The sequence below is a fragment of the Corvus kubaryi genome, unplaced genomic scaffold (assembly GCF_017639235.1).
Source record: "Corvus kubaryi isolate FWS band 111438036 unplaced genomic scaffold, C.kubaryi_AGA036_p1.0 37308, whole genome shotgun sequence".
Taxonomy (NCBI): domain Eukaryota; kingdom Metazoa; phylum Chordata; class Aves; order Passeriformes; family Corvidae; genus Corvus; species Corvus kubaryi.
This window is the reverse complement of record NW_024581096.1, coordinates 17,274,363-17,342,523: the sequence shown is the minus strand read 5'-3', so window position 1 is coordinate 17,342,523 and position 68,161 is coordinate 17,274,363. Positions and strand designations below refer to the sequence as shown.

Sequence of the window (68,161 nt, the reverse complement as noted above, 5' to 3'; positions counted from 1 at the left end):
TTCCTTTCCTTTCTTCCTTCCTTTCTTTCTTTCTTCCTTTCTTCCTTTCTTTCCTTCCTTCCTTTCTTCCTTTCTTCCTTTCTTCCTTTCTTTTTTCTTCCTTTCTTTTTTCTTTCTTTCTTTTTTCTTTCTTTCTTCCTTTCTTTTTTTCTTCTTTCTTTCTTTCTTTCTTTCTTTCTTTCTTTCTTTCTTTCTTTCTTTTCTTTCTTTTCTTTCTCTCTCTCTTTCCTTTCTCTTTCCTTTTTTCTCTTTCCTCTTCTCTCTCTTTCTCTCTCTTTCTTTCTCTCTTTCTTTCTCTCTCTTTTCTCCCTCTCTTTTTTTTTTTTTTCTGTTTATCAGTCATTGATTTCCTCATGATCCATAGCAAACTTTTGCTCTTGTGGAACCTTCACATACACATGTGCAAATAGAGACAGACAATCACAATTCAGTGTGTCTAGCAGTTGTCTCCAGACCTCCTTCCCAACACTTTTTTCACATTAGAGGGGTCTGGAAGCAGGAATTTTTTTCTTTCTATGAGGCTTAATCTTCCCTAGAGGAAGGTCAAAGTCCAGGTGAGAGGATTTTGGCAGAACTCAAGGATGGTAAAAGCAAAACCCCTTGTCTGAGCTTCTCTCAATTTCTTCTATGTCCTTGGAGGAAAACAACACACCTTGCAATCCGTTTTGTGAAAAGGACTAGAACTCTATATGGGAGTTTATCAGTGGTGAAATATACTTTTCAGAGATGCACCATGACAATCAGCATTTGCAAAGGCTTGTACTGCATATTGAGGAAAATCAGTTTTTAACCCTGAGTGCAAATCACCTCATCACTATTCCTACTTTAAATAAAAGAAGTTAGGTGAGGGGCAACTCACACTGAAAGGCGTCAGACTCCTTTCCAACTCCTCCAAATTATTTTATTTCTTTCAACAAAGTCCAGTTCAGCCTGAATAATTTTTTTAGGATTGAGCCTGAAGATCAGAAATAATTTTTGCCAGTTTCAGTATGTGTCACCTCTAGAATTCTTCCCTAATCATTAGAAAATATAGGCAGCTCTGAAAGTACAATTTAGTCCATATAAAATCTGAATTAATTATGGAAGTTACCTCTTTCCACCCAATGACTAGAAAGAAAGCCACCTCTGCTTAGTTCCCAACTTAGGCACCTCAGTTAATTGCCTAAATTTAGCTAGGAAAAATCTAGGCCAGAGCAGATCCTGCAAGGTCACACAGCATGATTATGACAGAGCTGGGATTCAGATCACAGGGGTCCTAGTCCCAGGCAATGCTATTACAAGACAGTCTTTCCTCCAAGTAATTAATTCTCATTTTGAAGGTTTCAGCTGAGGTAGTGGTACAGAGCCACTATTTGTCTTGTGTAATTATTCATGCTACTATCCATAAAAACACTAAAAATAAGTTAGGAATATGTTTATGAGCCTTTTTGTTCTTAAATGTTTTGAACTTCAGCTCCTTTACATTGTTATTCATATATATATATACATATATATATACACTTATATGTGAATGTACATCTGAGTAGTTCCACATGAACGTGTCAGAGATAATTCTATTGAACTAAGAGTTCTACACTTTTAGTTTATTTTGATTTTATAAGACTTAGTTTGTTACAGTGATGATGAAATCTTTTCAAATTTTTTTTTTTTTTGTCTTTTTTTTCCCAGTATCACTCTCTTCTTTTCTTTTTCTTCTTCTTTTTTTTTTTTACAGCAGGCACATCTGCCCTATGGATGAATTTATTTCCTCAATCTCATGGTACAATATTGCATTTCAGTTGTCACTTTTGATTTATCGTTACTTTAAACATTAAATCTTCCTTTGCATTTTTATTGGTTTCATTAAAAACATTCTGCTCGGCTTTTCATTTATAACCTATATCAAGGGAAAAAAAAAAAGAAGAAGAACAAAAAACATCCCAGCTTCTGCCTCTCTCTGCTTTCCCCTCCTCTGTCTCATTCAGGATGCTGCCTTTCAATTTCACCCATTTTTCCAGGTGATAAAGTCAAAGCAATCCACTAGCCACATGCGAATAAAAAAAATACATTTTAAACTTAGATTTTTTTGTTACAAACAGAGTTTGTAAAAACATTTATTAAACCTAATAACTTTTGTGTTTAATGAAGCACAGAGCATATGTCAGAAGTATGGTGTCCAAAAGGCAGAAGCACGGAACAGTTTATCTGGCAAATGTGTTACACAAGGTTTGACCCTTAAATTGAGCACTGGGAGAGATAAATAGGGTAATCAAAAGCACTCCCTTACAGTCACATGAACTTGGAGCCATCTGGTCAAAGCAAAAAATAAATCAGTAATGCAACTGGAAATTATCTGTAAAGACCTTTGGGGATTGGTTGAAGCATTACTACAGTCTCTTTCATATCATAGAATTAGGAAGAAAAGAAAAAGAAAAAGAAAAAAATTCAACAAAAAACCCAAACCACGAAAGCTGCATGTAAAGATGATGAAAGTGACCCTAATTAATGCAAAGGCCAAGAAACCAACAAGGTATTTTTTTTTCTTTTTCCTCTCTCATTTTTTCTTGGATTTTTTTTAGCCTGGAATGAAAGATTTTGATCTGACAAGTTCCAATCAAAAATAAAATTATTTTTATTCTTATGTTTTAATGTTTGTTTTTACTTAGCAAAGTTCAACAGAGAAAATATTTCTTAGCTTAAGAGACACCAACAAATATAAAGTTAGCTATCTTTTTTTTCCTTTTTTTTTTTTTTACTGAAACTGTTGAGTTTGTAAGGAAATAATTCTTTGGTTCTTACCAGTAAATAAATAAATGTCTTAAGTATAAGCCTTCAGCTTTTCTATGCTCAAATCTATGATGAATTAAAGTATGTAAATCAATAAAAGATAAAATGTTGCATTTTTAATTTCTTTCTTGTCCATATTTGTTTTCCCTTTCCACATCTGTACTTAGAAATGCATCCTGTGCCATGAAGGAACAACAACCTCAGAGTTCCTTTCAGGTTAGAGTGGGCATGTAGGGAGCAGGAAACGTCCCTGTTCTTCCTTTGAACGGGAAACTGAAGAAAAGGCAACAGGAGCCTTGAGTCTGTGGGAATATTTGCAGGAATTAAGGGAAGGTGTTGTGACCGTCCTTGAAGTCATTACCTGCATTAACTTGCAGATAGCAGGATTTAATCAGGTGACTGATTATTTTCTTTCCATCACTGTCAATGTTTAGAAACATCAGTGGTTACAAACTTGATGCCAGATTTTAAATTTGCAAATTTTGTACAGTTTAGTTTTTCATCAGAGTTGTGCTTCTGGAGAGGAAATGTCCTGTAAGGTTGATAGACTAAAGCAGTCCTTCAGTCTGAAGGGAAGTTAATTCTAAAGAGGTGTAACTGGGTTATCTTCAAGCCAGCTGGCTCAGGTAGGGATAGCAGCACAGTCACAGCAGCCTACAGCTCACTGTAATCTCTCTAGGATATGGACTCCATGCCAGAAGGGTTTTGTGATTTACACTGGCTACACACCTGCATCACCTCCACAAATATGCCTGAAGGTGATGTGTCTATGCTGTCTGTGGAGACCAAAGGACAGACATCTTCTGAAAGACAGAGCATGTGCCTGTTTCCATAGTGGATGTCCCATCTTTCTCCACAGTGGCCTAGTGCTAGTAACCCTACCACCCCTCTTAACAATGCACCATTTGTCCATGTAAACTGCAGTTCCTTGGATGGGGAGTGTCTCAGACTATGCTCCTGTACAGATTCTAGAGTTGCCACACCTTTGACTCCTTAGGATATTTCTCAGATATGGAAAAGAAAGTGGAGCATACGACCATAAAAAGAATCCTATATCCTGCCTTCGTGTACAGTGAAGAACGGCTTCTGTTTGGGATTTTCTTTCCATTACTCTGCAATACTTTATTCTTCTGAATAAGCTTATTGTGTGAAGATTGAAACATTAGGATTAATTACACCAAATGCTGGTGTAAACCCTAATGAAAAACATACATCTCTTGCACAGCCTGAATTCCCTGGAGAAATCTTGAAAATATTGACTTTGACAGTTTTTTCTGTGTGACTGATTGCATCAGTTGTATAAAGCACTTTAATAAGCATCATTTTGTATATGTGTCTAAGTGTGCATATGCGTGTGTGTATTCATGGATATATGCCTTCCCAGATAAGACAAAAGGATTTGTTGAGGCTAAATGAGAGCTCATGTTTCCAAAGAGCTTGCCTCTTTCATCATGATGCTTTTGTCTCGATTATCTCTGGATTCTCTCCCTCCCTTCTCCCACCCCCTTTCTCTTTTTGCAATAATGCCTGTGTTTGATCTCTATGTAAATAAACCAAGCATCAGGAAGAAACTAATGGATCCATCATGGGAGCTTGAAAATAAAGTTGAAAAAATTGCTTACACAGTTCATTCACCCAGAGGGTCTGTGAATTTCATTGCTGAAGGTTATGGAAATTAAGCTGGTGATAGAGAAAACTTCATAGATTACAGCAGGAAATTTTCAAAGACACAAAGGGGGGAGAGAGGTGCCCTGTTCTCCTTGACTATCAATGGGGGTTGAGTGCCTCATTTACATTTGTGACTTTGAAACTTGCCCTGTGGATTCAAGGCCTGAAGGAACCATTTTGTTCAGCTTGCCTGATCTGATGCATGAAACAGGCCAGAGGATTTCACCTAAAAATGCCTGCAAGGAGTAGAAAAATTGTGGTGAAACAAGACAACCTGGAGTCCTGCTCACATTTCACACACAACCTTGTTAGCTAGTAAACAGGTGTGGTAAATGTACCTTCATTCCCCATCCCACTCCCTGGCTGAAATAGTCCTTGTAATAATAGGTGCAGCCTCTTTCTTCGACCAGGTCACAATATCCAATGGCAAATTTTCTCAATGCTTTCATCTCACATTACTTTGCATCATCTATTTAGAGGTAAAAGCATCTATGTAATATTAAAAGTTGGATGAATTATTCAATGTGTATCATAAGTATCATAAGTATTTGTTTCCTTATTTCCATTAATATCATATTCTGAATTGGTGAAGCACTGAGAGGCACTGAAAAACTTAACTCTGAATGTATACAATGAAGAACTGTAAAATAAAATATTTTCTAGCTTGGTATTCAGAGGCCCAGAGAGAATAGAGAGGATAAAATAAATGTTTTGGAAAGTTCAGTTCATTTTGGGTGAACAGTATGCAAAACGACTCTCTGTCTACAATTTCCTGTCTCTCCTATCATTACAGCATAGAAGTGCCCATATACTTAGAATGTTTTCTTTCCTGAATGATCAGCTGATTTATGTATCCACCTATCTATCTATCTAGTATGACACTGATTGGTGTCTCTACGTATACACACTATTGTTTATTTTTTTCATTTTAAAATAGATTTCTGTGCTCCAGTATGTCTCTCTTTTATCTGGGTTTATTCAAAGACATTTTTCTCCTGCCTCATTAGAGAATAATTTCTGGAAAGGTACCATTTTTAAGACAAAGAGTAATACCCTGGAGTCTAAAAATGCGGAAGAGGAAAAGATGCTGATTTATGTTAAGGTATACAAGACTTGAAAATATACCCCTGGGTGAAATAAATATTACAATACACAATAATATCCTTGCTTTGCCTTGATGTACATTACAGTAATATTATTAATCTCTCTGTATAGTTCTGTATCCCTTGGAGAATTCTGCCAGGGACGGGTTCCCAGAGGCCTTGACACACTCAAAATGGGACAATCTCTGCCCTGGGGATGGGTGGGAAAGAAAATAGAATATCACTATACAGTTTAAGGTCACTCTAGAAAAACAGTATTGCGCATCTAAGTGGGTAGTGCAGATCTTCTAAACCCCAATCATATTGTTAAGGTATTTTACTCATGAGGCTGTTATTCAGACCACCAGGCTTATTCAAAAGACTAATGAAATAAGTATTCAAAGACAAAAATATGACCAAACATCAGGCTAGCTGTGACACAGTTATCTTGTCTAATAACAGCTAATGAATGCTGCAAGCGAACTTGTGGGGCTGGGGGGATGGTGAAGGAAGGGAAAAGAGGGAGTTACGTTATGAGAAGGAAGGACTTTCATGGGAGCAATATGTCTTACAATCTAATTGCTCTGTGTTTTATAGAACTTGATCATTAGGGTATCCTGCTTATGATACCGCAGAGATGTAATGGTGAAATAAAGCAAGAGGCTATTAAACAGAAAGTTTAAATATAGCTACAGGGACAGATACTTCATGACAACTTGACAGATGTCTTGGAGTGATCACTGGTTCCTTCATCACTAATTACAAAATCATTTGTCTTAAGGAAAGGACAAAAGAGAAGTAATTATGAAAAACACGATTCTTAAGGGATAAAAAAGATAACATCAGTTTAAAACATTGAAGCGATCATAACCATTTAGAATCATTATTAGTTTGCTTGAGCCAATGACAGCTTGGTTTTCGAAGCCAGTGGGAACAGAGCTTCCTATGCTGAAGAGAAGAAAACATTCAATTTCTTGTTATGCTAAACTTATCCTCAGACTCCAGAGATTTCTTTGATGAACAGTTCATTAAAATTTCCGACCGCAGATGAATTTGAGCTAAAATACACAAATGTTTTAATTATACATTCCTTTTTAATTACACTAATGACTCATAATGTGTTTATGTTGGTTTAGAGTTTAATTTCTTCTCTTAGATTAGGTGGTTGACTTAAGGATTGTGCTTTTCAGTAAAATACCATGATTCATCAATGTTTGATCATGAGTTAATCCAAAAATATTAAAGCGTTGCAATCCTTGGAGGAATAGTAATGCACACACATACACAAGCACAATTGTATTTTACTTTCATGTGCTTAGGGGCAGTTAAAACTTTCCAACAGTACACAGCAAGGCACAAGAGTCAGGAGACAGAAGCAACATTGAGAGACCTGCTGCTAAGACTGAAGCTGGGAAAGACATGGGGAAGTAAAAAACTGGTTCCTGTATCAGCCAGGCTAGGTTGGATGATTGGTACTCTGGAAGGAACATCAAGAAGGACAAGATTTGCTTTTCACACTGTTCTGTGCAATGTTTTTCTTAATCACAGCCAGTCTCTGCAGTGTGTATAGAGTGCAAGAATGCCCCATAGGTGATTTTAAAGAGATTTATGATCTTGAGATTTAGGAATCTAATCTATAGTATTTCTGTGGACTTATTCTAGTCCCTGGAAGTTCCCAGCACCTCCAGAGTGGGGTTCCCATCTATTTCAGGAAGCCATATGAATCATGGTTAATCTGCCATGGACATGCCTTTTATCTCATACGTATAGAAGATGACAAGTTACTAGTTTAGAGACCATGCCCCACATGTGGATGACTAAGTTTGGGTAATGCAGTCTTAACTTCTGCTGGACTTCATGAATGTCTGACCTGAAATGGGGCCAAAATCTGAAAATATTTTAAAGCACTAACAAAAAAGTATGTGGTCATTAAGAGATCACTTAGTTCACAGCTCTAATATGCACTATATATAATTGAAGTACATAATGGCAACTGACCTAATAGGTCAGTTTTCCCTTTCCCTTTTGGTGTGTCTAAGGACAGGTCAAGTGCTGGGGTTTGTGGTTTGAACTTTTTTTAAAGACAGTCACCTTCCAATACCCACAGCCTGTTTCTCATTCCTGTATTCTCCATTACTTTTTCATTGAACAATTTTCTCATGTCCTATCCACCTCTAGTCCTTGTCTGTCTATACCTTATCTGTTTGTGAAACTTCTTGAGATCTGGCAATTCTGAGAAACGCATCATGAGTTTCAGGAAGAAAATGAAAAAGTTCTAGTTTCTAAGAAAGTAGTAGGGCAGGAAAGGTAGGGAAATTACTACCTGTTCTTATGGCCAAGTAGTTGAATCAGAAAGGATGCTTAGTTAGGATGAGGAGAAAACATAATGATCATAAGCAGGATCATAAGGAAGCCCATTGGAATATATGGATGATCCCTTGAAAAATGGAAAATGCATAAATCTCTGCACTAGTGTCCCAGTGAGACTGTAGGAAAACCAGGCCATTATTAACTTCATCAATGTATTGCTTAGATTCACCAGTCCATGCTTTCTCTTCACTGACACACTGCATTCACTCCTGATATTTCAGAGAAGGACTATGGCCAGAGATATCTTAGTTTTGGGGTGTTTATGCAGGCTCAGTGTCCATGTCAAAAAAGTAGGTTGCCAGATTTAGGTATGTGTTGGGCCCACTGGCTCAGCCAGCATTCACCATCTCAGATATTGCAGCCTCATCAAACCACTCTCACAACTACTGGGGCTTTCTTTGAAACAAGTCTGTCTCCTTATCCTCTTTTGAATCCTCCTTTATTCTTCTTCCTTGGCTTCAAGGCCAATAAATAAATAAGGAAGCATGACAATAGTCTCACTGCCCAAGGGCTGCAAGTGTATTGCCAATTATGGAAATTGCTATTCTCTCATCATTTTCTTACAGTTTGCTTGCCTGTCTGCTGTCCATAATATCATACAAACTCTTGGAGACAGGGTGACTTTTTTTTTTTTAATATACAGTCCCTAAGGGTGATGGGAATCTTGCCCATGGCTATTGATCATAATTACTTTATTTAAATAATAAAGGCATGGTCTAGTCAAATCTGAGATGGGTGGATTTCTGACTCATTTTATGGAGATCCTTCAAAATCAGACAGCAGTTCTGAGCAACAGCAAAAGCTGCCTTTGCCCAGGTTTCCTATCTGTCACACATTTTAAGCAGAAGGAAATGTAAAAGTGGCTGAGAAGTCACTGTGGCAGAGGGAGGAAGACGGAGAAGTTCTGCTGTACCAGAGACTGGCTTCATAGAAGGAATATGTTAGTGTTCTGCTTTAGAATATGTTTTCCATACTTTCTGTAATTCAACCATACTGGGCTCTCTTCTGCCCAAAAAACTATGCCATTCACTAGAAACTAAGAGTTGTTACCCAGTTGATGTGTTTAGGTGCTTGCATGAAATCTGCCTGGCATCTGCATCTGCAGAAGCACAGATCCCACTGGAGAGTACCACAGTCCCCTTTCAACATAAAATGAGACCTGTTAGAGAAAATCTCACAGCTGATCAGAAGCTCACACTGAGACAGTTGAGGAAGATGAAATTGTCTACACAACTTGTGGATGGGATTCAGCTCTATAAGCATGGACATTGCAAAAGTACCTATAAAAACTCCATCTGTGCTGTTTGTCACTAGAAGAATTAGTGCTAGGATGCAATTAATTTATATCAGAATAGATCTTTAATATGGGTCAAATAAATTATTCCTGAGAAAGATCTTTTATCTCTGGAATCCAACTACATCTATAATGAAACTCACTGAAATTAGATGAGATGAAAACCATCCAAAATGTTGTACTGTTGTCAGAAAATAAAAGCAAAACATATCTCTGTCTATTTGTCTTATAATTGCCATTGAGAAATGTAGTGATTTCAGAGATTTGTGTTTGCTCGTGTTACTGCTGTGGTGGAGGGACAGACAGACACAGATTGTTCTGCTGATTCTTCAGACTGGCCAGACTCATCTCAGTGAAGGCTCAGCTATGATGAGGATTTGCATTTTCCTAACTCAGTCACAGCAATGATCTAACATAGCTAGGTTACATTAGAGATCTCCATGTTTATAAAAGGTATATTAAAAAAACCCCCTACATCTTAAAATAAACAAACAAACAAACAAAATTGAAAAAATACTGCAAGTCTTCCTCTGTCCTGCCATGTAGAAAGTGCTCCTATTCCTTTTCCTGCTTTGGATTTCTTGTGGGACCCTTACACACCAGTTCATATCTACATACCCTATTAGTCAGTACTTCTTCACAGCTGTATTGTGAAGAGAAGCACATGCAAGATGTTGAGTTTGCTGCCAGCAGATTTAGAAATGAAATCTGTATGACTTGATTAGAAATACTAGTTAAATGGCAGGTCTTGTATTCCTTCACCTTTTACACCACGCCTAACCAGGGTGGAAGGAACAACACCCATTGAATTCAGTTGAATTTAAATTTACTAGTCAGTGCCTAGCTGGTTTACACCATTTTGTAGGATCAACTTATTTTTTACACTTGCTTTTACCTCCTTTTTACCCATCTTTTAGGTGGGTTATTGGGTTTCTCCGTGTGAAGGAATGTAAAGTGTGCTTCAGCATGTATATGAAGCATAGCATTCTAATACCCACTGTCACCTTTCCACGAAGCTACAGTAAGATAAATAGAGCAATATCCATATTTTACACTCTATAAAACCCAGATCCTCTTTAAGAAATACCTTATGGGCAATGCATAGACCTTCTAGCTTATTTATCAACATACACTTATGCAAAATGTGTACAGATAGGACATTTTGGTTTAGGGATAAACCAATATTTACTTGTGGAAAGCACTCGAGTGCTTCAGACTCAAGTCTGAAGAATGGAGGAGAGCCTGAAAAGGTTCAAATATTTTAGGAAACAGTGAGGTATAAAACCACAACACAAGCTTGTAATTAACCCCGCATCTCCCTGAAGAGAATAAGGGTTAGGCTCTGGTTTGTAATGCCCACTTGCAGAAGGGCATCTCCTGAAATTCTAAGTTCTAAGCCAAAGTTGACCACTCATGAAATATATTTCACAGTAATCTTTCTTTCACTGTGATTTTTTTTTTTTTTTTTTTTTTTTTTTTTTTTTTTTTTTTTTTTTTTTGGTGACAGTTAATCCATTTTGGGGCTGCAAATGAGCAGGAGTAAACCAATAATTTATTTCACAATGAGAACAATCAGCCACTGGAATCTCCCCAGGAAAATGGTATATTCTCCAATGCTGGATACTTTTAAGGTTCAGCTGAACAGGGTTCTGGGTCATCCTGTCTAGACACTGTTTTTTCAAGATGGGATTGATCAGATGATTCTTGAACTCCCTTGCAACCATGGAGTATTCTGTGATTCAATAGAATCCTGTATCTTCATTCAGACTGAGTACTAGGATTGTATTAGAATTGTATTCTTTTTGAAATATTTTAAATACGTGAAGATTCCTTAGAGACCACTGTCTCTTTCAACTTTCCTACAGAGCTAAAGTAGGTCTCAACTCCCTCACACACGAGAACTGCAAAGACAAAGGTCCTAGCTGCTTCTCTTTTTTGTCCCCAGTTTCAGGCAATGTAGATTTTAGATATAATATAGCAACTGAGAAATGGGAACAGTTAATGAAGCCTGGACCTGAATTTATGAAGATAAGGGTCATTAGGCAGGGCTTCAAAGTTTGTATGGTGAGTCAGTATTTTACCAGAATTTTTGAGAACTGGCCTCGACTTTGAATTTGACTTAAAAAGGTAAAAAAAAAAAAAAAAGAAAGGGGGAAAAAAAAGGCAACAAAAAAACCAAACCAGCCAAAAGTATATAGGATAAGAATCTTATCAATCCATTTTTTTCCTTTTTTTTTTCCCTATATATTTTTTCTTGGCTCTGATTCCACCAAATACAAGAACTGTGGGTGCAGATAAAATACACATCCAAAATCAGTTTTGTTCTTCATAGTGTTGATATGGTATACTTACTGCACTAACTTTTGCATTGCTAAGATCATTTTATGTGACTCATCTCCAGTTGCTTTATAAAAGCCATGGAGAAGTGCTTTAGAGTTCTTGGAAGAGCTGCAATGTTTTCTATTTTGGGGTGAGTTTCACAGTTGTACTATGAAAAAGTTTACCAGTCATTCTCAAGACTTTTGTTATAGCATGGGAGCTGAGAAATCCATTTTTCTGAGTCATTTATCGAAATTGATGTCCTATTTTTGTCCCTTCTGGGAATTGCACCAATCTGTTCTGGGTCCTGTCAATGCAGCCAAAAAACAAAAAAACAAAAAAACAAAAAAACACCTCTAAAACTTGTATATTTTCTCAATTGGTAGTGAAAAATTTCCCTTACTTTCTATATATTTTCCTCTCCTCAACATCTCTGCTTCCTTTATTTCTGTATCCGGCCTCGACTGCCTGAACTAACAGAGTGAGACACTGAGCTGAAAGTTGCTTGTAGTACAGGAAGACATTGAGACACTGGAGGCACATGGAATTAAAGATCTTTGTGAATTGGCAATGGCATGCACGTAATTTTCAAGGATTCTGGAAGTAGAGAGTATAAGCAAGTGATTTATAAATTGGAACCTTAATCTCTTACTTGATTGTGCTAAACACCAGATTAGGCTGATTGTTATTTTGAATTAGTCTTGTTACGTGATTATAGCCGGGCTTAAAGATTCACACTAAAATAGCTTCAGCTTAGAAAGGATTCTCTATCATACCAGGAACAATAGAACCTTTTGAATAGTTCAAATTTGGGTTTATTCTGTAACCCTGTATTCTCATGATCAGTGCTCCAAATTTGTCTTTGAGACTGTATATTCTGTTTTGCCACTAATTTGGACTTTCAGCTGCACTGAACACTATTGCAGACTGTTCCTTATCATTCATACACCACTGAATCATGCAAACTGCTGATTCCCAGATGTAGTGGGTTGACCCTGGCTGGATGCCAGTCACCTCCCAAAGCTGCCCTGTCTCTCCCCTTCTCAGCTGGACAGGGGAGAGAAAATATAACAAAGAGTTCATGAGTTGAGATAAGGACCCAGAGAGATCAATCATCAAATACCATCATGGGCAAAACAGGCTCAGAGATATTAATTTCATTTATTACTAACAGAATCAGAGCAGGATAATGAGAAGTAAAAAAAAATACCTTAAAAACACCTTCCCTCATCCCTCCCTCCTTCCCAGCTACCTCCTCCCACAGTGGTGCAGGGTGATGGGAATGGGGGTTATGGTTGGTTTATCACATGTTGTTCCTGACGCTGCTCAGGGAGAAGAGTCCTTCCCCTGCTCCAGTGTGGGGTCCTTCCTACAGGAGACAGTTCTCCATGAACTGCTCTGATATGAGTCCATCCCACAGGCAACAGATCTGCACCAACTGCTCCAGCATGGCTCACTCTTCCATGGCTGCCATCCTTCATGGACTGGCTGCTCCAGCGTGCATCCCCAAATGGGTCACAAATCCTACCAGGAACCGTGCTCCAGCCTGGGCTCCTCCAGGGGCTGCAGGTGGATCTCTGCTCCCCCATGCCCTCCCTGGGCTGCAGGGGCACAGCTGCCTCGCCATGGGCTGCTCCAGGGGCTGCAGGGGAATCTGAGCTCCAGAGCCTGGAGCAGCTCCTGCCCCTCCTTCTGCACTGCCCTGGGTGTCTGCAGGGCTGTTCCTCTCACGCGTTCTCACTCTGCTCTTCTCTTGCTGCGATTACATTTGTGTAATAACTTTTTTTTCCTTCTTCTTAAATATGTTATGACAGAGGCGTTTTACCATTTCTAATTGGCCCAGCCTTGACCATTGCAGGGTCCATTCTTTAGCTGTCTGGCATTGGCTCTACTGGACATGGGGGAAGTTTCCAGCACCTTCTTGCAGAAACCACCCCTATAGCCTCTCTGCTAGTAAAACCTGGCCATAGAAACCCAATACACCAGGATGTTCTGCATTTATCATCATGACATACAAGACAGACAGACAGACAAGTTATGTGTTGGAACCCCGGGTTCAGGAAATTTAGGTTTCTGGGATATAGTAATATATATGTAACAAAATGGAGGATTTTGGGTGTAGGTTAGTTCTTCTTTCTTCTTCCTTCTTCGCAAGCCTGGGTGATCTGGTATTGGTTGAAAAAACCCGCAGTGCAGAACATGAATGATTAGTTATTGTATTATAAGTAAAAAAAATTAGTTGGCATTCCATAATTGGATAATTTGGACTTTAAAAGACCTCAGAAGGTAGCATTCGGGGGCCATTTACACCTTGTTAATTTAGAGGCACATTCCGTGCAGCTGTACCATAGATAAGAAATAATAAACATCTGAGTCAAAAGAAAACTCTGCGTCTCCTGCGTTTCAATCTGAACTCTGAGTAAAAGAACTCATGAAACAGAGGAAGAAAAGAACAAAACAGAGAATTTTAATAGTTATGAAAAACTTTAATTCAACTTCCTAAACTGTACTTTAGAATTAAAGAGTAAAGTGGAAAACGAGAAGTCTACAGATTTGGGAATTTTATCTAAATTCAGGATATTCCCTTATAATTTTTTAGTTCAAAATTGCCTGTAGACACAGGCAAAAATAAAACTGCAGCAAAAACCTGTCTTGCTAATTAAAACACCCCTGAAGCATAGCCAGTAGGTGAGATATTTAACAAACATTAAAGAAATTTTAAAATATTTATTTCGCAGGTAAACTCTCACAATAAGCTCTGAGGTTTTAAAATTGTTTTCTGGAAATCAGATATCAGACACAACTCAGGAGTTTCAAGGAAGTCTCTGGGCAATTATTTACACTTACACCAAATATGCTGCCTCAGAGATCGTTGTGCTCAGTAGTCCCAGTGCCCTGAGAGTGTTCTCCTCTCCTTTTAGTTTGGATACCCACATTTAAGGACAGGTCTCTGATGTGACTTAGGTGTCTAGTTTTTGTTGAGACTGCTGTGAGAAAGTATTTGGGTAAAGCATCTGCAAGGGCTCCCTGCTCTTGAAACTTGCTTTTAATCCAGGGCTCCTGATGCTCATCTGAGTTGAGGGAGCTCTGCTGCACTGTGTTTCAGTCATGCCTATGCCTTGTTGTGCCCCTTGTTAATACAAGCCCTTTCCTGAATGCTGACCTACAAACTTGACTTCCCAGCTTGATGTCAGGCACGGCTCATTGTCCTGGACACTATTGGCAGTCATGGGACACCATTTTGACCCAGGTTACTGTCTCCAGCACTTATCCTGATCCTGGATTGCTTATTTTCTTTGCATTTGTCTCAGCAATGAGAACCTGTTTGGTGACTGCTGGATGGTAACCTCAGCCTGGTTACCCTCAGTAGACTCTCCCTGGTTGGGCACTGTGGGACTGTGCCCTTTGTAGTTGAGGCCACTGCGCTGTCTGACTTGCCATCATATCTGAGAGGAAATAACCTCACATACCAGCTGCGTACTGGCTAAATAAAAAAACACTGCAGAATCTGAGAGCTCCTAATGGGCAAAATTTGAACACAAGCTGGAAGTGTGCCTTTGTACAGATGAAACTAACTGCATCCTTTTCATCACCAAAAGTGGAGTTTGCAGTCCTGGAAAAGTAATTATTCCCCACCATTTGGAACAAGCGAGAACTTTCTTGGGATTCTGCTTCCTCATAGAAGATGGACACATAATGAAGTCAGTCCAGCAGTGGAGCTTCAGGATGGACAGGACATTACTGCTTTGAACAGGAAGTTGGACTAGATGACCTCTGGAGGTCTCTTCCGAACTAATTTATAATTTATAATTTTCAGACAAAGAAAATTAATGGCCAGCTAGCATCACATACCTATCAAGACCACTTGCTAAGAATTCTATGGTGATCGATCAAATCACAGCTAGGTTTTCTAGAGAAGGCCATGAACTGCTGTCTGCATAAAAATCCCTGTAAGTGGCCTCAGGTAAGCTAATCTGGTTTCTTTTGCAAGGAAAAATGATTGAAGGCGACCTAAATTATAAGATAGGACGTTCACAGAGGTATTTAAACCATTCTTTCCAATTTGATGATTCAGTTAATTCTGATTAACAATCTCAGACTTCCCCTGATTAACTAAACATCTCTCCTGCAATGGGAAACAGGAAAGATGCACTCTTGAACTCTGTACTTTTGCTTTTTGAGAGTGTTGTAATTATTGGCCTCTTCTGATGCTCAGGGCCCAGAATGAAGTTTCTTCTGGTTGTTATGCCCAGGGTTAAAATCACACTGATGTAGAACGTGCAAACTTGGCTTGTCTGGGATTTCAAAACTTCTTTATCTTTGCAGGATGGTGATTTGTCTCAAGTGTTTAGGCAGGTGCCATTGTAACTTTGCATTTCAAAATTCAGATTTAATTCATCTGGCTTCTGAATTAGGTCACTATTAACTAAGGAGGATTTTGTAGACTTGAAATCAGGTACCCTGTACTGCCTTCTGAGAGTTCAACTAACTGACTTTGGGAACTCCTTCTGGTTCAGGTAGCATAACCTATTTACAGTAAACAATGATAACTACAACTCCATGTTTTGACACTAACTTCTGAAATATAACACCTTAGTTCTTCTTAAAGGTAGGGACAAACTCCCAACCATTCATTTAAAATGAAGGGGCTTGAATTTTAATTTTCAAATAAAAGCATAGACTATCCAAGATTGCTAGAAGGCTATTTCTCCCATTCCTTCTTAATGTTAAAGACTATGGACTTCAGCTGGTTTTGTGTTGGGTGTAAATTAAATGCCAGCTGGATTCAGGGAAAGCATCTTCCTTACTGCAATATTGCCCAATTAGATGACATACTGCAATTGCAATTAAAAAGTCAACACTTGCCACAGCACAATATGAAAGACACAGCGTAGAAAAATAAAGCAGTACATCAGATACTATGGTTTAGTGACTGCAACTGATGGCATTTTAATGACACTTATATTGTTGTTTTAAGCCTTCATTAGAAATATCTAGTAGAGCTAGATTAAAGTAGCAGTCACAGTTATTCTGTGTATTATATTATTCTGACTTATTCATTTAGCTGTATAATTATTGCTAAGTTTTGGATCTGAAGCCAACCCATAAGATTTCAACAAATGTTCTGCAGGATGATGATTTTTTGGGACAAAAACAATGCCATTAAAAAAAAAAAAGTTAAACTGAATTCTCTATGCTGATATATCAAGGTGTTTCGTTTTGCTTGTGATGCTATGCACATAAACTATTTTAATAGAGAACTAAAATCTGAAGAAAAAACATAATCTAAACCTCCCATTTGCATGGAGATAAAAATATTTTTCCTTAAAAGCCAAAGCTTCATCAGACCTAATATTGTCCCATTGGATATTTTTACTCCTGATAAGGGAAAATGTTTAACCTATTATGGAGACTCAAATTTAATTATATTCTCTTTAGGATAGACAGAGGTGTAAAAGCTTTTTAAATTATTATTATTTTATTTTTATCATACTTCCTGTGGGTTGTTTTTAAGTCATTATGTGACAAGGAATATTCTGTGAAGACTATTTCACTCCATCATAAATAAGCCTTTTTTTAAGTAGATGTATCTAATCTTGCAAGTTTCAGGATAGTTTCCATTGTCTCTTTTGCAAAGCTACAATTCATTACAAATATGGCAACTACCATGACTCATTTTTCATTATTTATTATGTCCAAACCCAGTGGTGGATTCTACATGCATTTTCAGGCATCCAGCCACAGAGATTTATGAGTCAGTGCAGCCCTATTTATGGGTGGAGTTTGGCTCAGAAGATACTCAGGATAATGAATGAGTTGCTATGTTTGGTATCAACCAGGTATTGGGACAATGCTGCAGAAACCGAAGAGGAGAGGAAAAAGAAAAAGAAAAATCAACACTTTATCAGTGATAAAACATAGGACTAAATCCTAAAGATCTCCTTTCCCTTCTTTTCTTTTTCTGATTATTTAATTTTTCCTCAGGCACAACCCTCTGGGAATACTGTTTTTCTGCTTGTTTTTTTTTCAGGATGAATGAAAATTGAATAAGAATTTAGGTTTATCTTATTATGCTATGATTTTTTACCACAAGATATAAACAGGTGCCATGCTCATGGAAAAGACTAGGGGTTGAACCTTCTAGAATTTATGCATTTCTGCACAAAAGATTGGTGAATGTTTGAATATCTCAGTTTTCCTTGACATAAAGCAAATTTTTACCATAAGACTATTCGTTGTGTTTGATTAATTGGAATTTGAAAATAAAAATAATCAATTTAGATTAAAATAATTCCCCAAGGATTACTGGGGAATTCAGGTCCTAGCCCTGTGCAGGACAAGCCAAGAATTACACTTTTTTTCCTGAGAGCATTTTCCAAATTCTTCTAGAACTCTGTCAGGCTTGGAGTTGTGACCACTGCCCTGGGGAGCCTGTTCCATGTCCCAACCACTCTCTGGGCAAAGAACTCTCATCTAATATCCAACCTAAACCTCCCCGGACAAAAAATCAGGTCCTGTCACTGGTTGCCAGAGAGAAGAGATCAGTGCCTGACCTTTCTCTTCCCCAAACCTCCACAGCAGTGTAGGGAGAAGGGAGCATGAGCCTATGGCTCTGCCCTCCAACTCACAGCTCTGTGCTTGACTTAAAGAAACACATCTGGCCTGTGGCACCTCCTGTGAAACCTACAGTGGGTCTTGGTGCAGCTGGGAATTGACCACATTATCTGACTTTGCTCCAGGAGTGGCAACCACCTGGTAGAAAAGATGTAAAGTGCTAAATGGCAGCAGTACTTTTACCTCTTCTTCTATTTAGTCAGTGGCTTTAACTCTGGTCCCTGTGTCTGAAAAGGAAGACTTGACACCAGATGAGGCTTTTTGTTACAGTGCAGATACTGCAACACGCTGTATCAGACGACGAGGCCTGTGCAAAAGAAATATATATGGACCGATTCTTGATAGATGTTTCAGAGAGATGTTTATTTCTCCAGTCACATGGCCGGAGCTCTGCCAAGGAACTGCTCAATCACGGGACCCAAGGGTCCTTGCCTGCACAAGGGAACACAAAACAACCAATGGGGAATGAGGCTGACCAGGGAAACTCTGTGTCTCCCCCCCAGGACCCCTCTCCCAGGGCTACATGGCAGGGGGGAAGGGACCCCAACATTTCACCTGTTCATTTTTAACAAAAGGAGATTTAAAACTTAACATTGAAAACAACTGGATAAACATGAGATAACAAGGACAGTTTCAAAACAAAACAAGCCACCCTCCTGAGTCTTTAAATGTCCAAACAGATTCTCTGGAACATCTTAAGGCTGACAGAAGGGAGACAGGACTCTCCGGGCATGCTTTGTAGGGAAACTGAGGCAAGAGAGGGTTTAATTTCTTCCCTCCCCCTTTTCATCCCCCACTCAGCATTGGAAAGGGATTTTTCGGGAAACAATTGGCAAAGGCATGGTTTTGTGAGGGAAAACATGGGTGAAAAAATGGATTGGGAATACACTGGGGGTAATAGGATACAGGGTAAAAGGGAAAGGTGGGATTAAGAAAGGGAGACTTTAGGGGGGGCTTACAATGGAGATATTGTCTAACATGACTACGATTTTTAGCATATATACTGCCTTTTACAGGAACACCATCAGGCCCAGTGACCTCTGCTGCTTGTAACCCTTTTCTACCTTGCACAATTTTGAACTCCACCACCTCTCCATCTCCCAAGCTTGGGATGCATTTTTCAGGGTTATTCTTTTTGATAGTAGTTCTGTGAATGAATATGTCTTCTTGGTTGTCACATCTTGTTATAAAACCATAATTCTGTTTAACATTTATACCATTTTACTATTCGTAAAACCTTAGCTACGATGCTTTTTTCCTTTTTTCGAGTGGTTGCTGTTTCCTGTCTCGCTGCGTTTTTGCTTTCTCTTTCACTTTCGTTCGCTCCCGTGTTGGAACTGCCAGGGTTGTCAGTGCTGCCGGGGCCTTCGGGGCTGCTCGTGCCTGTGCGCTCCTCCTGGGGTTGCATTCGGGGCTGCGCAGGCTGGGCCGGGCCGCGCCGCTCAGCTCCCTGCACGCTGCTGCCTCTGCTCTCAGCTGCGCTGCTGCTGCCTGGGGCCGTGCCCACGTCTCAGCTGGTCCCCTGAGTGACCACCCCCCTGTGCCCTACTCCAGCACACATCTCGGCTAGGTGCGGCTCCACTCTGCCACCACTGCCGCCAGCCATTGGCCGCCAGCCGCCCCTCTCGGTCAGGCGTTCAATGAGCTCACTCCACCACGTGCTGTGTGGCGCCAGGCGGGCACCACCAGGTCCCGCCGCTCCCGCCGCGCCTCGCTCCGCTGCTGACACTGCAGCTCGCGTTGCTCCCCCCATGTGCAGGAATTGCCTCGCTGCTGCTCGCAGAGGGCTTGGTCCACGTGGCCTGTGTCGCATGGACTCTGAGGCATGCTTCCCTTCACCAAGACACAGCTGACATTGCTCAGCTGTCTCAGTGATTAAATAATATTCACGAAAATATTCTTCCATCAGCATATATTTTGACTCAGAAATTAACTGTGTCCAAACGGTCTTCCAGAAGTCTTTGGTAAGAATTAAATCCCAAGAAAGGTAGAAAAAGTTCTTAAACAACCATGAAAGGAAATGTTTCAGTTCCTTTTGAGCTTGAATTAAGCTAAAATTTATAAATCATTGTTCAAGAATCTTTTCAAGTTTAAGATAAATGTCCATATGCGGCTCTGAGAGCCAAGAGTCTTTCCACGGTTCCTCCATAGTACAGAGATGGAAAAGCAAAACAAAAACAAGAAGAGGAATCCAGAGTTTACTCACAAATCTGTTGCTGTCCTTAGGGTTTGGGGATCATTCTGCCTGCATTTTCCCACCATTTGTGTTACAGTGCAGATACTGCAACACGCTGTATCATACAACGAGGCCCGTAGAAAAGAAATATATATGGACCAATTCTTGATAGATGTTTCAGAGAGATGTTTATTTCTCCAGCCGCATGGCCGGGGCTCTGCCAAGGAACTGTTGCAATCATGGGACCCGAGGGTCCTTGCCCGTGCAGGGGAACACAAAACAACCAATGGCGAACGAGGCTGACCAGGGGCAGGGAAAGTCCGTGTCTCCCCCCGGGGGCCCCTCTCCCTGGAACCCACATGGCAGGGGGGAAGGGACCCCGACAGCTCTTATTTGTGCTGCCTGAAGACACACAATGTCAATTGACATTGCCCTCTCCAGTTTCTTCTCCACTGAACAGGGAGACCTGCAAAACCCTTCAAGTCAGTTAAGCACCAAACTACTTTTGATTCAAAAAGCAGTCTCATAGTCAACTCATTTTCATTCTTCTGCAAATCACGTGGTACAATCTGCTTATTTTTTTTAGAAGACTTTAGATAACATTGAAAAATCAAAATAGCTAATTAAATTTGATTGTAGGTCCACATGGTGGACAGAGGGGTAGATAGATAGGGCGGAACCAAGTACAGATATGTTGACATCAATAGGAAATGGGGGGATCCTAGTTCATCTCCTTTGTTCCCTCAAAATTAGTGAACGCCCAGTGAGCTGGCAGGGTAAAGAGAGAAGATAAATCACCTGGCTACGGACCTTGTGAAATGTAAGCACATTCCACACTTCTGTTTCTTAATAAAATACACACCAGTCCCCAGGAGACACTGGTAGGGAGCTGGGGAGAAAGTCGTTTTTAATGGGTTCATTTCATTTATGAATGGAACACTTTCTCCATTCTTCCTCCCCCCCCCCTCTTTCTGACAAAACCCTTGGCTTCTTGAGATGTGAAATAGGTGAAAGAAAATACAGTTTGGGACCATTAATTATGCTTTCTTATTGAGTATATAAATTTGATGTCAAGCAGGCCAGGCTGAATGGTATATATTTATTTCAAAAATATCATCTCTGTGAGGCATTGCTGCATCATCCTATTGATTTAGGTATTTTTGTTATTGTGCTTGATGCTTTTATGAAAGGCAGGCTATTAACAAACTAAATTGAAAAACTAGTGAGTCAGACTTTCCTTGGATGATCCTGAGTGCTACTTGCAAGCAGCTTTAAATTGGAAAATACTGTAAAAGACATTTTTTTTTTTAAAGGGACAGTCTCCTCTTTGCAATCCATAAGCCTTATTTGTTGTAAAGAAAAAAAAAAAAAAAGAAAGCAAAACAAGATAGAATTCTCATGCTCCACTGCAAGTTGCCTATTTTCCTCTCCTATCTATAAAAATGTTAATCTTTCCATTTCAAAGGGTCATTATTTTTGACCTTGTTGGACGATTGTATTAAAATCCTGTGTAAAACATGGTTGCTTTAAAAGAGCAACATCGAATATTTTGTGCTCATGCAAACAGGGCCCAAGAAGCAGCAGTTTTCTGCTTTCCTTTCAAACACAAATTTATAGTTAAACCTACGTGGGCTGATGTCAAAGGAACCAAGGGAACGAGGCTGACCCTTTTGGGGCTGCTTGAGGCTACTTGCTTCCTTTCTTCCTCACCCTTTCCCTCTCACTTCTCATAGGCTTTGTTCTGAATTCCATAATCAAACAAAGGAAAAAATTAATCAAAACTCTAAATGAAAATTAATCAAAACTAAAATTTCACTTAGTTACTTTGGGAAACCACAAATCACCACATGGAAGTAGGTTACCTGAAAGGCTTGGGAACCTTTGCATACAGGAAAGGTCCAAATCTTGTTGCTCTTTCTTGTGTGACAAAGCAAAATTGGTGAATAGTGCCGCTGTAGGGACTCCATCAGTCTGTTATCATGAGTCATGATAACTGAGGGGTTGTCTTTGGCCTTGGTGGCAGTTCAAACAATCAGGGTTAATTTTTTACCCAAGGTTGTAAGCACAGAGGAGTAATTTTTTGTGTGTCTCTTTCTCTCCCTCTTTTGCTTCCCTGTACATGACAGACTTACTGGGTCAGATTGAAGAAAGAAATAAAAGATACTTATAAACCATATAACAACTTAGGTGATACTACTGATACTACTTCAATCACACTCTTTCGTAAGTTGGAGATCTGGGAGTTGTGCAGTCAAATATGGAATCTTCTTGTTTTATAGTCTTCACCAAATTTTTTCTCTCAATATTTTTCCCAGTTACCCTTTGAAGTTACAAAATCTTTCGATGTCCACAATACTTTGTGGTATTGAGTATAACCCTGTGCTGTAGGAGGAATCCCTCTCTGCTCTGTGTTTTGAATCTGTGTGCTCCAGCTATGATTCTCAATTGACGTCAAATTTGAGAGAAGCCAGAAAGCAAAACATACTTTTCTTCAAAGCCACAAAATGAATGTCATGATGGTTTGTGTGTTTTGGCTGACAACTACCAGCTTGAACCAAAACAGCGAACACTGAAAAAGTATTGCAAAAGAAAGTATCAGAAATTTCAGAAGACATGCTGGCCTTACTGCAAGATTCTTTGCAAAAATTTGTAGATTTTTCAATGATAAGTTCAACAAACTTACTCCTAAAGGTTCTTGGACACTGCCCAAATCAAACATATACTGAATCTCCTGCTGTGTGGTCTGGATTTTTACCTGCACTTCAGCTGTTAGATCAGATATGGTGTGAACCTGAACACTGAACCTTGGCCACAGGCTTGAATTCCTCCCAAGTGCCTTAGAGTGTCCTCATCCAAATGGTATCCTGAAAAATCATTTCAATATGGCCAATCTTTTAATTTTCATTTTACTCTGCAGTTTCTAACGGCAGAACACCTTGAAGATGCTAATTTCAGTCTTTTAGTACAGGATAGAGAGTCTTGAATTTTCTATTTCCCTGTTTCAGGTCCTCAGTTTTAATCAAGGTAGCATGATAAAACGAAAGGAGAAGTGTATTTCTAATTTTAAATAGTATAATCTTCAGATGGATGAGAAATGTTTTCCATGTCTCAGGAAAGGTGACTTAACCCAGTGTTTAGTCTGTGTTTTACCAATCAGAGCTAGTAGCTTTGCTAGCTGTAAATCTGACCCCAGCTACATGTAAAATCATACTTGTTGCATTGGTACTACTGTGATGTCTTTGTAAACAGGGCATCAAATTAAGCCATCTTACAGCTCACCCCTTTTCCCAAGGTTAATAGAAAAGTTGCAAGGAAGAAGGTCGTGTACACAAGCAGGATTGACATTAGCTGGCAGCTATCAGAGCATTCCAGCTGCAGTCAGACTTCCCTGTCTCCAGCTGAAGGAGGGGAATGCCCATTATTGCACCACCAGCTCTGGGCAGCAAGCGGACCCATCACTGCCTGACTTTCTGGGGATGGTCACAAATTTGCTGATATTATTGCTCCCGTTACACAGACAAACAAGCTGACAGCAACGACATTCAGGATTTGGAAATCTGGCTCATTTCCTAGTATATTGGATCTCAAAAGTGGTTCTTTTCTGCTGATTTCCCAGGTCCTATGTAGAAATTCTGTGAGACCACGTGATTTTTAGAGAGGCAGAAAGAAGGATAAGCAATATGCTTTTCTTTTTTGTCCTCTTTTCACCTTCTTAGCACAAGAAATTGTAGTTTCGTAGTCCTCTGTTCAAAAATGGCAGGATTTCCGACCCTTCCGTTGAAACTATATGTTGGCCTAACTAGTAAAGAAATAGATGGTAGGAATAACAGAACACTAAAAAGATGTTGTAATGAAATGTCTGTGAAAAAGAAATGCTGGTTCTTTGGCTCTTATATAAATAGGCTTTTGATTTTAATAGGCCCATGCCAACCTTTGAGGGAATCTTAGCCAAAGGAAAAGGATGTTAACCCAAAAGGAGACAAATCAGATGCACTTATCAATTAGATGCAGTTTAGAATATTTTTTCATGCAGAATGTGGATATTTCAGAAACTGTCCTTTTCCAGCAGGTATTGAAACACAGCAAAAGGTGATTATAAGCACATATTTTAATTTAGTCTCAAGCTCCTTCTGGGATGCAAGGAATTCAGGGTTGTTGCTTCCACAACAAAAACTCTCCGACAGCCTCACATAGAACAAACCCCATCTTTGCCTGAACCCTCTCTTCCAGCTCCTGATAGATCACACCCTCTCAGCCTCAAAAAGCAATACCAGTGTTTGAAGATGGTTCCCTTCACTTGCAAAAGCTCTGCCAGAGGTTATGCTGTGGCAGCAGCAAACTGCTTTTCAGAGCAGGGAAGGTAAGAAAAAATGAAGCTGATACCAGCACAGTGGGGTATATAGTCTCCCTGTGTGTCTTTAAAGGGGCACCATCAACTCAAAAATCACTCTTCCGTCTGAAGCTTCCTTATCACCTGCTGTTAAAAGTAGCACTGTCAAGTACCATAGCTGAGAGTAAGCATATACATGGAGTTTTCTGGTATATTTTTGTTTATTTGTTTGTTTGATTAGTGTCAGTTTTCTCCTTTCTTTCATTATCAGTGTAGGGTCTAAAAGCTCCTTAATTATGCCTCTGGCAGAGTCCAATCAGTCACCAGTTTGTGTGGGCTTTCATCTCAATGGAAGAGATGGGTTTGTGTGAAGGGGGGCAGGGGTGGGGAGGGAGAGAACATGATTCAAGGACAGGTGAAGAAAAGTTAAAAATAACAGTCACCTTATAAAAATTAACCAGATATACTGAGAGCACCTTTTTTTGAGCATGAAATTCAGACTAAGAGGCACAGAGTGAGGTGGCAGCAGCTTTGTGAGTATAATCTGTCAAGAGCTAGGGCACTGAGGAAGTAGCTTTTGCTTCAGACTACCAAGTTACCTTCTTCTTCTGTAAGGTAGTATTTAGGAGCCAATTTTTTGCACAAAATAATACTAAACTTTTATACAAGGGGAGGTTTTTCATGCTAGTAAATGGAAATTGGAGCCCAGCTGTAGCAGAGCTTTTTTTTTTTTTCCTTTTTTTGACCTATAGCATTGTATTAGGGGAATTATACTGTACAAGTAGAAGAGAATAGCTTAAATGGCAGCCTACCCCCCAAGGGAAACCTGACTTCACTAGTAAACTTTAACTCAATTTCAGCTCCTTTGAGGTCAAATCTACTTCAGTTTTGCTTGGTTTCTTATTTCCCTTTTTTCCCCCCCTTCCATATTCTTTATTTTTTCCCCTTTCCCACTGATATTTATCTTGAATGGCATCCTTACATCTGGTTTAATTTTTTTTTCTATCATTAAAGAAATAAAAGATCACTCTCTTCTGTCCTCCCCATCTGCTTGAAGATGAAAGCCATGAGCCTCACTCGCCCTAGAAAGGAAATAATGATAATAATAATAACAATAATAATAATAGCATCTTCCATTTAAATAGTGCCTTTCATCCCAAAGCTGATTACATGTCGGGCCAATTTGTGCTTTCAGTTATATGGCTATGCCTCCAGAATAATTCTGTCAGAATCAGCAGTGTCTCTCTGAGCTTATCCTAGAATTCATTTCTATAGGATTTAGGTATATAGAGGTCACTGCATCATCCTTCTTTCCTCCAGCAGATCTTCAGCATTCACCAGCAGCGTATCAGTCCTCAGCCAGCCCGGCCCTGTCTGTGCATGTTCTTGCTCGTGGCTTGAGCAGGAGCACAAGAGACTCTTGCTGCACAAACCCTCAGTTTTAGTCTGTCATCTGGTGTCAAGGATTCTTGATACCCTGGGCAAATTTTCTTTGATCTGATGGAAGGTGCAGCGTGGTAGCATGTGTGTGTTTTACAAATCCCTCTGCACTCCACTCTGTCAGACATGGGATCACTGCAGCCCTGGCTAAAGAGCCAAGCTGATGAAGGTCTTGGTACTCCCAGCCCTCATTATTACACAGCAGTGCAGGTAGAAAAGAATAACATAGACAATAGGTGCAAATGGAGCTGTTAAATGGCCTGGGCAAGATGCCAAGGAGAGGATTTCCAACCACTTCCCACTGCTCTGCCTCCATCTCAGCATTACCCTTTTATGTCAAATTGAAGATCTGGAGGCACAGTTCTTCCCATTGTTCTATAATGCCTAGCATGGGGACGATGCTTCTAAATGTTAGTGCAAGGAGTTAAAGTAATGTTCAGATGTTACTGCCATGTCTGTATAAGCTGGAGGATGGAGGAACAACCATAATGAGATGCACAGTTTGATGGTACACTGGCTGCTCCTCAGGATGAGGCCAGGGCATGTGTCATGCCCCAGAGTGCCTTAGTTTCTGTGCAATAAAACTCCAGCATAGGGCAGGAGTAGACTAACTTTACAAACTCAGCGACATGTCACTCACTGTGAGTGCTCAGGAGAAGAGTGGTGTGGAGCAAGCAGAATGCCTGTGCTCAGCAATCTAGGCCCAACTCATGCCACAATCAAAAATCTTTCAAATTAGGTGACCTCAGTCATGCTTTGCTTAAGAGGCCAATGATTTGTGTTTTCTGGTGCAACTCCCTATTATTATGTCTTATCCAGGCCTTTGTAGTTACCACTTGAAATACAGCCTTGCATTTGTGGGCTTTCCAGGAATCTCACCTGAATTCTGTTCTTATTTATCCAGGCAAGCTTTCCTGGAGATTAGCCCAGGAGTGAGTTTCCTTGTGGCATTTCTGTTACATTCTACTTCAATTCTTGGTTGAAAATACTATGAGAACAATCTATTTCACAGCATTTTCACATGAAAATGAAACTTAAAACTGAATGAAGCTCTTTCTAAATTGGAGAAAATGATGTTTGGATCAAGTTCAGTTCAAAGTTTGAAGGGTGAGGATAAGGAGGATTTATTCTATCCAGAGAAATTGGTTTGGTCACCCTCAGCTATAGACTGTACAAAATTCACAATATCAAGTAGCTTGTTCTTGTATAAATAGATTGTGCATTTACAAAGAGAAGGATTAAAACCATCTTCCTTAATTACATACTATAATTCATACCAGGATAACCTTGTAAAAGATCAAACAGTAATGGGGGCAGAAAGGGCTTAGTGTACAGCACAGAAGAATAGCAAGAGTTTGCCCTTCCCAGTATACAGTCTGCAAAGAGTCATGTAGGACATGACCACTTAGAAACTTAGAGACGAGAGGAGAGAGAGGGGACAATAACTGTTGCAGGGCTGATGCTGTAAATGTTTATTCATGCAGCAATCAGTTCTATCTACCTCTGATCTGCATCTACCTCTGATGCAGACACACATATATATGTGAGCTCTCTGGATCAGAACAAATCTCAATAATTTATAGATTTCCCTATACAACATCTTTATGAAGTAGGGCGTTTTTTTCTTCTGCTGCTCTTCAGAGTAAGGGGCTGAAGTCCGAGGAGACTAGTATTGAAATGTTTTCTGTTACCAGGAAATGATTTATGTCCTCCAGATACAGAAAAGAATTCAGAATTTTCCAACACTGGTTAATTTCTAGAATCTGAGAAGTTATAATTTGGAGGGGTTAGAAACATTGCATTATAAAATAAGATTAGGCTCACTCTACATTGTCTTTTGATGCCTCCAAGTTTGTTTTTTTTTTTTTTTTAACTGCAGTGAGAGTAGATCTACCCCTCTACCCCATAACTGACTTGATTCCACAATGTGTTATTGATGGGTTTTTCCACAGAGTGGATGATGTGAATTTGCTTTCTTTTGTCTAAGGATCCCATACTTCATGATTTCTCATTATTCAAAAGGTGAGCATGCAAAAGTTTTGTCGTTGTCACCTCAAAAAATTATCTGGTTTCAGAATAATAGTTCCACTGTGCTTAGTGCCTGTACTTCTCTGTGCAGAAGTACAGGTTCAATGTGGGTCAGGTGAGGACACACACCTGGTTTGTTTCAACTTCAAATAGACAATTGATAGATTTACATTTTAAGGATGGTTCTATCCCATCTATAAAAGACCACAGATCTACCCCAAGATTAGCATTGAAATCAACAGTTCAACCAGCATAAGGCCTACGAGTGCAAAGTTAATCCATCAGCACCCTCTGAGCAGGATTTAGCAGAAGTTTCTTTATGTCTATGATCAGTAATCTGCCCAAAAATACCTATCAGGAGATATCCCAGTCTTCATGGTGACTAGCTCTGCTCTGCTGCCTGCTCTGCACGTGGATTTCCTGAGCTGCTGCATATAAAGTCCCTGCACTGGCAGACAGCAGACCTGACACTTGGCTTACAAATCACTTTCCTAGAAAGAGGCTTGAAATTTATCAAAGACAGCCCATGCTGGAACAGAAGGATCCAATAGGTTCACTGTGGACCTTACCTTCAGCAGCCTGTCTAGAGTCACAGAGGAAGGCTGAAAAGAAACACAGATGAGCCTGTGTGTTTGACTAGCTTCTCATCCCAGAAAAGGTTATAGTCTGAAAACACTGGCACTGCTATTACACCCTGGGGTAAAAATTATGCAAACCTTTATTTGTCCTCTTTTTAGTCTCAGTTTTATATTTTTTTTTCATCCCCTGCAACTTCTACAGCATCCGAATGTATCTCAGTTTTGTCTCGCCTTCTCTGTTTTATGTCTTTTTGTTTAACTAGTGACAATGATTCAAATCTAATGTACTTTTCTTGTGATTTCATTGCTTCAGAGGAGAGCAGAGGAAAAGATTCCAGCTGCTTATATGCAGTATGTAACAATTAAAAATTTAATTTTCAGAATCTTTGTGCAGGTGTGATAGAAGTGCCAGGAGAGTGAAGACAGGTAGATACAATTTCTCTGGGTAAATTTTCATTTTTGAACTCATATAGTCAGCTTCCAGAAGAAACACTGACCATATACTAACATGGTAATGTGCTACTATCCAGTTTCTTTCCTATGAGAATCCACTAGCTGCCAAACTTTGAAGATGTAATGTACCAGAAAAGAAACCTACAGGTAAGGGACAGATCATTTATTATCACATTTATCAGGGCTGTTCTTATGTTTGAGTTAGGAAACTTCAGTTTAATGATCTCAACTTTCTGAGGCCATTCATTCTGGGCAATCATCTTTCTTTCTGGAAATCTGATCTTCAGCCATACCGTTTGTGAATTAATTAACATAATCATTCTCTTGCAGCACCACTGTCTCTATCTTGCATTACTTCTCCTTAACTGCCCCAATATTCTCACATCAGTGTATATATAGACAAAAAATATACCTTTATTCAGCCCTTATTTCCCCAAGTTAAACCTCACTTTCTCTCAAGGAATGGATCCTTCACAGCCAATCATTGCTCTAGTCAAATCTAAACTGATTTTTCCTAATACCTCTATTCAAATCAGAATGAGGGAACTGCATGAAGTCAGCAACTGACCTTTAATATTCCACCCATTCCTCCTTTGGATAGAATTATTAATATTATTATTATTAATTATTATTATTACTACTACTAACACTTTATGCCAGTGATCCACAGCTTCTGCTTGGCTAAAACCCGCAGTTTATATCCCTAATTTCTTCCTTCTTCTATATTCCTTAGAACTGTGAACATAGAGCACATATGAGATGATTTGTGCCTCAATACAAGACACTGCTTTACTTAATATGTTTCTTTCTAGTTCTAGTTTCTTCTTCTTCTTCAGTCTTCACTCTGATTCCCCTCTGTGCTGAGTCTCTGGCTTTGTGTCACCAGCAGCCTGAAATAACACACTCCTGCTTCCAATAAAAGAAAAGGGAGCAGTGGTTCTAGCCTATCTGATCAAGAACACTGTTGCCCATCCCTAATAATTCACCAGCCAGCTCCTTGTGCATTTATAGCTCCTCATCTAACTCTTCAACTAATCCCCATCCCCTCTAGCTTTGATAATAATTTCTAGCATGGACCATATTAAATGTTTTCTTAAAGTCCAGGCAGATTAGGTCTATTAAATTTCACTTGTCTAGAAAAATCAGTTATCTCATCATGGAATGGTATCAGTTCAGTTTGGCAGTCTATCATTGGCAAACCCATCTATTTTTTCTTTCTTATCTTTCCATCTTTAATATGTTCTTTCAGAGTATGTCTGAAAGTCTTGCTTACTATAACCCAGTGGTCTATAGTTTCCCAGGCCAGAGATCTGATTTAAAAATAACAGGACGATCATTTCTTTCAGAGAAGTTGCAAGAAATTTCTCCCAACCTGGACCAGATGGGGAGAAACAATCTGTGCAAGAATATGATATATTTCTTCCTGATACAAGTGACGACCTTCTCAAGCACAGGTGATCCTGAAAAGCACAGTCTTTTGAGTGTCAGTTGAGCATCCTTGGCATATGCAGTTCATGAACTCACTCCTTAGAGTTCCTCTTCTTGCTGTCTCTGGCTTCTGCAAAGGAGTGCTACTGTCATGCCTAATTATGCCCAGTCTGATTTCAGGCAGAGGAAGAAAGAAAAGGAAAAAAAAAATTATAACAAGGAAAAAAAAGGTAAAAGAAAAGGGCAGAGGTGGGAAGAAAAGAGGGTATTAAAAAAAAAAGAGAAAAAAAAGAGGAAGAGTGGATGGAAAGAAGAGAAGGGTGACAGAAAAAGGGAAAAAATATTTAATTGAACTGTGCTTGTCACTTTCAGGGATCTTTATGATCTATACACACTGGAAATCTTTCACATCTGCTCCTCAGGACATCTCCTAAATAGCACAAATTGTTATGCTACTTTTCCTCCTGGGAGTTTTCACTTCTCATATTTGCAGCCACCCCAGTTTAACCAGGCTTTTAATTTGAGACTCACTCAAAGAGAGCATCCTGAAAGATGCTTTTACCTGTTCAAAAGATGGCTTAGTCTTCACTGCATGAGTCAAGACTCTGTCTGCATCAAATTGCAAGGCTCTCTTCTCCTTTGCTATCTCCCACTTGCTTTCCTTTTTTTTCCTTTTTTTTTTTTTTTTTTTTTTTTTTTTTTTTTTTTTTTTTACACCTGCTTTCTAAGTTGCCCTGTTCCCATGACACTATGATGAGTTTTGGATCATTCACAGTGTTTAAACCTTTCAAGAACATTTTCCACATGGAGAATCCTCTTAAAGTGAATACATCATTGTACATGATTATCCATGCTTAAAGGAACAATAAGCAGAATATGTCCTCTCCTCAGCACTGCCTGTGAACTGCACTGTCTTCTTCCTATTTCTCACCCCTCCTAGCTTGTTGGCTTGTTGCAATTTGTTTATCCACACAGTTTCCGGGTTGGAAAGCAGCTGTTGGTAACTTTTCCAACAACAAGCCATAAAATTTTACTTGAATGAGAGACAGCACATTTCAAAAAGATTTCAGTGTGAGTTTGGTGCTTTTTCTACCCCTCAAATCATCACAGTATCACAGTATCATTTGGGTTGGAAAAGACCTCTGAGGTCACCGAGTCAGTCACCACCATCAACAAGGTCAACTAAAACACAGCACTAAGTGCCATGTCCACGTATTTTTTGAACACTTCAAGAGGTGGGTGACTCCATCACTTCCCTGGACGGTCTATTCCAATGTTTGACAACCTTTTCTGTGACGAAATTTCTCCTGATGTCCAAGCTGAAACTCCTCTGGCACAGCCTGAGGCTTTGTCCTCTTGTCCTGCCACTCATTGCTGGGAGCAGAGCCCCACCCTCACCTGGCTGCTCCCTCCTGTGAGGAAGTTACAGAGAGACAGAAGGTCCCCCACAGCCTCCTTTTCTCCAGGCTGAGCCCACCCAGCTCCCTCAGCTGCTCCGCATCAGACTTGTGCTCCAGACCCTTCCCCAGCTCTGTTCCCTTCTCTGGACATGCTCCAGCACTTCTGTGTCCTTCTCGCTGTGAGGAAACAAAACTGAACCCAAGATTTGAGGTGTGGCCTCACCAGTGCCCCCAGGACAGGGGGATGGGCACTGCCCTGGTCCTGCGGGCCACACTACTGCTGACACAATTGAGCTGGAGTGTGCCCGGTGCCTTTGGCTTCTTGGCCACCTGGGCACAGTCCAGCTCAAGTTCAGCCACTGTTGACCAGCACCCCCAGGTCCTTTTCCACTGACTCTTTTTCCAACCACTCCGCCCTCAGCCCGTAGCACTCTGTGTGGTTGTTGTGGTCAATCATGACATGAACTCATCAGGAAATGTCCCATTCTGGAAAAACACATCTTCCTCAGATCAGTTTCCTGCCCTCTGTACTTTTTCTGCTTACTTTGCCCTTCTCAGCTTTCTTTGGACACCAAAAGAGCCCCAAGGCTCCAAGCGCCCACTTTTTTTCTCTTCTACATAGCCTTAATCACAATGATCTGCACTTACTGTGGAGTCATCTCCTCAAAAAAGGGATGAATCTCTGGAACCTGTGGTTCTCTATCATTCCCTCTCCAATATGAATTATTTCTCATTCCAAATCTCACATCAAGGTATTTTCCTGCATGGCTTGGTCCAGGTCACAATGAAGCCATGAGCTGCACCAGTAGAACAGTTCTGAATTCTAAGTTAGCTGTAGTAAATTAAACAGTGACAGATACAAGAACACGTGAATTTAGTGTAATGGTTATGGGATGGTTTCCTCCACAGAATTCCCTCTCAGTAAACAGTGTCAGCATTACACCCTGCTCTGAAGCATTTTGGAGCCATTCAAGTGATGGTTGCTCCATTTCTGTTGACATCAAGGCCTAAGAGCCAGCCTGGATGTGCTCTCATTCGTAGTGCAGGTATATTGTAAAAATGTTTTGAACTGCTGCTCTCTTTGTATTACTGTTTGCTCACAGTGGAGATTCAGGCAGACCAGCTATGGTAGCCTCAAAAAGGCTGTTTCAGGGCGCTCTGTTGGTTTACTATGCAAATATACCCATAATTACTATCCTGTATCTGACTTTAGCCTCACTGTTCTCAATTCCTTCCCAAAAACTTGCTGTGGGTGATTTTTTCTTTAAAAAAATAAGTGGTTTCTAAATAACTAAAGAACTGTTTGTATAGGAATTGTCCGCTGATCTATATTGTGTTTGGAAAACTTTAAGAGGTGATTATTAACTTAACCAGTTACTTGTTCTTTTCTACTTTACTGCTAAAGATGTGTGCTTCTATGTCTAGCTGTATCTATATCCATAAAATAAATCAGCAAATTAGAAATATACATTGGGAATCTTTCTAGTAGTACAAAAATCCAGCAGATTCAGCTTTCTGCTTTTGAAATACATTTTTAAGTTGTTTGTTATTTTAAAGAAATATATTTTTTTTTTACCTCTGTTTATGCTTTATTTTTTTTTCTCCAAAGAGAGCAAACCTTCATGTATCTTGCCCTCTTCCTTCAGGCACAGAGGTGTTTTCAGTATTCTTCCTTGTGTTCTAATATTTCTACAAAATAGGATGTTCATGTGACAACTACAGCCAAGTCAGTGTAAAACTTCAAGTTCACAGTTCATATCCAGTTTCAAGTTCCTTATTCTGCTGGAATTTCCCTTTCATAAAGCACATACTTTCCTTGAGCAATGGCAACAGGCCTAATTCAGACAGTAATCAAAAAGAAATAACAACCCCTTCATTATAAAATGTAAGTTAAGAAAAGGTTACACATTCACTTCAGCTGTTTGTGCTTAATACCTCAGCCAATTATACATGACTAACAAATGGATATCTACAAATACAAGTGTTTATTTTCCTTGTCACTTTACAGTATTGAGGGATTTACTGTTTATTTGTTTTGTTGGGGTTTTTTTTCTCTTTTTTTTTTTCCTTTTTTCTTCCATTTTTTCCTCATTAATAAATTATTTGCATGTATTTTTTCACCAGATAGGAAATTTGAGATAAGTTTCAGGTTTTCCAAATTTAGTCATCTGTGTCATACTTTTCTAAATATCTTAGACACTTCTATTTATAATCGCTGTAAATATCTGCCATAAATAGACATATGTACACACATGGGCGCATGTATATGTGTGTGTGTATCCATGTAAAGTGTCCTATATATGATCTGCAGTCATTAAAACAGGGGCTCTGAACATTGTGTTACTGATTGAGATAAGATCCAGTTCATCTGATTTTATAGTGTTAAAAGCTGTGCGTTTGAATAATTAATTTTGTTTGGTTTCCTATACATTCAGTGAAGAGTGACTGTAGTAGATTCTTCATGCCAGGTCCCATAAGTATTGGCCTTAGACTGAGGCTATGAATGCTCTGGAAAGTCTTCCCTCATTCCAGTATATGGGGAAGACAAATGAATGACTCAACAGCTCGGTTTTTCATAGTAAAACTCAGCCTAGGTGGATATATATTTAAGTGCATGCTTAACTTTTTATCAGGGAAGATTCACTGTTAGTACCGTGAAGTTTCTGTGCTCCAAGTTAGGCTGTGCTGTTCGACTCTGTACAAAAGCTTGAAACTGAAGATTTTGCTCACACGAGCAAATTGAATTGCACAAGATGCTTTAGTATTCATGGGATTTGTCTCCTTGTTTGCTGTGCAGCATCACAGGTCACCGATAAAAATCAAGGCTGCATCTCCATGATTAGGGAAGTGATTTTTGGTGTCCAGGCACAGGGACCTTCTGAGAGAAAAGGCACTGTATAAATGTGAAGATATCACTGACAGTTATTATCAATAATAATACTAATACTAATACTAAATAACAGTCTGAAACAATACTAGCATTCTGGTGATGAAAAAAATATTTAGCCACTGGTCTTTTCATATTAATGAGATTCGATTTTTCAATCAGTATGAAGGACATCACCTGTGCTCCTTGCCTCCAGGTTTATCTACATGGTGGAATAGATTCTGAAAACTAGCACTTAGAGAACTTTCTCAGAAAGATATTTCCAAATGTCAGCATTTTCTATTACTTTGTCATTGACTTCTAGTGTGTTTTCAGAATGATTTGGTCCTTTCTTGGGTAAGGAAGAAAAATGGAAATCGAAAAAACTTATTCATTATTATGCAGCTTTCATATTGCAAAACACAATTTATAGCTAAAAACTCACCTTCCTTTCTGCTGTGCCACTTCAAATGTCCAGTGCTAAACAGAAAGTGCTATAAAAATGTCTGCCCTCACTCTATAAGATTCAAATAATTGACAATAAAGTGGAAAACTGTTAAACATGTAACCTTGGCAAAAGTTCCATGGAATATTTATTCTCCCGCTGTTGTATTCTTCAGTTTGTTTTGTTGTTTTATTGGATTGTATTCTATCCAGTTGTGCCTTACAGCATCTATGCATGAGTCAAACGGCTGTAGTGGGACACATGACAGAAATAAAGCAACAGGAGACAGCTCACAGAGACTGAACCGCTGTGCCACAGGCTGCCTGAAAACTTCAGGGACCTGTAAGTCTCTACTTTGAGGGGCAGCATTCTGCCACACTGCCTAGCATGGAACTGCAGAATTGTGAAAGGTTGGATGGGCATGATAATTTCCTGTTACCTGCCACTCTGAGGTAGAAAGATAGCTCATGGAGCTAGTGATGCTTGGACAGCTTTCTTCGTGTGATGAGCAAGTCCAGGCTGGAGCCCCGGTGCCTCCTCACTGGTGTAATGCTGGGTGAATAGCTATTCCAATCCCATATGCAAGTAGAGAGACCCTCAGAAGGACTACAGTGAATGTGTACTCCTCCTTCCCCCTGCACACACTTTTCTGTCAGTTCAAATACTGCTTTTGCAGCCTGGTCCCATACACCTCAAAAAAAGAGAGGTGACAATGAGTTAAATGTAAAAGAATTATTATGCTTCAAAAGGAATTTAAACATTCAGTGTACTGCTTGCTGCCTACTGTTTCTCTACCTTTGCAGGATTTTTTTTTCTTCTTTCCAGGGTAAGATTATGAATTATGTTTTTTCCCAGAAAAGAACCTCAAAATATATCACCCTCAGAAATAATATGTGAAATATGATATTTCCAGAGAACTGGATTATTTTCAGTTGTTATTGCAAAACTCCAATGTGATCCAGTGTGAAAGAGATAAAAAACAAGCTAATGAACAAAGACAGCAGTCATGTCTCTATTGTACAAAGATCAAAATAATAATAAAATAAGGTCTATAAAGTAATCTACTGTGTCCAGTTATAATAAACAAAGGGCCTAATGCACTGGCTTCACTGATGCTTCACTGAGTGGATTAAGGTTTGATGGAGATGCAAAACAGATGAATTTTTTCACCTTGCTCAAAATGGAGGGTTCCCATGTAAAAGGCTAAAATACTCTTAACCCCTTGATAAATCTGTGCTGGTGCACTGTTATTTCCATGACATAATCTTTTGGCTGCAAAAGATCAACCCCTGTAAGTAAGACTGATTTCCATATGTGGTTCATTACCTCAGTGACCATTGTGTGTGGTGTGACTGCATCCTAAGCAATGGCATCCAGAATTAAATTCACTTTTGCCAGTATATATCTTAGTTCATCAAGTGGTCCTCCAAATTCCAACTCCTAACTGCTACAAGAAGTAGTTCAGTTAGCTAAATCAGCTAGAGATGATCCCTGTCAGGAATTTACTCATGTTTAAGTGCTTGACTTTGCAATCCAAGTATCTTTGAACATAAGGCATAGGGGGAGGCATTGCTGTACCCATTTGTAGTACCTGGTGCAGGGAATGGGTGGTTGTTTCTCTTTAGGCTTTTTTCCTTAAATTTATTTTCCTATTCTTGTCCTTTTTTCTTTTTCATCCCATTTCTGGGGATGACATAGGCTATTCACATAGACTAGTAATGTTAATTCCCAGTCTTCTTATTCAATGATGGTGAGAGCTACATCTCCCTGCGGGACAATTCAGAGTCCAGACAGCATTCCAAATCACCCTCCGGAGGTTCTTTTTCAATAGGCTTTTCCATTGCCTATTGAACAGAGACTGATACCCATAAGATTAACATTAACCTTTGTGAATTTTATGTTTCCCAGCATGAAGGCTTTGTATTTTATTTAAACAAAGGACCTACAAGTTATTTTGATAAACTGCCTCAAGAAGAATGGGAAGTGTGTTATATGGCAAAAGTTTTCTTGTTGAAGAAAATCTTTGTTTCTGTTTAAAGGATACAGCTCAAGTTTCCTGTTGGAGTCAAAGGAAAATAACTCCTTTTCCTCAAACCAAGGGGAATAAATGAAATAAAGTAGAGGCAATTAAGAAGAGACTAATAATGAGGTTAATGCATGATGAACGTGCCCAATGCAACACTGCCATTTTCAGGTCTTGACGGCTTTAGCTATAATTAAGCAGTTTTTAACCCTTCTCTTGAAAAAGAAGCCAAAAAGTTGTTGAGATCCCCTTTGACCAAGTTAGAACTTTGATTTCAGTTTCCTACAACTTTTCAAATACTATATTCCCAGGAAAATATCAATCCAAATTTCCTACAGGAAGAGTGTAAATAAGCAAGTCCGTTTGTTCATTCTTATTTATTTCTCTGACCACCATATTTTTGTCTAAGTATATGAATATAAGTTCTATAAGGAACTTCTTAAAACACAAACAGCTCAAAAGGAACAGGATTGTCCATAAGTAGGGCAGTGGATCTGAAGGCACTGAATGCTAATTTTCTGGTTTAGACCTGAGGTTTTTCTTACTCAGAGACTCCATGGCAAGGAGAACCACAGCACAGTGAGCTTTAATATAGGGCAGATTTTCAAAGGTGGGCTTAGCATCTCCTTCTTCTAAGACTGCCCCATGCTACCTATTTTTTCTCCTTACAGGGTAGCACAATTCTATCAGCAGTAAAACAACATTATAGAACTAAAAGTTTTTTTGGCTACCTTTGACTTATGGTGTGCCTTGCCCCATGATCCATTTCTTTTCTCTTGCTAGGTGAATATCAGAGCAATGATAATGTGGCAGGGTCACAGATAAAAGCAGATTAGCCACTACACATTTCACAGTGTGGCTTACCTAGACTTCAGCAGCCAAATCACTCAATATAGCTCTATCACGGAATGAAATTATATTCTTGGCACACTGTCTTCATTTTTAAAAGCTGCCTCCTATTTTGTTTGTGCATGGGGTCTTCTTGGGATGCAGCATGAGATATTTTTACTGAATATCTTGCATATGTAATGCTCTGCTCTTATTTAACTTTATTGATCAATGAATCACGGTGTCCCGATTGAAATATACAGCCTAATTTAATGTCCTTTTCTTTAAATAAGGGTGGTGTATACAGTTTATGAAAAGGAATGTTAAAAATGCAGTGATAGTAAAAATAATAATAATAGTAATAATAATAATAATAATAATTTCTAGAATTCTACTTTTCACTGGCTTCTTACTCAGTTAGGAAGTTGTGTTTCCTTGATAAGATGGAGAAGCCAGTAATACGATAGGAAGTCATTAATACAATATAATCACAGCCTAAGATCAAACTCATCTCCTGTCTCTTTACCTTGTCAAGTGTTTCAATATTTTATGTTGTAATGTGATGACCAGAACCGATCACTGTAATCTAAGTGTGGATCTGACTAATGCATTGTATAATCAAAGATTTTCGTCTGACTTAAATTCATTTGCATTTTCTTGCTCTTATTGTAAAAAGGCACCCCTAAGACTTACTGTGGTTAAAGATCATATTTCATCACAGTTTCTGTTCTGAAAGGCTGTTAAATTCCTTTTTGGCCTTGAAAGTCTGCATCAAATGTTTAGGTATATTTGCTTTTTCCTCTCTCTTTCTTTTTCTCACTGTCATGGAATTTCTTCCCTTATCGAGCTCATATTTTTTTTAATATATTCTTTAAAATTTGCCTGTTTATCTCCAGGAGGGCTAGAGGGAAATATGACCATATGCTTTTTATCTCTTTCTTTCCCCCTATTTTTCAAATGCCTTCATCTTTATGAATTTCATTTGTTTTATATATTATTATTTATTGCTGTACTTTGATTAATAACAACAAAGGTTAATTTCAGCTAATAATAAGAAGAAACAAACAAAAAAAAATTGTGACCTGTGCCATCTCCCCTCTCTCCAGACGGCACATGAGGCCTTTAAGACAAACTGGTTTTCAGAGCAAGCCCATGTAGTCCTTCATACTGGTGGTGCCCTGTATCAGCAAAGGATTCTGTCTGTAACACTGGGGTTGATCTATCATACTCCAATAAATCTCTCAGACACCTAAAATCCTTTTGTAAAACTGAAGATGGCTTTTTCACCCTCTCTTGGAATAATTTTCAGCTCATATTTGAGTTTAACATTGTTATGACACTCGTTAAATGAGTCTAGTGACGATGATACTCGGGCTTCTCTTTTTTTTTTGGTTTTCATATGGATGAGAAATAGCTTTGCAAATATTTTGAAGCTGTCATTCCCAAATCTTTGCCATGCTGAGTTGCAAGAAAAAGTGGAACTTGTGAAATTATTCAGTGCTTTTAGAATTAATCTAAGCATTTAACAGGATTGTTTGAAAATGTTTCTTTTTATACTAAGGGTTTTTTTGAGGTTTTTCCTGTTCTCATCATTTTGGGTTTTAAACATGCATCTAGAACCCCAAGAGAAATATGTCCCTCTTCACTTAGAAATCAAGAAAATGTTATGGTTTCTCAGTTCCAAAGTTTTTGAAAGAATTATATAGTTCTGTTACTTCAGGTGAAGTAACTTCTAGTTGGCTGAGCAAAATGCAGTTCCAAGGGAATCTGTCTCTGGTTTGGGGAATCTACAGTGCTATTCCTATAATGCGTGCTTTTGAATTTTTATCATAATACAACAGATGAAAGGTTGAATATTTTTATAACTACCTTGGCAGAAGACTTAAATTTCCATAGGTACCTTTCAGAATATTGACAAAAATTGCAGGTCAGAATGGTCAACTGACTTGAGCTGTATTTGAGTTATTGGTTTAAGTGGAGCAGCTAAAAGCACATAAAGTTGAACACAAGCATGAGTGCCTACGGTAGGACCTCAGCCACAAAACTCAGCAGAAGGCAGTTATCTAAATCCTCCAGGGAAATTTGAAAATACTAACCAGGTACATTAAGTCAACAATATTTTACAGGTTCCAGAGTCAACATTAAGGCCACAGTTTCACTTAAGGATTGTAAGACCCTCATGACAAGGGTATAACAATAAAGAAATAATAATAGTTTTATACAAGAGCCAGAAAATACATAAATGTGTAGGAAATTAACTTCAAACATTTATAACATTTAATTGAAAATTATAACTTTTCTATAGCTTGTTTTTATCTATCTTTCCGAGTTTTATAGAAAAGATATAATTTTCTATTTAGTGCTCTAAAGCAGTGCAAAAAAAGCCAAATGAAATGCTTTCATCCCCTTTTATATTCTCTAGGAGGTTTTGCTCTGAAGTGGCAATTTCTGTGTTTCTCAGTGCTAACCTAGTGGACTTAATAGCTGAGCTTCAACAAAATGACCAAGAACCCCGATATTTCTCTACTTAGTCACAATGGCACTTTAGGTTAAACAATCATTGGCTCAGTTGTGAAAAATGAGATAAATTAAAATAATTTTCTTCGCAAGGACTGAAGACTTGGCAAGTAATATATTGAAGAAATTTCCTGGACATAATGGGTTACATTAATTTTCAATGGCAAAACAATTCTTTCAGCATTATTTTTCAAGCAAGAAAAAAACCCACACAACTTGTTATTTGTTGTATTTATTTCTTACTGAAAAGTGAAAACGCACTTCAAAGAAGAAATTAAGAAAAGTATGTCAGGAAATATTATAAAAAAAATTACTGTAAAGTATTTCAACTAATTGGTCACCCATTTTCCTTCATCCAAATGTTGTCAGTCTTAGCAATTATGGAATACAAAAAAAAAGACTCTGAATTATTTTCATCTGAATATAATTTTCTTTATTTTAAACAAACTTTTACAGAAATCCATCTCTTCTTCATGAAACTCCCTTTTTGCTCTCATTATAGTTCTGTGTAATTTGAATAAGTCGAACAGAATGCCATTTCTGCTCAAGGCTTCATCTCTCAACCTCTTCCTGCACAACATCTGATAACAAATGTTGTTGTTCTCTGATCTCAATGGGCTCTCGCTACCCTATTTAAAATGAATGTAGTGATTACAGACCTGTTTCAATAACTCTGGGCTTTATTCAGTTCTGGTATAAATTGTCATTGCTGTGACAGCTAATGGAGCTATGATGATTTTGATCAGTGGAGAATTCAGTCATCAGGGAGCCCATCACTCAAATTATCCCTGAAATTGCTGTTAATTGAGACCTCTGTGGGCAGTCACAGCAGAGAGGCCAAGGTGTGAACGAACAAAGGTCTGATCTCTGATCCCTTCAAGTAGTGAGCAGAAGAATGAGCAGAAGAGAAGCCAGAGCAGGTCACACCAAGACATGTCTAGCCCAGTGTCCTGCTTCCAGCAATGACCAATTGCAGCTTCCTGGAGGGGCAAATAATATTAGGACAAACATTTTCCTGATATGTTCTCACACTCATCAGTGGTTCATGTGCACCGCAACTTTCTGAGCCATAAGTGGCCTCTCTGTAGTACAAGACTCACTATAATCATTATAATTTTCTTCCTTAATTTTCTTGTTGTCTTCATTTTCTATTTATGCATGTGCTTTTCATACACTACATTCTACATCTTAACTCTGAACTATGGACAAAATCGTTATATTATCTATATGCATATACCTGGAGCTTGCCACAGCTTATCATCTCAATATTTTGTGGCTAAACTGAAACTAAGTGTCTAATTTTGCACCTAAAAAATACAAGATCTTTTTTAAAAGGGAGAAAAAGACAAACAGCACACAGGTGTATCAGTAATTTGTGAGTACCTTCAAAAATATTGAAATTTACCAATGACTAAATTAATTGTTCCAAATGAATCCACCCCCTCTGATACACTTCAACAATGAATAAATATCAATATTTATCTGAACTGCTTAAATTAATCCCAAAATGCCTAGATATGTTGGGTTTCAGGAGTTGCTCTGATTCCTTAGCAATTATGTAATTAAAAAAATATATAAATAAAAATATGAAACTGTCATGATAACATGTCTATTGACAATATTAATATTAGCATTCATGGCCTGCATGGTCAATATCAAAACCAGTCCTTACTATGCCAGAAGATACTTCAACTCTCAATAGTTTATGTCAAGATATAAGAGGAACCCTGATTTCCTTTATGTAGCTTAGCCTCCTGATCCAACCATTTCTCCTTTACACATACCCTCCCCCCCCCCGCAAAAAACATGAAAAAGTTGTTTGTCTTTTTTTCTCTTATGCAAAAATGCCAACATTGAAAAATGATTCTCCATTCCAAGACATGGCACAACTTAAATATTATCACTGAATGAATAAACATTGAATTATTCAGACAGGAATTGTAAAAGTAAAAATGTCAAAAAATCCTTAAAATTAAACTATTCAAGGGGAATATATGTCAACGTTTTTACAACTGTTTTTATTGTGTTTGAAAAATGCATGGCTTTCTTGAAGGTCATTTTGAAATGGAAATATCCATCTAAGTTGACTGCTTAATTTCAGTTCATCAAATAAGGGCATTATTTAAAATAAATAATATTGATCAAAACACAGTTCCATCAAGAAACATCTTCCTTCAGAATTTTTTAGTATGTTGATTGTTTTCCCTTTTTTAGTATATTTATTCATGTTAATATTTGTACAACATAACTCTCTACCATTTCTTAATAGATTTTTAATATGGATATATTTATTGAATTTATTCTAAAAAATGGGGATAAAAGTGTATTGGATGGTGTTCATTTGTTTCTGATTTATTTATGGAACAAAGTTGTGGACTATTATGGGATGTCTCAAAGCAGACAATATCATATGGAAAAACTGTCTTCACGGCTTTAAATACAGTTCAGTCTCAGTTACTGAATAATCCAATACAACTTAAAAAATAAACACAGAGTCAATAGACTAGTGTGAGAAAAGGAAACTAGAGCAGAAGATAACAAACACACGGAGTGTTAGGGGGCGTTATTTTCATCCTGAGCTGTGCCACACATTCCTTAGACATGTCATCTTGGTCCAGAAAAATCTGCCCTATTGCATAATTACAATTACCATTGTAATTAGTAGGTAATTGAGGAAAGAAGGCAAGTCCAGAGAGAGATCCACCCCATGTCTGAGCTACACAACTGTCTGGAAACACCTGTTCTTGCTTTGTGCTGAGGACAGCGTCCAAGGTGGCTACATCTTTTTATAGTGTCTTGACTAAATGCATAGGGCTGCAAGGATACTGAAAGGCCTTGAGGGGAAGCCTTATGAGGAGTGGCTGAGGGCGCTTGGTTTGTTCCACCTGGAAAAGAGGAGACTGAGAGGACACTCATTGTGGTCTTCCATATCTTCATGAAGGGAAGCAGAGAGGCAGTCACTGATCTCTTCTGTATGGTGACCAGTGACAGGACTTCAGGAAACAGCCTGAGGCTGAGTCAGGGGAGGTTTGGGTTGGATGTCAGGGGAAGGTTTCTCACCCAGAGGGTGAATGGGCACTGGAACAGGCTCCCCGGTGAAGTGCTTGCAGCACCAAGCCTGCTGGAATTCAAGAAGTGTTTGGACAATGCTCTCAGATACACACAGTGTGACTCTTGTGGTGTCCTGTTCAGGGACAGGAGTTGGACTCAATGGTCTTGATTGGTACCTTCCAAGTCAGCATTTTCTGCCATTCCATGATTCTATAAAATTAGGTAGAATAAATCTAGGCAACTGTTTCTTGGAGCCTCTCAGAACTGTTGTAGAGATGAATATCTAAAACTGTACACTAATGGAAGCCATATAAATACTTTAGATGATAGCTAAGTGTCACCTGAATAAGTTAATTGATGTCTGTGACAAAACAAGATCTTTATTTTCTTTAACGTGCTTGACATGCAAGACAACATTGCCTTACCTAAGTTATTGAAATTCAGATATGATTAAACTTCCAGGTGCATTTTGATCTCAGAGAGTGCATGGGAAGCAGTTAAATTAGAATCTGTACAATTAGGATTTGGTATAGCCAAGGACTTGTGTGATGTATGCTTTAAGGAAATACTTCCCAACATCTTCAACAATGAGCCATGCTTAAAATATTTTGGTGTAAATGTTTCAGATACCTGAATACATGATCAGGAAGTCCTCGTGAAACATGATAGAACAAAAAGGAAGTGTGGATGATTTCAAGTATCATACCAGGTTCTGGAGCCTCAAAAAGGTACATATTCTGCAAGAATATGAAAGTTTGATTTACGGCAAGTTAACGGCTACAGATTCAGTGGAATTTTAATAAAATTTAGGAAATTTGGTAGATACAAATTAAAAGCTACTTAAGACTCTAGGAACATTGTCATGGAAAGGTTTTGCTGGCACTTTTCATCCTGACAGCAGGGATTTTAAACTTGATCATTTTGGGGTTGCTGTGGCCAAGAGAGCTGCCAATCTTCAGTTCAGTTACATAAGAGTAGGGACAATGGCTCAAGACTATACAGAGGTAAATGGTTGAAACAAAACCAGGTATTTGCACAAGAAAAGTCAAAATATACCTTTCTGTGCAAGAAAATGTTGATAATTTCCTATTTTTTTCCTCTGAAATCTGTGATTGAGATAATTTGGGGATGTTCCACTGAAGTTCTTGAAAGAATAAAATTTTGTAATTGAATTGAAAAATTTTAAAGTTAATTTTTGTATATTTTCACTAAAACTAATACCTAATATAACACTTGGATTCTTATCAGATTTGCTATTAATATTTGGAGAACCTTAATATCAGGAGAAAAAACATACTTTCAACATGTTAACATCATGCCTGAACCAACACAAATAAGAAATACCCAGACTGGATTGTAACTTCATCTAAGTAAAACTTGATTTGTTATTTTATGTTCATTTATTTCCATTAATATTTTTTTTTCCTTTGTATTTTTTATTTTATTTTTTTTTTTATACTACTTGTATAGTTTGTCTCACCTGTATAATATTTAAAGCATTTCTGGTCATATTCTTTATTCAAATACAGTTTTGCTATGCTCAACACATCTTTGGTTCTCTTTTTACAAGCAAAAGGTGAAATTGTTATTTTTAACAATGTGTCCAACAACAAATCTCCTCAGAGAGGCAGGATTTGATGTAGTTTGGGGCTGATATCTCAAGCTTCAATATTTCAAATCTCAGCTAAGAGGACTTTGATCTTTACTCATTGATGTAAAATTAACCAACCTGAATGTGTTTTGGTTGAGCTGAAGGATCTCTTTTAGGTGTGAGATTTTTAAAGAGTTTTAAGGTCAGTTCATATGCAGCTCCCACTGACATGCAAGTTTCTAGGTTTGGGTAAACATGGGTTTCCTTCGCTTTGTTCCCTTAAGCTTTATTGGAGTTCTGGCCTCCCTTTCTCCTGGTACTAGCACAGAGTTGGATACCACTAACACTTCCCTGTCTCTCAGGTTTTGAAGTGGAGATTAAAAGGCAACTGACAACAAAGGGTTTAAAATTCATTCTGTATTGCGCAGCAGAATCATCACAAATATATATCCAAACTTCAGCCTCATCCCAGTACGAGTTATAACTGCAAGAATGGGACTTATACAGAAAATCTGTACTTCTTCTTTCAAAGGCTGTGTGATCCAGGCACTGACCCTGCACTGCATCACCAGCAGATATTTATCTCTGAAGTCCTGAAGATGTGTCCATTCCATATTTTCCTGCTGACATAATTTTGACATTTTCTTTATTGGGTCTGACCTCGTACTAGCTTTCATTTTATTACTATGGCCCAACTTGGAGAGAGAGCCTAATTTACAGTGGGGTCTATCAACCTCTTTTGGAGCAGTTTTCATAAGCATAGACAGCCATTGGGATTTATAGAACTAAATGGCTTGGTGAAATACAAGGATCCATGCCACAGGAGCTGAGAAAGAATGATTCCTTATCCCTGAGCAGAGCCTGTGTTCTGTGAGACTCGAAATCCATTGCTGGATCTGTGGCTCCAGCACAAGTTAACATCTGTGAAAGGATATGGAGTAAAGTACGGCCCCTTATGTCACTGCCACAGCTGGGCTTCCTGCAGCTTAATTTGCCCTCTCAGCATGTTGCACTGATTATAAATACAATGCTGATCTTGTTGCCAGAGGCCATGACATATCGCTTGGCACTTTGCAACCCTCAGAACAAATTTTTCCCTTTCCCTGTTCACCTCAGTCAATCACAGCTTCAGAAAGCAGCCCTCTGCCACCCAGCATAGGATTACATGTCATTTATAATTTTACTCGCTTCAAAAAGCTAATGCTTAAGTTAATAAAGTGGAAAGATAGCAAGTATGGTGTCCCAACCAGGGAGAGGCAGATTGAAGTTGTTGTTGTTATTATTTGGGTTGTGGGGCACGGTAGGGGTCAGGAAAAGGGAGACATAAAAATAAAGAGCTAATAGCCTCGCTGGTGTCAAGAAGAAAGAGAAAAGGAAGCAGCTCTTCAGCAAGGCATAAAATATTAATAGCTCTCATTCAAAAAGAGCTGTCCTTCTTTTTCTTTTATTCATTTAAAAATATATACGCATTTCAAAGCATAAAGTTTACGCAAGTGAAAGCTTTCTTCTGGGTGTTTTAATCACATAACTATTCTGAGAATTTCCTGAACTTGTAATTTACTTAATGGATGAACTGGTTGCATACAGTTTAAAAAGAAATGACACTTTTCTAACTTCAATCTGACTCAACTGAGAAATCTACAGTTTGTTTGTACCTATGTTTTACGGATGGGAAGGTTAGTAAATTTGCTGAAATATCTTTCCGTCAAAACTAAGTTTAAAAGATATGATGCTGTAATTCAATCACTGACAATACTTCAAATTCAAAAGGGGAATTACTTTCAGTTGTGCAGGGAAAGACATTTTTTTTGCAAACCCAACTGATTTAAATATCATTGGATCAGTTTCATAATGAACCAAAAAACAAAACTATTAATCATATATGTAGACAAATTGAAGCAGCAAACTTTATTGGGCAAGTGAGACAGGATTTTAAATACAGCAATAGAAGTTGAAAATAACATTTATAAGCAAGCAAACAAACAAACCAAAACCAAAACTTTTTAATCCTTGAAAATAAGCTCTCATTTTGCGTGATAGTCAAAAGTATGTAAGAACTTACTTGCTTTTTTTGATTTTTAAAAAAACTATTTGTATACATCCTTTAATTCACAGTGGGTCTAAAATATCTTAATGTCAATGGACTGTAAAGATGTTTTTAGAGTAGTGTGAACTTTGGAGGTTTTAACTTCAAGATCTATGATTAAGTGCATTGCTCATCTGACTAACCAGATCACGTTAACATATTGTCATGGGTTAGCATAGTTACGGAAGTGATTCTCTTGCAAAGAGGTGCTTACAGCTTCCTCTATGACCTACCAGAACCTATAAACTGGCTAGTTTGAATACTGGCAACTTTTTAAGCCACTTAAAGAGCTTGACACACCTCTGTAGTCCACATTTAAGAATGGACAAACCACAGGAAAGCTCTCTTGTCTTCCGGCTTTCGGACAGGTAGCCGGGGGGGGCCTGCAGGCGGCCCAGCGAGGCCAGGCCGGGCCTTGCTCGGCCCAGCTGGGTCGGCCATGGTGCGGCCCTGCTCTATCTGTGGCCCTCGCAGCCCTGCTCTGTGCAGGCGGCCCCTATTGCGGCTGGGGCTCGTCTGAGATCACTGCCCCATTGCCTGGCAAAGATCATGTGGCCAACAGCAATAAGCGAACTCCAGCTGCAAGGCCGAGGTGAGATTAACCCTTTTAGTGCTGTAAGATTCCTCCAGAACAGATGAAGCCTGCAGACATTAATCCTCTTCTGAGTCTGAGGAAGAGGGAAGGTGAAGAAAACACCATAGAGACACCAAAGTCGGTAAAGAAGGAAGAGCTGAAACCCTGAGGGAGGAGAAAGAGGAGATGCTTAGAAGCTGAAATTCTGTTGTAAAGCTATGGTGATGATGGACTATGATATATCAGAGTACCCGTTGTAATTTCATGAAAGCATGGGGGGTTGGAGATTCAAACTATAATTGTGAGCAAAAGTACCTATGCTGAAACAAGCAAATTATTGTAATTGTGAGCAAAAGTACCTGTGCTGAAATAAGCAAATGCAGAAGTAGCTGTAATTTGATGAGAAGTTTGAACAGGGAGAGATGGAAGTGATGAGGACTCTTGCTCCAAATCGCAAGGAGAAGACCTCTATTCCTAGAGATGCTCCAAGAGATAGTCTCAGAGATGAAGATGATGAGGACCCTTTTGCTCCCAGGGAAGGGGGAGGGCTTCTGTTCCTAGAGACGAAGATGCTCCCAGAGATGGGTTAAGAGAACCTTTATTTTCGAACAGCTCAACCTTAAAATGGTACCCCATTAGCTCAAGATTGGACCCTCGAAAGTAGCTGTGTGAAAAGCTGTAAATCGAGGGAAGGGACTTTCACATGCGAGCAGAGAACCAACCTGGGCGGCTGTCTCGTTGCGATACTGAAGCCATGAGAGAACTGTTTCTTGTGGAAATGTCTCCATAGCATGAGCAAGAGAGACTCCTCTCCCTAAGTGAACTGAGAAAGGTTATTATGGAAGTGGTAAGCTGACTGAAAATCTCATGGGTTGTCTTTTTACATTGTCAGTGGGAGAAGGGAGAAAGGTGGGGGGAGAAGTGTTCTGAAGGTTTGGTCTGATTTTTTTTCCTTCTTTTGGGTCTGTTAATAAACTGCTTTATATTCTTTTAAGTTTTGCGCCTGCTTTGCTTTCTCCTAATTCTTATCTCACAGAAGGTAAATAAGTAAGTAATGAGTATTTTGGACCTAACCACTACACTCTAATTGGTGTTTCTGCCCAGTTTACGAACTGAACCCGCTACACATATCATTTATTTGCTGATACAGACCCAACGTGAAATAAACTGCATTCTCACTGACTTACCAAAAGAATACAAAGCAAATTACTTCTTATTTTTTCTACAGTTACTCTTCTTATTCCTACATGTTGCTTTTGACTAATGAATAAAATATATGTGAACATATGCTCAGAAATTTGGTTGATAAATGTAAAAAAAGTTGATTCAATGGCAACATCTATTCAGATTTAAATAAATATCTTTATATGTAGTATCAGGTTGTTATTTGTACTCCACACCTACTGACAAAGTACTATGTGACAAAATGGAGCAGTGTCCAGGGCGTTGCTTAGAAAAAACCTGAGATTCAAAATATGGCTTTATGAGGCAAAAATAAGTTCATATAGATGTTCAATGCAATTGAACATCTTCAACAGGAAGGAAAGCAGTTTATGCCAGTGACAAGAAACAGCAGACAATTTGATCAAAAAAGTCCGTGTTTTCCATGTATACAACTCTGCTTAGTCCTGGGTTATTGGATCATTCAGAATCACATACTTTTTCTTTTGTTTCTGTTTTATTGCATTTTGGTGGTTTGTTTGTTGATTTTTTTTTGGGGGGGGAGAGGTTAGTAATAAATCAAGAAGTTTTATTTTACATTTGAATGAAAACAGATTTCAAATTTTTTCTCTCTTTTTTCTTCTTTAAACATAATTCTTATTTTCAAATACTTCTATCAGTGCCTGATTATTCTGTTATTTGACCAAGTCCTATACTTGAGCAAGTCTTCATCTCAATTGTGCAAGTTTTGTTGATTTTGCCTCAGGCTATCCCAAATGATTGGAAGTTGTCATGTCCTTTAAAATCTCTGATATAAAAAATAAGAACCAGTTTTGAGTAAGGCTTTCACTGATATTTACTGCTGTACTTTAATATTCTGAAACAAAGACTGTCACATTTTAAAAAGTCTTGTGTACTGTATTTTTTGCACCTCACTTATCTCATTCAATCAAAGATTAGTTTCACCTTCTGATTCCCACTGATGAAGAATACAGAAAGTATTTTTCCTTTCTCAAACTTGTGTAAAAAGCACTGGCCTATGAATTCTAATTTAAAAGTAGTAGCACTACTTCAACCTTACCTGAACTTAAGTTACACAAACAACTACATGGCAAAAGACCAAGCAATCACTTTAGCTTAGTTTCTCCTCTCACTCATGTAGTCAGGTCCCACAAAAGACCCCAACTCTAAGTATATATTTTGATACTATGCAGAATATTCTTATCACTGAAATGATTTTTAGGAAAAAAAATCAAAAAACCCCAAAAAACCTACAACCAAACAACCAAGCAAACATAAACAAAGAAGCAAAAACAACCAAAAAAAACCAAACAAAAACCCCTCCTCTTTCTTCCCTAGAGCTTGTTTCTTGCATCTAACAGATTTCATTGAATTTCTCTTCCATGACCATATCCAATCATTTCTGTAATACATATAAAATTGCAATAACTGCTGCATCCTGAAGCAAGGAGTTTCACAATGTAATTATTTGGTGCACTTTCAGACTCTTAGGCATACATGCTTCAATAGAGGAAAAGAATTGCATTATGTTATTAGGAAAGCCAAAATTGTTGGAGATGGCATTGATCTTATCTAGTCTACCCGTCCAAAAACAAGAAGCTGGTCCAAACTAGCTGTTTAAGTTCTGAGCAATGATGAGAATGAAGGAAATGTGCAGGACATCTCTTTTCATACAAACTCTCATTGAGTGAATCACCGTGTACATATGTGGAGATATGAAATCTCCATCAGCTAAAACTGGAGCCAGGACAACTTGTTCTGAGATGCCAAAAATTTTTACCTAGTGAATGTGAATGATGTGAATCATTCCCCATAAAACTTTGGAGGGGATGGGTCTTCATTTGACCGCAAAAGTATCTAAAATTCCAAACATTAAATGAACCTTTATTTGTGCTTCATAGTCTTTATATGCCTTGCAAAGCATGACTGTATTCTCAGGTATTTCACAATGGATCAAGAAAATTCAATGTCTTTTTGCTAGAGGAGTAAACAGGAACTTCATTATTGCCAATGGACAGACTTTGTATTTGAATCTGGGTAGACAGGCATACTTAATCTTTAATTCATCTTGAAAGAGGGAGATATTGATGTAATAAATTTAGTTTAATTAAAGATTGCCCTATGCTAGCCAAAACTGGCTTGATTAACTTGAATTGGGGAAATCTTACATTTATTGGCACAGATTTGGAACAACCTTCTGAGATATATTTTTGAAAGCCTTTTTGCTGCCTCTTATTCTTTCAAAACACTTCTTAGGGTAATCTCATTACACAGGATAGCATTAGCAATTAATAGATTTTCTAGGATTATCAAGAGGGTTTTAAAGCAACATAAATGAGGGAAAATGATACTATGACAATCAAGTGGCACACACTTAAAAATTAAAGCCAGCCTGTAGGCTCCTTATTATGAAAATCCCTTTACAAAAAGTCATGAAAGGAATACAACCTTTAGCTGTGCATCTATTAAGGGAAGCATCTGAGGAGGTACTTAGGATACCTAATTCAGGAATTTAATTTGCACTTAAATTTTAAAAATCTTAAAATAGTCATTGTTACTATAGATCTCTTGCTCAAATATCTGAAATAATGTACAATGAACAACCCAAGACAAAGCTGTTTTACAATAGAAGAAAAAGTGTTTTACTTCCATTAATTTAATTCATGGTCTTACCAGGTTATAAAAACATAATTTGTTGATCTGAATACTGGCAGTCTTCTAAGAAGTAAAGCTTATGATCTTTCTACATTGATTTTTTTCTGTAATATCTTTCTAGTTATTTTTAAAACTGCTCAGAAATTGGGAAATTTTTTAAAAGAATTATTGCCAAAAGTTTCAAATCTGAAACATGAATGAAAACATTTTAACTATTTAAGAATATTCCACATTGTCCGTTAGTAGTCAGATTTCAAAATAAAATACAGAAAAACTGAAAAGGTTTATGATGTTGTCATCTTATTTAAAACAGGACCTGAAAGTCTGAGTTTTAAAAGTCTTTTTAAGGTTTCAATATAAAAACTATGGAAATAGGAAAATAGATGGTAAAAAATATGGATTGCCAGTTTAATAATATAGACATTAGATGAGAGAAGTAAAAAAATAACCCTGTTGACTAATGGCAATTATGAAAGAAAAATGTATTTTAAAATATGATATGAACTAAAAAGAACGTCTGCTAGTTGCAGACGGAAAAAATATAAATAGGGTCTTAGAAAAAGCACAAATATTCAGTATATGTTTCTGTTCTATATTTGGAATTAAGGAGGTGGATGGATGTATGTGTGTCATAGGATACTGTGGATAAAATACATTTACCATCTGTAACAAAGGGAGATGTGAGACAGCATTTAAAGGCTGAAAAACAGTTTTTCAGACTGAGGCATAAATTGTTCAGTTTAGCAATGTTGGCAAAACCAAGACAGAGACTTCACCTTTGTCTGAAATCACTTCTATAAAGAAAAGTATAAGTTATTCAGGGACCTTTCTTACCAACCAAAACATTACACAGAAACTAACAAATAGAAAGTAATATATTTCAGCACTGGAAAATAATCTAATTTATAGGAAATGAGAATAATTAAACATGCAATTGGATGATCAGTCCTTACAAATCAAAGAATGTAATTCTAACATGAGCAGTTTAATTCTTGATTCCAGGAGAAATTCCCTGAACCATGTGCTCTGGCATAAAGGATAGATGCAATCGTGGGCTGTTCTGGTAGAACTTCCTCGTTTTGCTTCTCTCAGGTCTCTCATTCAGTGGTCTGACTGCCCTCAGTGACTGTCATGTATAAGTTAAGAATTCCTTACTTGAGGATTTAAGTCCAAAGAGGAGGAGCTGCGAGATATATTGGACACTTCTAGTTGATGATCTAATGATCTCTTTTTTAGCAAAATAGAGGATGCAAGTCTCATTTCTAGTTCAGAAATTTTTTAGGGAGCTAAGTATAAAACAAAGTCCCCCTTCTGGAGCAGGACAATGTACCTAGTGATGCTTCTCAAAGGATTACAGAGAAGGAGTTATGGTTTTTTTCTAAATATTTCTTCACATCCAGAAAAGCAACAACATAATACAGCCATATACTTCTTTAGACAGACTTCCTAATACGTATACACTCCCGAGGGCTGCTATTGAAAATATGGGTTAGGGATAAGCATTTATTGCCTATGTTAATGTTAAGAGAATTGCTGTAATGTAATAAGATATTCATCATTTTATTTCTAAAATAAGGGGGAAAAAAGAAATGAAAATGAAAAAAAAGCAAACCACAAAGCACTTATCAAAGTCACTGTGCTGGTTGGATTCTTTCAAATCCCTTAAGGGTTTGGATGTATTAGTCTTGTGGTGGCATTGTTTTCTGGGCCTGCATTAATTTGATCCATTCTTTTAGAACATGTGTATAACACTACAAAAAAGTATTATTGGTTTATAAATTACACTTGTTGTTTCAGGGCGATAAACAGAATGATGAATGCAGTCTTTGTTCAATCACCTTTTTATTCATGAAAGGCAAAACCATGGATTCTAAAAACATTTATCTACATCAGTAGTAAGCCATAAACCTTTCAAAAATGTTCCCAGTAATCCAGGAAGGAGCTGCTGATTACTGTCATAACAAAGAGGATTCAATAATGCTAATGACTTTTCTTATGATAATCAATAATCTTGTGGAGGCTGCTTGAATCTTAACGAATCTTCCAGATGTAGCCCACTTGTTAAGAAAACAGAAAGGGTTAGTGTGCATTCATGATAATACTTGAGACTATCAGATTAATCATGGAAAGATGGACATGTTTCCACAAATGAGAGCTTCATGCTAGTGGCGGATGAGCTTGAAAGAAGTTTCTAATTTCGAAGTTGTGAAGTCAGCCTATTGTATACCTAAGCAGCTTTTGCTTACTGTCTCTGGAACCTCTGAAGGCAGGCTCAGGAATAAATCACAGCTAGAAAAACGTAAGTTTAGGTGCCTGATCTTTAGACCTTGACAGGGGTATGGTCGTATCGTCCTTTCTTCCTAGTTTTTGCTATAAATTATCAGTATGACTTGGAATTCAACCTTTTCTTAACTGAGATATCTTTCTTGGCTGCATGGCCAGGGCAAGATACATTTTGGTTAACTTCAGTTTTATATATATATATATATATATATATATATATATATACACACACATATGCACACACACACACACCAGGGCTAGTCAAGTCAATGAAAAGGGAGGGGAAGATTTCTCTTCCAGAGGCCATTTGTCCACCTCTCTTGGACAAATATTTTAGAAAGTACTAAGTAATCTTTTTGAGGGTCATCCCAATGAAAGGTGTAACAAATTACAAGTTTATGAGCAATACCTTTTAGATGGTGAAATTTACGCAGTATTAAGCCCACTGATGGTGTGCTTGCAGTGGCCTCAACAGTACACAGAGACAAAACCAATCAGTTTGGGGTAAAACATACATTGAAATATTGAAATGTCCACTGCATTTATAAACTTTCACTTCCTCTCTTATTTGGCTGATTACACAAGCTAGTATAATTTGAGACATAATGTGTATCCTGATATTCATCTTCTCTCTTTTGTTTCATGCAAGGTTTGTTTTGGGGGTTTTTTAATTGGTATTATTTTTTATTTTCACTTTCTTTATTTTTCTTTACTATTATTGTAAATCTAAACTGCAAAATTTTGATGAAAACACACAAAATCGGAAACAAACTACCCATCCCTAGGCAGTATATGGGGGGTAAATAAATATCTCTAGCCAATCTAATATATGTTACCATCATAAAAGCTATCATCATGAGTGAATTTAGTTAAAGTCCAAGGGCAAGATTTTTTTCAATTTTTTTTCCCTCCTTTCAATCTTTGTAGACTATTACCCTGTCTTCTGCTTTTCTCTGCTTCAAATAAGACCATTTGCATAACTGTGCAGAATTTGCCTAAATATAAACAGATAGCTCCTCATTTTGCAAAGCATGTGTTGCAGCTAATGCCTGGAATCATGATCCTGTATGGTGATTGCCATGTTCTTAAACATTTAGTTTAATGTGCATAAATCATTGGCTGTCAAAAGGATGCACAAAAGTTGAAGATTCAAATTCAGGTCTATTTTACACACAGGGATAAATCATTGGCATGAGGGAGACTAACCTTGAGAAATAATCCTGAGTTTAGCATTTCTCTGCAGAGTTACATCTTGACTGATTAATTGATTAATTGGTTGGTTTGTTTTGCTTTGTTTTATAAGAAAGGTGTCAGTACTGATGGTGTCTTTTCCACCTCCATGCCTCAGATATCTGTCTGCAAGCTTTCTGCTTGTTTTTAAATATTTGAAGAGAGTAGCCCCCTCAGTTCTTAATTTAATGGTTTTATTTTTCTGATTAGCTACATGGCTACTAGTTGCTTGAACAGCCAAGGATCATTACACAGTTCTTGCCCTGTCTGAAAATCTGTAATTACCTTACAACATTTGTATAAGTAGAGAACTGTTGCTCATGCTACACTACACATGTGGAACAGAATGGATATAAAGGCCTTGTCGATGTCCATTCAGTCGTGCAGGCAAAATAAAAAATATGTGACTACAAAAGCCAGACCATTAATAAACATCCTCAAACCCCCCACATCAAACAGATGAAAAAAACCAGCAATCAAATGAACAAACAAACAAGCAAGCCCCGCAACTGGGAGTTGGGCTTAGCTAGGATCTTGGTTTTATTTCAGTAAAACCATAATTATCTACCTTAAAAAAAAAAAAAATCTTAGAAGTAACAGACTCTACAGTCTTCAGGAACTTTTAAGAAACAGTGAGATTAACATGAATATGAATTTTGCAAAGAAACCAGAGGGGCAAATTGAGGTTCCCATCTTCAGAATAGGCCTTACAGAAAGACAACCAGGATTCCTTCCAAATCTTTCTGTGGATTTTGTTGATGTGCAAAGACGAGATATTTTATAAAAGAAAATATTTTAGGTAAATAAAACACCTTTGTCCACAACTATTTTTTTAAATAAGATCATGGAGAAATTAGTTCTTCTGAAATCTATGGTTAAAAGCCTAACCCCTATATAAAAATTACTGTAGTCACAGAGTCCATCTGGGTTTTCTGCATCTCTTGACAGATCTCATAATGTGACATAAGCCAAAACCCTATATGTGTAACCCTTTCATGTAGAGGAGCAGATGCCATACCTTTTCTCTCTGAAGGAGGTACAGAGCTGGCAGTGAGACCTTGCTTTTTATTCTCCACTCAATTTCCCATGAGACTTCTACACAAGTAGCAAACAAATAAAAAAATAAATGAAGCCTTGTAGTAGGCCATTAAACCAAGTCTGATTGGAATGCCAAACATACCTTTCCCTTCCATTTTTCTAGAAAGGTTTGTATAGCTCTAGTGTAAGCAACTTAAATGGTCTCATTACTTACTCTTTCCTGGTAAATAAATTATCAATAATACGAAACTGAATGTTAGACTGATTAGTTATTCCATCCTGTCCATCATGTATCTAATAATGCCTACTCAATGTACCTTGTGCACAAAACATTTTCTGTGCCCTTAAAGGTGAGAGTATAATAATAAATTGGATGGTTTTCTGAACTAAGCTGTCTTTGAAATTAGCTGTTTCATCCACTTGAATATACCAAAGCAAATTTATGATGATTAATTGTATTACAATGAACACCAAAGCACGTAATAATGATTTGCTACTTATTATAAAGCTTTGCCAATATTTTGTAAACCCAAGCGACATGATATGCAAGAAATCCAATGAAACCCTCTTAAACAAACAAAGAAGAAAGGGAAGAAAGGACAGGTCTTGCAACACTAAACATTTCTAAGGACAAACAGAGGCCACAGGAACACTTTTTTCCATGTCAAAACTTTGCTAGGTTAGCTCTCTTAAAATTAAGCGAGGGGGAAGAGAAGAGCTGACAAGAATTGATATCCACTTTCACTCAATATTCAAACTCTTATCCTAACAGAATATTAGCAAGTTAGCACACTACTCCACTTTTTTCAAATGGTATTAGTTTTAGTCTTGCCATCATTATGGCTATTCTCTCTGTACTTTTTTCTGCGTTTGAACTTCCTTTCAAGAAGCTTGCTTCCACATCTTCAGTAAGATTCAGTGAATTTCTCTTGTATTCAACTTAATAACTACTACACAGATGGAAAAAACCATCACCCAAATGTGTGCTGTCCTCAACTGGAGACTACTCAGCTGAATAGTTACTCAGCTGGATTTAGTAGAGAAAAATCTTTTGTTTCTGATTTGGCAGCCATGAGACTTTTGAACTTCAGTGAAACTCCTTTCCTGTCCTTATTGAATTGTTCTTGCTTGGCCTGGGGAAGAGTTAATTTTCTTCCCAGTGGCTGGTACGAGGCTGTGTTTTGGATTTGTGCTGAACAATGCGTTGATAACATAGAGATGTTTTGGTCATCTCTGAGCAAGGCTTGCACAGAGCCAAGGCCTTTTCTGCTTTTTGTACTGTCAGGCTGAGGAGGGGCTGGGGGTGCTTGGAAGGCTGGGATGACACGGAGCCAGGACAGGTGACCCCAAATGATCAAAGGAATGTTCCAGACCATGTGACATCATGTTCCGTACTTAAAGTGAGGAAGAGGGATGAAGAAGGAACATTGGAAGTGGTGAAGTTTCTCCTCCAAGTAACCATTATTTGTGACGGGGCCCTGCTCTCCTGGAGGTGGCTGAACACCTGCCTGCCCATGGGAAGAGTGAATTAATTTCTTGTCTTCTTTTGCTTGTGTTTGTGCCTTTTGCTTTCCCTAATAAACTGCTTTTATCTTAAACCATGAGTTTTCCAGCTTTTACCTTTCTGATTCTCTCCTGAATTCTGCTGGTGCAGGAGTGAGCAATGGGTTCTGTGGGTCTTGATGGTTGCATAGGGTGAAACCATGGTACAAATAAATATGTAATAAGAAGCAGTTTGGACAAATTTTAAGCCCAGGTTAAAAAAAAAAAAAAAAATACAGTTTGGAAGGCAACTTGCTAGAGATCTGCTTTTTCAGCCAAGAACCCATCCCACTTCAGAAATTACTTAATCATAATATGTCATTAGAAAGGATGCTTTGCAATTTTTAGGTAAGTTTCAGGGAATTAACGTGGTCCAGACAAGAAGGAAGGAAGGAATTCGGAAGGAAGGAAGGAATTCGGAAGGAAGGAAGGAAGGAAGGAAGGAATTCGGAAGGAAGGAAGGAAGGAAGGAAGGAATTCGGAAGGAAGGAAGGAAGGAAGGAAGGAAAGAAGGAAGGAAGGAAGGAAGGAAGGAAGGAATTCGGAAGGAAGGAATTCGGAAGGAAGGAAGGAACAAAGAAAAGAGGAAAGTGAGAGATTACTTTTTGTTGAAATAGAATGAGTTGTAGGTTCATGACCTTCCCTGGAATATTATTTCTAGGAATCATAAAACAATCTGATAATTATGAAGAGTGTCCAGTCATGACCGGAACAACAAACTGAGAAATTTTCTAGCCTAATGATCTCTGACCCATGCCTTTGTAATATAATATTGACTTCAGAAATATCACGTTGTTCTTTAGTTTGACATTTGTAAGATTATTTCTCATTCAGGTTTTTTCCATTCACAAATAAATAAAAGAGCATGTTTTCTTTTAAACTGTGTACCTCTAGTTTGAATAAAGGTGCAAAAATGCTGAAGGGAAACAACCAATACCTGTATTTTTTTGACAAATTAAATACTCAATAAATTATCTCTTTTCAAATTAAGACGCCTCCATTCCCCCTTTGTCTTCTCCTGGGTAAGTATTCTAGACCGTGGCTACTCTCCATCATAATAATAAAGAATGAAACTTGAGAGACAGATAGATGTTTCAGGTTTTATCTTATCAAAAATTATCTGTATTATGTTAGACACACCATTTCTGCATGCGTCTCTCTCACTAGATAGGTATTGACATTATTCAGCTTAAAAACTATATGTCAATATTAATTCTTTAATCATTGTAAACTACTTTGAGAAACCACTTGTAATGGATTTACAGTGAGGAAAAGGTTAAGACTGTGGAGGGGGGGGAAAAAAGAAAACAAAAAAGGAAAGTACGAGAGGTTAAAAAAACATTAGAGCTATAATTTGACTAAAAAAAAAGCAATAAACACAACAATGAAAAGAATATTTTACAAAAGGGGGAATGGTTTTACCAACAAAAGCAAGGTGTCACCCTGGAACTAAAGCAAAGTGACCGCCACTCACAGGCAGTTCCTTGTGGCCCAAGAGAACAAAGAAAGGACTGTGGCAAACAAACCTCTGTGGCTTAATGCTCTTTTCCAGACAGACAATACAGTGGGAAACTGGGCAAAACAAAGCTATTTTGAGGGAGGCTATTTTGTCTGAAAGGATTCACTCTGCCGAGGTACCAGTGTGGATCTGTGTGGCAGTGGCCACTGAAAGTTGCAAACAATGCCCTGGTGACTGGTGAAAAGGGCAAAGGGTCCCAAGCAGTGTCTGTGGCAGCTGGTGGTGGTGGTACCACAGGCTCTACCTGGTTTGGGATTGCTAAACAAAAACCACCTTCCCAGGCCGTGATGACCTCAGATGACACCTCCCTATTGTGAAGTGCAACTTCCTGGGATGTGAGTCAGCTACCTCCCTTGGGAGCTGCAGCTGCATTTCCATTCCCTGATTTTAAAGGGACACTCTCTCTTCCACAAACAGGGTAACACAAAAGGTTCCACTTCCAATGTCAGCTGACCCTGCTGGAAGCTTCCCTCACCACACACATGGGTGTGACAGAAAATGGTATTTAATGAACAGTACTAAAAACACCTCCCCCTTTTTGCTCTACCCAGGACACCACTGAAAACTATGCCCTCATATACCTAAAACTCAGAATATGTGCAGATATTCACAATCAGTTTTCAAGGGATTAATGGTTTGTCAGCTGAGGTGCAATAACTGGATGTGCTCTCCAACTACAACATAAACATGTTTCCTTCAATTAGGTTAAAGGGAGAAAAAAATAAAAAGGCAAAAGTAAAATGTAAACTCCAGCTGGTTTTGCTCTGCCAAAGGTTTTTTGGTTTTTGTCATATTTTGAACAAGTTAATGTAGTTTTTAGCTTTCTACCCAGGGGGATCTAAGCTTGTTGCAGGATAAATCAATTAATTCATGAAGAATGCTCAGGTAGTATAATCAACATATGAAAAGAGATCAGTTTTTCTAGTCTTGCTGGACAGAGAAAAATGTCACTCTATCTTTCTGTTAACTTTTGATTGACTTTGGAGCAGGTCGATAATCAGCTCTGTTCAAATAATGAAAATGTTTCTCTAAAGATAATTAGAAAGTAGAACAGCCCTGCAGAAACATAGGAAAATCTCCAAATTACATTTACCTTGGCTGATTTTTTTTCTCCCAGTGCTTTTTACAAAATTTTTGGTAGGATGCGTCATAAATTGTGGCTGAGGCAATCAGATATGGTCTTTTCCTTCTACTCCAGATTCCTGATGGCAAATGTTATCTTCAGTTTATTCTGAGTTAATCTTCTGTTATTTAGTGCTTAATGCTTCCTCACATTTTCTAGATACCTTGCCATCTTCAGACAAATTCTTAAATATCTCTAGTTAGAATGTTAATAATTTGATTTACTGATATTTTACAGCCCACTACCTCTAAGAGCTGGAGTCCAACAAATTTTTTATCGCAGATTCAAGGAAGGTGGTGTCTGTTTCCTGAGTAACAGCTATTACTGGTAAAAGATTGTCCTTCCCAAAGTAAGTAATGGCCTCCTTATATCACTCCCTCTATATACTGATGCTATAAAACTCCACATCCACACTGCATCAACAGAGCCCATTCTCTCTCTATCCTGAGTCTAGATAATAACACTTTAAATTAAAGAACTTTAATTTAATCACTTAACTGTTGAAACCTTTACTGGCATCTTACTGGCTGCCATTCCTGTGATATAGGAGGGAACTTACATGGATACCCTTACTGCATGACAAAACAAAGACAAAATTAAAGAATGTACCAAAAATTAGAAAGAAACTTCATCCATCCCCTCCCTGAAAAGTCTGCATCTACTTTTTCTGATTAAATATGTTCAATATCTTCTGTGCCAGGAAATTATTGCAAGCTATAGGCTAATAAAATTATCATTTAGTATTATTTCATTTATTTGGTATTTGTCCTCCAATATGGTCCTCAGTCTGCAAGAATGCAATAGAACCAGAAAATGAGCTATGCACTGCAAAAAATCATCCCAGAAGAGAGAGTTTAGTCTCTCACTGAATTACTGTTTACATATCAAGGGTTATCACAAAGATAACAATTTAGACTACAGCCCTGGCTAGAAATATTCAACTTAAATTAAAAAAGAAATTGAAAAAATGGCAGTTTTCAGCCCACAGCATGGCCTGAAAGACAATGAGAAAACTTGAGTAAGTCACCCTGCTTAATTCAGTACCAGATTCAAATCTGTGTGACTTATGTTACAATGGCATTCAAGCTCTCAGTGCTGTTACTGGCCATTTAGTTGTGAGGGTATAGTTCAAACACTCTGCATGGCTAGTGACATTTCAGATGTTCCCCTGGTACTCCAGAATAAGCAAGTGTTTGAAAGGCCCCGTACTGATGTTGCAACTAGTTTGGCATTACGACACTAGATGTTTGTAAATGAGCTATAGAGCTTACATGGAAAACTGATCACTCAATGAACTTGCTGTTCAGGAGCTTCTGTCAGGGTAGTGTAGACCATATTGTGTCTTCAGGCCTGGACTTAATGGCAGAGTCTCTAATGGAGTCTATATAATGGGGTTTAGAGAGTGTGGTGGTCTTCAGTCCAAAAGGACTTGGAGACCTTTTCCAACCATGAAGACTCTATGATTCTCTAAAAAATAGGACAAGCATAGAAATCTGCAACACAGAAATTTCTAAATCTTTGAATCCAGATTGGAATATTACCCAAGAAATATTTTATTTTCTTCCAAAGTTTAATGGGGTTGGCTAATTAATTTAGATTTAAAAAAAAAAAAGCCTTTTCAAAGACATATTTTCCAGGGTTTTTTTATTGTGATATATCCCCTCTCTGTGGCATGGAAGATGCCTATTTCCTTCTTTGAGGGTTTCTGAATTCTTTTTATAACAAAATATTTTTTGTTAACACAAAAACCCATTAGCTGCTAATGCAGCATCTTTCTAATTCCATAGCACAAATTACCCAATGCAGAAAAAAGAAATAATTACAGAATTACACAATAAATCATCTGTCCTTAGCCAGTCAATATTAATTCTTAAGTAAAAACATGGCTATTGCAAACACAGCTGAAAGGCTGGCCAATCTGAGCTCCTTTATGCCAAGAACAAAGCAAATTCCAAATAAGTTCTTTAGATAAAAAGATTAAAGTTGTGAGAATTACTTCTTTTGAGAATCAAATAAAAGCAAGTTATATGTCTGTAGTGGTCTGTAATGGAACCTAATCTGTATAAGTTAGGTATCTAAGATTGCCTAATTTTCAGATGTTTTATGTTTCTTTGAGCCCTGCAGGAAAAGACCCTATCTGTCCAACAAAGATACCTAACTGTAACCAAGTAGAATCTACTTTTGGATGGTTTTGAATACCTTTCTTCCTATACTGCTAGGCAGCAAGCTTGGGAGATTTTCTTTTTTGCCCATGGGCAGACAGGTTGCTTTTTAAAAGAATTTTCAGAAATAAAGTTCCTGTAAGCTTCTATAAGATGCATTTATGGACAATTAAAAAAAAGTGTCCAGCTTACAAATCACGAGCTTTAGAGCACTCAGAACAAAACCAATGTTCTTAATTGCCCAGATTTTGATGATTCTCTGGACCTTTTGAAAAAGCCATTTTGAACAACAAAAAAACCCACACAAAATTCAAACCAAAACAAAAATAAATACCCCCCACCCCCCCCCAAAAAAAAGCCTCAACCACTAACAAAAACATTCCCACCAACAAAAAACCACCCATGAACTGCCTTTAAAATTATCTGGAACAGCATTAAGCTATCCATGAAGTATTGACCTTCTAACTCGGATTGTGGATAACTTTGCCAAATCTCATAAAACTCAGTTTTTCAAAAAATTTAATCAGTTCTGGAGCTATAAGAATTTGACAGCATAGTTTGTCAGTTTGTGCATTAAAACCAGTTAAAAGTCAGTTAGTTTTGGAACAAAATGGATGTGATGCATTCATTTCAGACTTGGAATAAGTAAACCTTTGTATTTCGCTCTGGCAGCAGAGGATTTGGACTAGAGGACTAGAGGACTAGGCCACTTGGCTGAACTGCCTTGGATATACATTAAGTGCATTTATTTACTTCAAGCCATTGCCAAGTGTGCTGTGGGGAGAGATTTATCAAATAGATCCAGATCAAATTGATCAAGACTGCTCCCAGATTTCAAGAATGTCTGAATCTAGGTCCTAGTCATTACTTTGTTCAACACAAAAGGCAGTTTTGGTTTTAGTCATTGAAAAACTACAGGTCAAAGCAACAGCCTCACCTCCCTGCCCGGAAGGGTTCCTTCACCACGTAGATGCAGACTCCATTATTGTCTAGCAAAACAGTTCAGGGATCGTTTCTCAGATTAGGAGGGCAGATACTCCACCCCTCAGCTGGGACTGCCAATCATGTATCAGGTTGTACCAGCTGTGTGATGTCTGATTTTGGTGTTGTGCCACCTGGTCTGAGACAACCAGTTCAACTGAGGATCACTCACAAGCTCGGATCACTTCAGAAAGTGAAACAGCTAGGTAAACCTAAGGACAAGATTTTATGTCAGAGGTAGTTTGCTGGTGAAGCAAAAGAAAGTGAAGGTAGTGGACAGCACATCCAGGCTTCTGTTCTCTCTAGTTTGTTGTTGTTCAGAAATTGGATGATTTTTTAGATGTCTTCCAACTCAAACCATCTTATGATTCTATGATTCTAAACTTCAGCGGAAGATCTGTCTCATTAAATGTTAAGGCAACAATACCTTTAATGTTTTATGTAATATCTTTGTTTAATATTTGATATGAAACCAATCATTGCTATATTATTTTTCACCCTTTTGTTTGCTAATGAAAGAGCAATGAGACACATAACAGTAAAGGATCATTTTCTCTAGGGAACTAAACAATACTCCGAGTTGTCCAATCCTGTTAAAATCTGAAAGAGAGAAGTGCCAGAAGAACCTAGAGGAGGCATGTTTCCTGAAAGTCAAAATGTCCCTATTTTCCAGGGTCCTTCCATAATTTCTGAAGGTTTCCAATGTCTTTAATTAACTGGCTTGCTGATTAATGTTCTTGTTTCCTTAAGAACCTCTTCAATGACATTATATGGATGAAGGTTGAAAGGGATCAATAAAGTTACATCAGGATCAACAGAGATTTCTATAACCACTGATATTTATGCTAGAAATGGCATGCAACTGGACAGCAATGATGGGTTTTAGTGGATAGGGAGTGGGTTTGACAGGGTTAATCAGAAATGTCCATGAGTTTGCGTGCCTTCATTCACCCCCAGGTCCCACACCTTCACGTGCACACACATGCACACATATACACACACACAGGGTGATCATACAGATACTCATATCTGCTGCTTGCACGTGTGACAGTGATAAACAGGTTTCTGCTAGCAACAATTTAGCTGGTAATAAATCACTCTGGTAGGGGCTAGTGTGCACAGGTGAATTGCCATGATGCAAGGATATAATTGTGCATAATCAATGCAAACATGCTCTAGCGGAACGTGACAAAGACTCACTTAAGCATGTTTAGGCAGAGCCTAAAGGTTAAGGCACAATCAAGGTGATGGGGATTTTTCAGATAACACCAGGATATCTTTCTAACGCCATGACAAAGGGAAGCATAACACACACTTTGCCTGAACTGGTGTTAGGAAAAATATGAAGGAATAGTCTCTGTGACCCTCAGGAAGCAGCCTGTCAACATTCCTCAGGATTCCCCACCATCTCAGGAGCCTGGAAAATACAAAGTACTATACAGAGTACCTAAAGCAACCATAAATTATGATCAGTTCTTGCAGAACAGAGAATATCCTCCTAAGAAACTGCTTTGGACTTTTAGCTTGGTGTTGTTTCCCTTCCCTGTCCCCACTTGAAAACGGATTCTTTAATGAGAAAATGTTTAGTTAGAGTCATAAATTTTCCACAGAGACATATTTATTTTGACTAAACCTTCATTGTGACAAACTTCTCAAGTCCTCAGTGGGATTTATGGGCAAAGCTCAAATTCTAGAAAAGATGCCACTTCATAACAAAATAGTTTGGGGTGTTATGAAAGATAAGGTAAAAACCTCTTCCTGATTGAATCAGATCAAGGGAATAAAACATTCATGCTGCAGATGATTATTCTAATAACCAAGGTAATGTTACTAGCTATTTTACTCTTTGTTGTAAGGGTCTTTTTAATAGCTTCAATCCAGTTAGCCTAGTCTGCAATCAGAGGAGAGAGGTGCTATTTCTTGAGAGGTACCTTCAGCCCATCCAAAATTTGACTGACCTCTACCATTCCCTCTCTCTTACATCTAACTCTTCAGGGATGGCAGAGCAACAAAGCATCCTGTGCTGAGTCCTAAGAACACATAAGACAAAATTAGATTATTCCATCTTAGGAATCTGTGTCGTCACATAGAGGACTGAGTGACTGATAGATGTTCACATGCATGAGTGACTAGAAAGATCACTTGAGAAGTGAGTGACCCAATGCCTAACGTCTGTAAATAAATCTGTTTTCTGTCTTAAAGCCACTGGATAAATCTCCTTAAAGCTGGCCTAGTGCAACATTCCTTCTTTTTCTGCTTTGGAGAGCCTTTTGGGGAGGGGTTGCTGATTTCATCTGAGGAGAAGACATGAACATTTTTGGAAATCTCAGAAAAAAAAATAATTACAGTACAGGAAAACCATCTCTTCCTTGGATCTATATACAGAGAAACAGCTCTATCTTTTCTCTTTCTGGTCATCAAGATAAAAAAGTTCATAAAAGCGCTGTTCTGGAGCAAAATGTTGTATAGATTTCTTTTTTAAAAAGTGCAGACTATGATCTACAACAGGCAAATTGCCCTATTAGTGTTCGTTTAAAGAAAAGGGTTGAAAGGTGCAAATTGGAAGGAAACTTGCTCCCAGGAATCAATAGGTCCAGAAGAGTCTATTATAATAACATCATGTCCCTGAGAGGGCATCAGGGATATGTATGTTATTGCTAAATTAGGTGGTGCCATCTTTGCAAGGAAAACAGAAATGTAATGTTTCCTAATTGAACTATAAAAATAATAATTACCTTTGATGTAGGAGAAGGCAAAGTCACTCAGCAATGTCTCTGATTGTATAAATTAAAACTGTTATCATCAGAGCCCAAACTAGATTAAAAGTGAGCTTCTCAAATTACATTTATATGAGACCCAATGTACACAGGACTTTGAACGTCTTTAGTACGTGAGAAACAGCTTTTCTCTTCCCTGCTCTCTTACCAAATAGTCACATTTCCTTAACTGTAGCAGCAAGTCCTTCCCAGTAGTATATATTTCTTTAATTAGCTTCATTCCAAATGCAGGGGTTTTTTTCCTGCAGAAAATGTAGTTTACAAGCCAATATTAACTTAGGGGATTTTTTGCTTTATTGGTTATAACTATAACCAATGATGATATTGATTTTGATTTCTTCTCAGTTCAGAGGCATGTGGAAGAGGTGTTTCTTTTCAGAATGCTGGGTCCCAGTTTCACTTCTGATCCTATCACACATTTATTAATTCTCTACTATTTATAAAAAGGTAGAGCCAAGGACTGACTGTAACTGGATAAACCAGTTGTGAAGGGAATTTATGAGGAATCAAACAGTAGATTTTTGAAAATATTATGATTTTTTTTTCATTTCAGTGTTATACACAATATTATGTTGCCTTGTGGTGAGATATTAGTTGAGCAGTGAAGTTATTTATTAATTTTCTTATCAAAAGCAAGAAGAACTTTGGTACTTGAACTGTGTTCAGAACGAAGAGATTTTACATCAGAAGAGTGAAAAACAGATCTCTTTGATCAAGAACCATAAAGTGAAAAAATTCTTGGACAAGCCAGGACTATTGTCTGTTTCTAGGAAGGCAGAAAAAAAACATTTAAGGAAGAAAACAAACAAACAAACAAACAAACAAAAAAAACAGAGGACAAGGAAAACATTGAAGTGGGAGGTGGACAGGGACAGCTAATGGCCAGCATAAACAGGACACTGAGTAACGATTCCTTATGACTAGAAATGGATTTGTGGGCAGATATACTGTTAAAAAGAAAAGGACATTTCTCAGTAGATCTTCAATATGGAAAATCAGGAGAACAGTCTAAAGACACAGTTCAACAATAAACTGGAAATAAGCAGATATGATGTACAGTTGTTGGTAATGCTGCTACACTCATCCCAATGAAACAAGGTGTCCATCTGAACGAGTCAGACAAAGTTTGTAAGATATTTTTATCTATGTGGATTTTTTAATCTGTTTTAATGTACTTAATTTTTTAATATGTTTTCTGAAATGCAAAGATTACTCTGCAGGTAAGATACCCTGCAGAGTTCCAAGGCCAAGCACTAAAGCCATGGATAAAGCTTGTGAAAAATTCTAAAGTTATCATTCAAAAGGTCATTTGCTGATGGTGTGCATTCTTAATTGCAGTGTACGTAAAAGATTTTAGAGATCTCAAAAGAAGGCTACAGCAGAAGGCTACCCATCTAATTTTCTTAGAAATCCCTTCTGTCTGTAAAGACAGAACACATACAAGATACAATTCGGAAAGTGAAAAACAGTGGAAGTATGGTCCTCTTAAATTTAAAATACTTTGCGAACTGATTTTGAGTGTATTCTGTGTTAAATCAAAGCTCTTAAACTTTGGATGACTTCTCTTTCAGAAATTACAAAACAAAAATCTTCTGGACAAGAAAGCTGGAAAAAAGCTGGAAAGCTAGAAAAGACCAAAGGGCAAAATATTTCCCCATAAGACTAAATGCTCATTTAAAAAATCATCTCTATGCCACATTTTGCTTTTTTTTTTTTTTTTTTTTTTTTTTTTTTTTTTTTG

General features: G+C 38.0%; 1 long non-coding RNA gene across 1 annotated transcript; it reads left to right on the top strand.

Annotated features, from left to right (window-relative positions):
• The first annotated feature begins 36,856 nt into the window (after positions 1-36,856).
• On the top strand, positions 36,857-43,741 carry LOC121664970. Its single transcript, XR_006016180.1, has 3 exons — positions 36,857-36,868; positions 42,158-42,159; positions 43,639-43,741. It is a non-coding gene; the product is annotated as an uncharacterized LOC121664970 (long non-coding RNA).
• Positions 43,742-68,161: the final 24,420 nt, after the last annotated feature.